The sequence below is a fragment of the Hevea brasiliensis genome, chromosome 16, assembly GCF_030052815.1.
Source record: "Hevea brasiliensis isolate MT/VB/25A 57/8 chromosome 16, ASM3005281v1, whole genome shotgun sequence".
Lineage (NCBI taxonomy): Eukaryota > Viridiplantae > Streptophyta > Magnoliopsida > Malpighiales > Euphorbiaceae > Hevea > Hevea brasiliensis.
The window spans coordinates 33425880-33497968 of record NC_079508.1 but is presented as its reverse complement, the minus strand read 5'-3'; the positions used below and the strand labels follow the sequence as shown (position 1 = coordinate 33497968).

At 35.5% G+C, this 72089-nt stretch overlaps 2 protein-coding genes across 2 annotated transcripts; both read right to left on the bottom strand.

Moving 5' to 3' along the window:
• Positions 1–20786: 20786 nt before the first annotated feature.
• Positions 20787–21287, bottom strand: LOC131174596 (uncharacterized mitochondrial protein AtMg00810-like). The gene has a single exon (XM_058138352.1). It carries the CDS (start codon positions 21285–21287, stop codon positions 20787–20789), a length of 501 nt encoding a protein of 166 aa, XP_057994335.1.
• Positions 21288–54162: 32875 nt separating this feature from the next.
• Positions 54163–57501, bottom strand: LOC131174595 (uncharacterized). Its single transcript, XM_058138351.1, has 4 exons — positions 57206–57501; positions 55636–55776; positions 54757–54952; positions 54163–54642 (listed from the first exon to the last, which is right to left on the bottom strand). Exons 1-4 carry the CDS (start codon positions 57499–57501, stop codon positions 54163–54165), a joined length of 1113 nt encoding a protein of 370 aa, XP_057994334.1.
• Positions 57502–72089: the final 14588 nt, after the last annotated feature.

Genomic DNA, 72089 nt, shown 5'->3' with positions numbered 1-72089 from the left:
TACTTCGGGCCGTCACACCATCAGTCACATATGTGTCTCCCGGTGTGCAACAGAACGGCTAATAAGCTATAATAACATTAGGCACAAGGCCAAGTCTCAACACAATGTCAGAATGGCTAAAAGCCATGAAATCACAGAATGGCATAATGCCATGTGCAGTACTGCTAACTGAACCTTATTGGCATGCCAACCTATCCAAACCAATCTTGCTAGGTGTACTAGGGCATGTTACTCTTTTAAACTTTTCAATTCTTGAAATTTAAGTTTAGGTGTTACTATTCATTTCATTGGTTAACTAAAATGTTGACTTTTGCATAGACAATAGGTACATTAGTTCTAATACTCTCAACATACCACATTTTGTATTCTAAAGTTGTTGGTATTAGTTGCCAATACCATTTCTAAGCTTAGTATTAATTATTCACAATTTTCAGATTTCAAGCCTTATGTTTACTGTTCTATTGGTCATTTGTACAGTAGGAATTTGGTAAAGTTGTCTTCATGAAATTGTTCCTTATTTTGTCTAGTTGCATTTCCTTTTTTGAATCACTCTATATGGAGTTTTGTAGCTCAAGTTATAGCTTAAACACCATAACTGACCAGATTGGACAGAATCCAAAATTCTGGGCAAAACTGGTTCTGCCAGATTTGGTAACCTAAGTTTGGTTGGCAATTTGACTAGGTTATGATCAGAATTTGGATTTGTGTTCTTCATGAAAGTTGTAGGTCTGTGTCTCAGCTTTCTGCCGGTAAAATTTCAGGTCAATTGGACCTTTCTATACTGAGTTATCACTAAATGAATAAACACTATTTATTTGGTCATTTTGCCCAGGCAGAATGCAAGTCACCCGGATTAGGGCAATTTTTAGGCCAACTTGGTTTGGTTTTCTGGGTAGGGTTTCTTCACCAAAGTTGTGCCATTATGTGTCTAGTTTCATGCCCAATTGGCCTTGTACCAATTGAACCTATACAAATCCATTTATGGCTACCCAAACCTACTGGACTCATGGTCAGTCCTACAAGTCAGCCAAGGCAGCTTACCAATCTCAAATACCAAGCCACAACTCTCTTCATTTCCTCATAATACACAGCCAAATGATCACTAATTGACCATTTAAACTTTCATTCACCAACACATAAACAAAATTTAAGTTTTATGCTTCAAACCCTAACTCCAACAACTAAAAGTTTCATACACATACAATCCATAGTTTACAACACCAACATCATGTTCAATGGCAGCCATACACAAAATTTTTAGAATAAATTGGCACTAACCTTGACTTAGGCACTTTTCAAAGCTTAAAAACTTCACTTTCTTCCTTTCAAATTACTGCCCAAAGCTTGCTCTAGTGGTAGGGATAATTTTTAATGAAGGCAAGTTAGGGTTTTGAGGTGGTTTGAGGTGGGAATTGAAGCTTTGATAAGCTTTCAATGTTGGTTTGGGTGTGGGAGAGGAAACGGCTGGAAATGGGGAAGGAGATGAATCTGATTGCTTTTATTTATTTTTGTCTCAATTATCCCTTTTTAATAGGCTAGCTTAATTGTGATTGGTGGAGAAAGGATTGATGACATCATGTGATGTCAAAATTGTCATTTAATCTCATTTTCTTTCCTTTTCTTCTCTACTCATTTTCAATTTAATTTTTAGCAATATTTATTCACATTTTGTGTCATAATAATTATTACTTAACTGGACAAGTCGGCCAAAAATCATCTCTGAAGACGAAATGACTAAAATGCCCTCCGTTTGGCTTAACAGACTAAAATTGTCTGTATCGATTGAAAAATTTTTCTAAGCATTTTCTTGGCATTCTAATGCCATAGAAACCTCAATGACCCTTCTCTAGAGTCTCAAAAATTATTTTATGAATTTTCTCCCAGGTCTAGGGCTCCTAGTTGCGAGAACCGCAACTTCCTACTAGGTTACCCATCGCTTGGGCAGCGGCTCATTTAACTTGGTTGTATTTTATTTCTAAAATTTTTTCTAAATTTTTCTTATTAATATTTGAGTTAATTATGGTTCCTCACTTTAGTTTAAATATTTTTCCGGACGTTCTAACTGTCCAGACCGACACTGGTCACCGAAATAGTAGAATGTACGGAGTTGCTACAGGGAGGGTGTTACAAGTACTAACAGGGCTAAAGGGTAAGGGTGATCCGTGTGATAGTGTAGTGCAATGTAAAAAGTTTAACAGAGGAATAATATTAGACTAATAGAAACATGTTGGAGTAACTATCCATTTAGTCCCCAGTGGAGTCGCCAAACTGTAGGGGGGGCCGTGAGGCGAAATATCATCCATTATAATTATATAAAATACACCAGGTAATGCCCAGAAAAGATGGTGGAGTCACAATGTCTCACTTAAGTACCACCTCCTTAGACAGCATTTCCTAGACAAGCATTTCATACAATCCTAATAGAATCAAACCACTGGTAAGTACCGTCTTCCCATAACACTGCCACGATACTAAGGATTTATGCCACGAAGGCATAGATAGACATGAGTCGCCACCCGGGTAATAACCGGGACATATTCAGTGTTTCTTTCGAGGGTCATGGATGGCAACTTACTCCTTGCAGAGTTTCCACAACCGTCATTACCATAGCCCAATGTCTAGGTTCGGGATAGTGGGTACGTAAGGGGAAGGTGTTAGGCACCCCTTACGCCAGCTCTAACCTCATTAATTCGAGTGCCAGTCCTCTACTAATGTTTCTAAAAGTCTTGTTTATTATTCCTTTATTAAACTTTATCCTAAAAAATGCAATTCTAATCCTACACACGCAAGTAATTCACAAAAGGGTTGTTGTTTATACATAATTTTCATGCACAAGTAATTCCTATCTATGGGGTTGCTAATTATTTAAATGATATTTACCAGATGACTAAAATTAATTTATTATTGAGAATTTAATTTACAAACAAATTCAATTTCAAATAACCCTATGTTTCTATTTAACCTAATTAATTAATTTTCACCAAGTTACCCTAAGGATAATTGAACTAAGTTAATTATGTACATGTGTAATTTATTCTAATATCACATAAGGCCTAAATAATCACAACCTAATAAAGATTTCTAACATGCAAATTTATTTTACAATTACCAAGTGTTAAATTAAATTTATTTTACATGCCAATATTAGTTTAATTTACAAACAAGATTAATTTTAATTTATAAAGTATTTATTTAAATTAATTACATACAAAAGTCAGTTAAATTAAAAACAAAGTTAATTTTAATTTACCAAATAAAAATTCTATTATTACTACAATTTCATGCCAATGGTTATTCGAGTAGTTTAGAGCTACTTACCTGTTGGTAAATGTAGTTGCTATTAAGGCAAGCTACCCTTAAAAAGGGTCTTCTCTTCTAGTATGGCAATGATATCCCTGGCTTACTCCCATTTAGCTCCACATAAGCTCCACGCAAATGCCCTCTTTGGTACTTACCTTAGGGCTACTTACCAATTTTATTTGTAATAAAAAATAAAGAAACTAAAGAAAATAAAAGAAATAAAGAAAATATTAATAACAATTTACATTGGATTCTAACTCTAGTCTCCTAAAGGGTTAAGATTCCTAATTAGTTACAACTACCTAATAGTCTAAGTCTTCTAACATGATATAAACACTTCATAACACTTCTTGAATTAAAAGAACACAGAAAAATAGATCAAATATCAATTAAAACCCAAAAAATACAAGAACATGCATAAATATACAATTTCTAAATTCTGGCAGATTAATGGTAGTAAGAAATCCGATTTTTTAAAAATAGTTGAACATGCCTAAAAATCATAAAAAAATTACAGAAGACAGCCTACATATCATACAAGATCATAAAATTTATAAATCAAACAAAACCCTAGTCGAATGGTCTACATAAATTGTAACTTTTCTAAGTGATAGAATCATACTACTTTTTTGTAAAATTCATAACTCATTAACCACAATAGATATGAATGCAAAACCAATTGAAAAAGATTCATAAGATTCTGAAATTAATTTTAGACACTAGATTTACACAAAAATATTAAGAAATAAGGGAGATATGGGCTCCACAAGTCGGGTATCCTGCAAATCAGATTTTACAGGAACCATAACTTCAAACAGCCATAACTTACAAAATATTAAAGCTTTTTTAGTGATTCTTGAGCCTAAAATTAATAAATTTCGTGTAGAATATGAATATAATTTTTACAAATTTTTTACACATTCAGAAAATAACAAAAAATAATAAAAATATGAGAGATAGAAACTAAACATGTGCAGAGTTGTGTATCCCCTCAAATTAAACATGATTACATGATCTATATGAATATATAAAATAAATTAAAAACAAGGAACATAGAATTAAACATTACATGGCATAGATCTTGAAAAGAAAATAAAAGAACTAACTTTTAAGAAATATCACTAGAAAGAAAGAACTAAAAGAATTTTGGCTATTCCTCTCTTTAATTTTTTTCCTTTTTTTATTTTTTTATTTTTTGTCTTCTCCTCCCCCTCCTTTTTTTTTTTTAATTTTTTGTCAGTGGGGTATTTATAGGATTTTGGGAGAGAGGTGTGATAAGGTTTGGAGTCCTAGGGTGATAAAGTTCAGATAACTTAAACAACTAGGATTGCAGAATTTGGGTGAGACTGAGATATGAATGAGGTGTTTCAACCAATGGGAAGAGAGGGGAAGGGGAAGGCACCAATAGGGAGTGAGGAAGAGGTGTGGTAGGATTTGAAGTCCTAGTATAATAAGGTTAAGATAACTTAAACAACTGGAATTGAGGAATTTGGGTGAGACTGGGATATGGATGAGGTGTCCCAACCAATAAGAAGAGAGGGAAAGAGGGTGGCACCAATAGGGAGTGAGAAAGAGAGTGGGGCCAAAGGAGGAGAGAGAGTTTGTATAGGAGAGGGATAGAGAAAAAAAATATTTTCTTATTTTAATTTTCAAAAAAATAAATTAAATGGGTCTTATTTAAAATTCCTAACTAGGCTTTCTTATGCCTATGGCGCCCAATTAAACTCAATTAGGTCCATTTAAGAACTACCCATATTAAATTTAAACAAAACAAATTTTTATTTAAATTAAATTAATTTCCCCAAAAACATATTATTATTTTTTTTTTCAAGATCATGCCACGGAATTAATAATTCAGTTCTATGCCTTCAATTATATCTTACAGTCATACAATTTTTCATCATCGGGTTTCCCACGGCCTCAATGCACATACTTATCACAAAATAAGGGTCTATAGTAAAATGGCTATAACTTGAGTTACACATATGCAAATTGAATGATTCCAAAGCCAAAATAAACTTAAGACATAAACCTACACATTTTATAAGAAAGTATGGCCAAATTGTTAATGCATCTTGGCAAAATCTATTAGAGAAATTTAAGTACCAAATCTGGAACTTATGAAATATCCATAAAATGGCTTGAATTTTAAATTGTATTTAATGCCAATTGCTTGATGAACATATGTAACATGTGAATATGTGATTGGGACCTATGTTCCCACTATGATTGAGATGATAATGCCATGACAAACGAATGATGATGAATGATGAAATAATGTGAACATGGAAATGCTAATGATAATAAATAAGCCCAAAGATGCCTAGACAGTAGTGTAAGGATTGGATAGATTAGCATCCCAAGAATAGATGAGATTAGCAGTACTACACACGGCTTCCATGCCAGGATACCATAGGCAGACACCAGGTGTCCAATATGGTTATCCCTTATTGATGATGACTTGAATAATCACGGGCAGGCACTAGGTGTCCGATGTGATTATTCCTATGGCTTTATGCTCGATATTACATACCCAGTAGGTACCTAGTGTCCAATGGTATGATGGCCAGTAGGCACCGAGTGTCCAGTGCCAGTATACCCGCATATCCAGTCTTAACAGTCTATTAGAGGTTACTTTGGGCATTGAAAGTAAACAAGGGAGTTAAACAACGAAGTAAAGAAAAGTAAAGATCCTCTAAAAGGAACGATTCCAAAGATCATAAAAATATGAAAAGTACCAGAATTTATGTCATAGTAAATATAGGTAAAAGTTATAAACATTTGACATTATAAAACCCACATTTCTATGAAATTATTCTATGAAAACTTCTATGTGAATTATGCTTACTCCACACAGTATGTTAGTTACTTTAATTTCTATATATTGTATTTTATTATATTATTGCACCACTAAATAGAAATGCTCAGCGCGATGATTCTTCCTTGCGCAAGTATTGGAGATAAGACCCAGTAGATATCATATTGAGATTTTGAGATAGATCTACAGTAAGGATTGTTGTCACTTCAGCGTACCACTTTGGTAGGGCTCACGGTTCCAAAGCAATGTATTTTGCGTATTATAATTAAATGTAAAGCATGTAATTAAATTTTGAGTTTGCATAAAATTTTATAAATTATGTACATTTTGTAAATTAATGAAATGTAAGAAAATTCATGTATGGAAATGGATAGAGTTGATTATGTGAATGAAATAATGGAAATTGATTGAGATGTTGGATTGATATAGTTGAGATTATATTGTTGAAATATTTGCACAGGTAATTATTTTAACAGGGGAAAACTTAATAAAACAGGGGAGACTTTTGCAGTTTCTCCAAAAAAAAAAAATCTGAACTAAATTTTGATAAACCCAATGTGACAAAGAAATGAACTAAAGTAAAAATAAGTGCTCAAGCATAGGTTGTAACATTCCTTTGCTCGAGTACACAGTAGACCGGGTAAAGGGGTGTTATAGAAGGTATGGCCTAATTTCTGCTGTACCTTAGCCAAATTTATTAAGGAAGTGAAGGTACCAAATATGGAATTTATGAAATGTAAGTATAATTGTTTAAAATGTGAATTGTGATTAATGCCAATGGCATGTTAAGCATGAATGGCATGTGAAATTGTGTTTGGGACCTATGTTCCTGTGATGAATGAGATGATGACGGAATGATGAAAGAATGATAACGAAATGATGAAATAATGAGAACATTGAATTGCTAATGATAATAAATTAGCCGGAGTATGCCTAGACAGTAGTGCAAGAGTTGGATAGATTGACATGCCAAGAAGGGATGAGATTAGCAGTATTCCCCATGGCTTTTATGCCTGGATACCATTGGCAGGCAACAAGTGTCCAATATGGTTATCCCTATTTCATGATTGCTTTGAACAATCATTGGCAGGCACCGAGTGTCCGATATGATTATTCCCATAGCTTTTATACCCAATTATATTGCATACCCAGTAGGCGCCAATGTGCCTGACCGTATGACGGCCCGAGTCACCGAGTGTCCAGCGCTAGTAAAACCTGCGTATTCAGTCCAAACAATTATGTTAAAGGTTACTTTAGGCACCGAAATAAATTAAGAAATTTGAATATTGAAATAAAGAAAAGGGAAAGATCCTATGAAAATAAATATTTCCAAAGATCGTAAAAATATAAAAATATGAGAAAACGAGAGAAAAATATTATGGAAGGTATCCAAAATAGTTACGTAGTTAAACAAATGAAATAACCACAAAATTTTGATGTTATAAATTCTATATTCTTTTAAATGATTTGTGAATATTTAAATATGCATTTTCCTTATTTCATACAAGCATGAAAATTATTTTGTTTGTATATTATACTTTTATTATGTTAGTGCACCACTAAGCAGAAATGCTTAGCGCAATGGTTTTTTCTCGCGCAGGTCTAGGCGATAAGACCCAGTAGACTTTGGACAAGGATTTTGGACTAATATGCAATGGTGGTGATTATCACTTCCACATATATTCTGGTAGAGATCATTAGCCCACAGTAGTGCATGATCATGAGTATTGTAATTAAACACAAAGTTTGGAATTAAATTTTGAGATGTATGATAAATATGCACATTTTCTAAATGAATGTAATGAAGAAAATTTTTGTATAAAAATGGATGTGAATAAATAAGGAAATATAAGTTATGATTTTGAAATTGTTATAAATTTTAGACTTTCCAATATGGATAATTTTAACAGGACAATTCTTTAATAGGTAAAATATTGATAATACGGGGAAACTTTTACAGTTTTCATTTAAAATTTCCTTGATTAAATTATACAACTCAACTCAACTACGCCTTTATCTTGAAAATTTGGGGTCGGCTATATGGATTCACTTTCTCCACTCTAAACGATTTTGGGTTAAATCCTCAGAAATGTGTAATGCTTCTAGGTCATGTTGTAGTACTCTCCTCCAAGTCAATTTAGGTCTACCCATTTTTTTCTTTCTATCCTCTAACCTAATGTGCTCTACTTGTCTAACTGGATCCTCCGTATGTCTATCTTTCACATGACCAAACCACCTCAATATCTATTCTCTCAACTTATCTTCAATTGGCACCACTCCTACCTTTTCTTTAATACTCTTATTACGGACTTTATCTAGTCTAGTATGGCCACTCATCCACCTTAACATTCTCATCTCTGCAACTCTTATCTTAGACGCATACGACTCTTTCAGTGCCCAACACTCACTACCATATAACATAGCCGGTCGTATGGCTGTACGGTAAAATTTTCCTTTCAACTTATTGGGAATCTTGCGATCACATAAAACTCCCTTGCCACGTCTCCACTTCAACCATCCGGCTTTAATCCCATGACTAACATTCTCCTCACATCCCCCATCTACTTGAAGGACTGAGCCTAGATATTTAAAGTCATTACTTTGGGACAGCACCACTCCATTCAAACTAACTCCTTCCCTATTACTAGTTTGGCCTTCACTGAACTTGCAATGCATGTATTCTGTCTTCGTTCTACTTAACTTAAAACCCTTTGACTCTAGAGTACTTCTCCAAAGCTCTAGCTTTCTATTGACTCCTTCTTATGTCTCATCTATCAGAACAATATCATCCGCAAACATCATGAACCAAGAAATACTCTCTTGTATATGTTTCATCCTTTCATCTAAAACTAATGTAAAAAGGTAAGGGCTTATGGCTGATCCTTGGTGTAATCCATTTGAGATCGAAAAATCTCTTGTGTCCCCTCTCATTGTCTGCACAATAGTAGTTGTTCCTTCATACATATCTTTCAACACTTGTATGTACCTAATAGATACCCTCTTTTGTTCTAACACATTCCATAAGACATCTCTTGGAACACTATCATAAGCCTTCTCCAAATCAATAAAAACCATGTGTAGATCTTTCTTCACATCTCTATATTTCTCCATCAAGCTTCTAATGAGAAAGATCACTTCCATAGTTGAACGACCGGGCATGAAACCAAATTGATTGAGAGAGATAGAAGTATCATGACGTAGTCGATGCTCCACAACTCTCTCCCACAACTTCATAGTATGGCTCATGAGTTTAATTCCCCTATAGTTTGAGCAACTCTATATGTCTCCCTTATTTTTAAACATAGGTACTAAAATACTCCTCCTCCATTCATCAGGCATTTTCTTTGAGTTTAGAATCTTATTAAATAATTTAGTTAACCATGCCACTCCCATATCTCCCAAACACTTTCACACTTCAATTGGTATTTCATTGGGTCCACAGGCTTTACCCACTTTCATTCTCTTAAGTGCTTCCTTTACTTCTAAAGATCTAATCCTTCTAGTATAATTCACATTCTTTTCTATTGTTCTATTGTCTATATTCACGCTATTATCATTTTGACTATTATTAAAAAGATTATTAAAATAATTTTTCCATCTTTCTTTAATATCCTCATCTTTCACCAACACTTTTTCTTCTTTATCCTTAATGCACCTAACTTGATTGAGATCTTGACATTTCCTTTCTCTCCTCCTTGCTAGTCTATAAATATCTTTCTCCCTTTCTTTAGTTCCAAGTTTCTCATATAACTTTTTAAAGGCCTGTGCTCTTGCTTGACTAACTACCTTTTTTGCCTCTTTCTTTGCTATCTTGTACTGTTCATATGCCTCATTATTATCACATTTAGGTAATTTCTTATACCATTCCCTTTTTCTCTTCACTGCCTTTTGTACTTCCTCATTCCACCACCATCTCTCTTTTGAGGGTGGTCCATGTCCTTTAGACTCTCCAAGTACTTTTCTAGCTACTTCTCTAATCTTTGATGCCGTCTGTATCCACATATCATTGGCCTCCATATCCAGCTTTCATACTTCAGACTCGAGAAGCTCATTTTTGAACTTCACTTGCTTTACTCTTTTGAACTCCCACCACTTTGTTCGAGTTACACTATTTCTTTTGACCTTACTTGAATTGTTCCTAAACTTGACATCCAAGACCACCAACCGATGTTGACTTGTTAAAGCCTCTCCTGTAATGACCTTGCAATCATTGCATAGATCTTTATTTGTCTTCTTGGTTAAGAGGAAGTCGATTTGGCTTCTATGTTGCCCACTTTTGAAAGTCGATTTGGCTTCTATCCTTGATTAAATTATGATGGAATTAAATTGATCATCAATTGAATAAGATAAGATTAGGTGCTTTGGCACAGAATATGGCATTCTTTTGCTCGGCTACACTGTAGATTAGGTAAGAGGGTGTTACATATATAGAAAGAAACCAAAATAATGCCTAATTTAAGCAATAATTAATGCCTAAATTAATGAAATTTGTATCCTAATTAGTAGGATTTGTCAACTATACTAGGTAGCGGGATTTGTCAATATTTTACATTAACAATATCAATTGGATTATTTTGTGTATTTGATATTAAACAAAGGAATTATAACTGAGTTAACTGCCAAATTCTATTTAAAAAAATAGACTTGTTTTGCATATAATATTGATAACCACGCACGGAGGATTGTGTATATTGGATAGAGAATTAAGTCTTGTTCTAAAATTTGTGGTAGGAATTTCAACAGAATTCAAGAATAATTTCAAAACAGAATTGAGAACATAAAACTTATTACAGAGTAAATGGATAGGTTCAGTTTTTAAATGGTATAATATGGCAAACTCTTTTTTTTTTTTTTTTCTCTATCCCTTCATTTTTCTCATATTGGAAAAGGTAAAATAGGATAACAACAACTTAAAGCCTTATTTCAGAGCGAAAAGAATTTAATTATAATGTCAACCCCATAAAATTTATTTTTTTATAAACTCAAATTTTCAATTTTTTTTTTTGACTAATTTCATTTATAATAATAAAGTAGAAGTGCAAAAAAGATCTTTAAATTATAAATTCAGCAAAACTAAGCTTATGTAATATAAATTTCGTTACAGTAACGTTAAGTTTAAGAGATAAATTTTATTATAAATGTCGAATGATTTTTTATAAATGATTTTTTTTTACTAAAAAAATACAAATTTGAAAATATTGATTAGAAACTTAAAAATATGATGTATTTCATGCCCCAATTGCTCGAAAATCTTTTGGATTCTTTGCCAAAGACTTTTTTCAAGAAAGCACACTAAGTAATTTAAGGATCACTCTAAGGAATTTAATCGCTAAGTAATTTAAGGATCACTCTAAGGAATTTAATCGCTAAGCAAGAAAGAACCACTTTGATATCAATTTGTTGTCCCAAGAATAGCCTCAAGAGGGAGACGAATTGTACCCTTTGCCAATTTTCAGCCCTTGCTTTTGGCTTGTTGAAAAATTGAGCTAGTAACTCAAGCGTATGAATGTGTAATGTGTAATTAAGGATAGCAGTTGATAGGGTACTCATGAAAATAACCGAACCTGAACCCGAATCTAATCAATATTTACACTGTCGGAACCCATTCTAAACCCAATTAATATTTACCATCAACTATCCGAATTCATTATAAACCCTATTATTATTACTCAAATAAAATCGGAATCTGTTTAATTTTTTATATTTAATTACTATTCTACATAAAAAATATTTTTAATTAATATTTTATATTTAAAAATTTAATAATTTGATAAAATATTTAAATTCTATCTTTTCAAAACATAACATATATAAATATATATAAGTATTATTATAAAAATATGCATTTATATTTAATTAATTATTTATATAAACAGATTTGGATAATGGACACTCAAAATGTAAAATCTGAACCTGATCCAAATTCACCACGGGCATTATTTCTCAAATCCGAATCAATTTCTATACTACCCAAATTCGTCTTATTAGGATTTGGTCGGTACACACAAATACTCTAACCATTGCCATCCTTATGTGTAATCAATTGCCTATATATATCTTTGCTATGAAATCAAATTAGTGCAGCATAATCGTTTAAGAAAATATTCGGTTCTAAAATTAGAAACAGTTGTGAATATTAATTTTCAAAGCTTAACTAAAGCAAATTAATGCTGCTCAATCACTGAAGAAAATATTCTGTTCTAAAATAGAAATAAATGTGAATAGTAATTTTCAAAGCTTCAGCTCAATGTACATTCAACTCAAGCAATATACTCAATAAATTTTACGTAAAAATCATTTGGATACTCATCCAATCAAGTTCATGAAATATTTTGCAGTGATATATCGCAAGCATCAAGTGAATTACTGAAAATAAAAGAGAGAAGGAAGAGGAAATTGAACACTTTCAGAATATAAAGAGAAAGCATGAAATATTTTAAACACTTGGCGAATAAACACTTTATTTTTCTTTTACAAAAGAACTTAACAGTTACTTAGACTTAGCTACACCCTTGATTCTTTGTTGCCTTGGGGTAGCTTGACTTTGTATCTCTTGATCATTGACTTTGATTCATCTCTTGTGTTAGCTTGAGGAGATTTTTTTCTTTGAAGGCACTTCTAATCTTTTATATCCCCTTCCATCAAGTCTTTCAACACAAAGTCATATAAGACTTAGACTTAAACATTCTTGAAAATATAGTTAGATTAGGTTTCTCTAGGTTTTGAAATCATCAAAACCATGCTCCTTAGGGACTAACAAACCCCATAAATTTTTTATTTTTTATAAAATGAAATTTTAAAATTTTCATTTCATTCATTATAAAGGAGAAGTGCAAATAGGTTCTTTAGATAGCAAATTCAGCTTACGCAACATAAATTTCATTATAATTTGTTAAATTTAAGAGAAATTTTATTCTAAATACTATATAATTATTTATAAATAAAATTTTTATACTAAACAAAATTAAAATATTGATTAAGAACTTAAAAAATATTTTCACCTTTCCACTCTTTAAAAAATACAAATTTGAAAATATTGATTAAGAACCCCAAAAATATTATGTATTTCTTACCCCAAATATGCGAAATTCCTTTGGATTCTCTGCCAAAGACATTTCTCAAAAAAGCACACTTCTAACTTCAAATATGATATCATTGAGATGGAAAGATGTAAGTATAGAAAATCGAAAAGCTTACTAGAAATTCTTTAAACCTTTAAGGATCCTATTTTCTTATTAGGTCTAGTGGGTAAAATTCGTTTGTTTTTCAATTTTTTTTTTATAATCGACCATGATTAGGACTCGAATTCAAGATCTCACAACGTTGAAGATAATTCCAATACCACCAAGTTAAAATTCATTGCTAAACTTAATTGTATTTAATATAATAAAATATGTTTATTTAGATGTAAAATATGAAATTCTCTTGTTTTCAGTTTTCAGCTTTCTTTGTGAATTCCAAATGACTAATAACTTGGTAGTTGCTCATATTATAGGAGTCACTGAATTAATCTTTGTTTTGATATATTAAAAAGCTGAGCCCAATTGTCATGCCTCTTGGAATATTATTAGGCTAACGAGAATCAAAGCTCAGGACATTCAAACCACTAATAACAAACTATTAAAATCCCACATTGATCTTGTATGGGGTAATGTGTCTCATATATGGCCTTGGATTCCTTTCCTTTGAGCTGATTTTTAGAAGTGAAAAGTCCAGCCCATTTTCTTAAGACATACAACTCTCTATCTATTAATCTCTCTTTAACCAAATCACAATACCAAGTGAATTTGGAGCCATTGTAGCGCAAGTCATGCATGATTCTACATTACTATGCTCCACGTACAAAGCTTAGCCCATATAAAGCTTATTTACATTTTTGGAATTGTACAGATAGATAGGGTACATATTTATATTAAATATAAAAAGACAAAAGACCTATTTTGACCTTCAAAATATGAGCCAATAGTTATATAAGTCCTTCAAAAGTTTCAGAGTTCAAACAAGCCATCAAATTTTAAAAGAAATCAAATAAATCTTTCAATTTTTTTTTAAAAAAATCAATCAAATAAGCCCTGTTACTGTTTTGAGAACAAATAAACTCTTTAACTTTTAAAAATGGATCAAAATAAAAAATATTGAATTATAATTTGCTTTTAATATAAATCTAGCCAAGGATGCACATCAAAACCTTCTAGTATATGGGGTTCTCATCAACAATTGTAGCACTCCTATATTCTGTAGTGCGTTCTACTGTTCTGACGACCAGTGTCTGTTCGGACAGCTAGAATGCTTGGAACTACACTTAAATGTTAGTGAGGAGACATAAAATAATGAAATATAATAGAGGAAAATATAAGAAAAACAAAGGAAAAATAAGAGCAATGAAATGTAGCAAAGTTAAACGAGCCAAAAACCGTAGTGATGGGTGACCACACCGGAAAGTTGCGGCGTGGACCGTTGACTAGCCCTGGACCGTGGGGAACCCCAGAAAATATTTTTAAGACTTAAATAAACATTTATTGAGGTATAATTGACTTAGAAAATGTCAAAGAAAAATTAATAAATTAGTACAAAGAAAAACAAAAAATCAAGAAATCGACAAAAATCAGTGTTATCGAAAAATTTGAAATGCAACCCGAATAGGGGCATTTTGGTCAATTGACACCCCAAGTTTCCTTTTGACCTAAATGTCCATTAAAAATAAATGATATTAAACTTTAAAAATGTCATAAAAATTAAAATTGTGGTACATTATAGGAATAGTAAAAGAATTGAGGTAAAATGTGTGAATTGTGAAACTTTGGATTATTAAATCTTAAAACTAAGTTAGTGCTCCACTAAGGGGAATTAAGGGACATTAAAATACAGCATTTGGGACAGAAAATCTGTCATCTTCTACCTCACTCAACAACCAGCCAAAAACCTCCCAAAAGAAAATCCTCCATAGCCAAACCTCACACAAACCTCCATGCACTCCTCATTTAGCCATTGTTTCCACTAGTTCTCTTCATTAAAGTTGATCACCACACCTTGGGCAGCATTTAGGGAGCAAGAAAGAAAGGTTTTGATGAGTTTTTAACAAGCTTCAAATTAAGTAAGTGGTTGTTTTCCATTTTTGCTTCATTAAAGTTTGTGTGAGTGTTGTGGTGAGTTGATTTATGAAGAAACTTTGAGGTTTTAATGAGTTATTAGAAGGTACTATTTTTGGCAGCCAACGAATATCAAGGTTAATGAATTATTTCTTCATGTAAATGGTATTTTGAGGTATTGAATTAAGTGTTTAAATGTATAGGAATGATTTACCATGTATATAGTTTGAATAGTAAGTTTGAAAAGTTAAAATGGAAGCTTGATGTATATGTGTTACTTGGGCAGCCTCATGGTGAAGATTAGAAGTGTTTAAATTCATGAAAAGTTTTTGAATTATGGTACTAAAAGTGCCAGCATATGCATATGATATAGTAGTGAAAATGTATGTAATTTGACAGTAGAAATTGTATGTAATAATTAGGAGTGTTTATGTGTATATATTGTTGGGTTTGGACTTTGTGAATTAGGATTGCATTTGGTGTATTGTGAGTTGTTATATTCTTCCCAAGTTGACCTGAATGTGATGTGTTGAGTTATTATGGTTAGTACCAATTCAGAATTTGGTAGAGAAGTGAACTTATAATAAGGTTAATGTGTATTTGGATTGGTGTTTGAGAGACATGTTAAGGGCAGTATGCAAATGAGCCTATAACCCTAAGTGTGTGACTCCAATTGGTATGAGGCCAATTGGAGGTAAAATTAGGCACAAAATGTGCCAACTTTCATGAAGAAAGCCTACCTAAATTCTGTCCAGAAAGTGACATGAGAATTGACCAAATCCGGATTAGTGACTTTGCAAACCTAAAAATTGACCATTTGAATAGCAGTCAGTATTTTGGATATAACTCACTCAAAACTGGTCCAAATGACCTGAAATTTATATGATTGGAAAGCTTAGACATAGGGCTACATCTTTTGTAGAGATCACAAAACTCAATAATGACCATATGCAAGTCAAAATGCTTGCACAAGTTCGGGTATAAAAACTGCCAGAATAGGAAATGACCTAAAAATGATATAAGTTTGCCATTTTAGTGCAATCTGTCCAGCATTGGTAAAATGACCATAACTTAGTCTAGTAAACTCCAAATGATCTAAAATTTATGGCAAAAGTTCACTAAGACATAGACCTACAAGTTTGTAATTCGGACCAGAACCCGAAAACCGAGGGAACTAGGTCATCCGGCTAGGTCAAAATAGCATACCAAAATCAAATAAATTGTAATAAAATGTAATACACTTGAAAATGAAATTGGTAACATGTACCAACACTAAAGGACTATAAAATGTGACATATTGGTAACATAAAAATTTATTCCCCTAGAGTGCATCAAAGGTCAACATTATAGGTTGACTAATGAAAGCAATAGTATTAAATAAATTTAATTATTGAACCTTATTGTTAGAGACAATTTAACTAAGTACTAAAACACTTTAAATTGTGTGTTTCAGTTAGCAAAGACTCAGGGAAGGGAAAAGAAACACTGAGTCAAGGCCAAGAGGCTACTCATCAGAGGTTTGTGCACAACAGTTATTTCTTTTGAATTTTCAATTGAAATAAATTATGACAATTTGTATGCTATTGATTAAATTGTGGAAAAATTATTTGAATGGAATTTGATGGATACTTATTGCTTGAAAAATATTGCAAATGGTTTGAAACCACAGCTATCATGTATATTTGATTGAATTCCTCGCTAGCTTGTCTAGTGGGACGAATTGGCTTTGAATTCCCTCTCTGGCTGAAGTGTTGAGGTTTGTGTTAGTTGAGGACGAATACGATGAGTACTCATATAATTGCTAGCTAGCTATGTTATTCCTCATTAGCCATTGGCTTTTGGGACGAATTGGACTATGGAATCATGATTAAGCTTTGTGTGTGATTTATTGATATTCATTGAGACATTGTGAAATGGAGTTTAATTCTTTATGACATTCTCTGTCTTTTGAATTTAACTATGATTTTAAATATCCACAGTTTATATGATTTATGGTTTATGGTTTTAAATTGCATTTTCTTAATATTGTGCACCACTGAGACATTGGCTCAGCGATAGCTTTTTCATTGCTGTCGCAGATAGAAAGACAAACAGAGCAGCAGAGTAGACTGCTTGAGCTACATTTTGGGATTCTGCCGAGTATATTAAGTATAACATCTTTTTTGTAATTTTTGTTGTAATGTATGTGCACTGTATGTATATATTGTACTTGGCCTTGAGCAGTTGTAAACTAAAGTTGTAATATATTTCTCTTATCTCAGCTTTTGAACTATTCAGTCATTTTGTAGTCTATCTTTGGAAATACTGGAAATTGATGTTGAATTAAGTTTGACAAATATTGAGAAATTGATTTGTGTTAAACCATATTGGAGTTTGGGATTGAACAAATATATTAGAAGTGTTTTTTACAGGTTTTTGAAGAACTGTTTTATTCAAAATACAGATAGCACTCTGCCAAAATTTTTATAGAAACTACTGATACTTCATATATGTTATTTGGCTTCACTTCAGTTAAAAAAAAAAAAAATTTAACACCTATCAAAAGTGCTCACCACTGTAAAAAGAAATAAGAAAAGGTTTAAAATCTCTTGTAGTGTATTTAATGGGTTATCAGTAGACGAAGTTTGGTAATTCATTAGGTATATTACGGGATCATGTTATGCCTTACGGAGGGGTAGGATGTGACATGTTTTAGTGGTATTAGAGTTAGTTTTTAAATTCTGTTTTGACCTGTAATTTGAATATTCTTTCTTCATATTACAACTGCTCAATGTCATGGTTTGATACATACAGTACATTACATTATAAATATGCACTAATGGGAGGAAATCTCTTTGTGTTATTTGTTTAGGAGGTGTAATATCCTCTAATTGACTATGGAAGAAGGGGACCGTTCAGTCGATCAATCAATAAAGGCTGAGGTACAATGGGAAGCCCCAACCCTTCATAATGTGAGTGGATCGATCACCTGATCTCGATTCAAGATCAGCTGCTCGGTTGCTCGTAGATGGCTGCAATGTTCCAACAGATGGTTGGTAACATGCCTACTCAAGCCCCATTGCAGATACTAGTGGTACAACCACAGCCTTCAGCTAGGCAGTATGACAAGCTGATTAAATATGGGGCTACTAAGTTCAAGGGGACAGTAGATCCACCAGAGGTAGAACAATGGTTAGAGAGAATGGATAGGGTGTTCAAGAAACTACACTGTACAGAGGAGCAAAGATTTGAGTATTCAGTGTCACTACTACAAGGGGATGCATATGACTAGTGGAAAACCATTCCTCATAGTTTGGTGGAACCTCCAGTGCTAACCTGGGATGACTTTCTTCGAGAGTTTAGACAAAAATATGTCCCAGATGCCTATGTGAACCAGAAGCTACAGGAGTTCTTAAGTCTGAAACAGAGAAGTAGATCAGTGGCAGAATATGAAAGGGAGTTTTCCCGCCTTAGCCACTATGCAGGAAGTCTCCTTTCTACCAACAGGGAAAGATGTAAGAGGTTTGAAACCGGCTTGAAGCCCAATCTCATACTACAAGTGGTCAGATTCAAACATAATAACTTCTCTGACTTTATTTCTCAAGCATTTGAATTAGAAAGAATTGAGTCAAAAGCGGCCCTAGAGACAAAGAAATCAGAGAAGACAGAAAAAGAGAAAGAGGGGAAATCAGTAGATCAGAGTTCCAGTAGTCCTCCTGGAAAGAGGAAGAACTTTGGGGGACACAACAGGGGTGGTAAAAAGTCTGGTAGGGGAAGATTTTTGGGACAGAAACCTCTTCCATTTGGTCAGCAGACTACCAGAAGTTCCTACCCTCCTCGTCAATGTGAAGCTTGTGGAAAAAATCATGGTGGGGTATGCTACAAGGCCACAGGAGCCTGTTATAACTGCGGAGGCATAGGACACTTTGCTAAAGACTACACCAGTGCCCGTAGAGTTGGGTCACCTCCTACTACTGCAGAAGGGTCAGTTCACAATCCTGCCACTAGAGGTTCACAACCACCTAGCAGAGGTAGAGGCAGGGGTAGAGGTAGTCCAGCAAGTAGCCAAGGCACAGTGAATTAGTCAGAGCAAGGCAGTGCTTCAGTCAGAGTCTACGCAATGAGACAGAGAGAAGAGGCTGAGACATCTGATATTGTGGCTGGTACCTTCTCAACTTTTAATCAAGATGTGTTTGTGTTATTTGATCCGAGTTCTACCCACTCCTATGTGAGTGCTAGCATCATTGATTGTATTGTTGTTCCGTGTACAAAAATGAACTTTGAGGTGCTAGTAACAAGTCCGCTAGGACAAGAGGTCAGGGTCAATAAAATGTATAGAGATTTTCCTTTGGTGATCCAAGGACATACTTTTCTGTCTGATCTCATTGAAATGCCTTCAGAGATTATGATATCATCTTAGGCATGGATTGGTTAGCCAGGCATCACGCTATGATTGACTGTAGACTGAAGACAGTCACTTTTGGTCTCCCTCAATACAGTGATGTAGTAATACACTGGGAGAGGCAGCTATTGCCATCAAACATCATTTCGGCTGCACTAGCCAGAAAAATGATCAGAAAGGGGTGTGAAGCATACTTGGCACATGTGGCAGACACCCATGTGGGGAGTCCAGCATTGAGGGACATCTCTACAGTACATTACTTTCCAGATGTATTTCCTGATGAATTGCCAGGATTACTTCCGAAAAGAGAAGTACAGTTTGAGATTAATGTTATGCCTGGTGTGGATCCAATCTCCATAACACCATATAGAATGGCACTAGCAGAATTGAAGGAGTTGAAGGTACAGTTGCAAGAACTACTTGAAAAGGGCTTCATCTGCCCTAGTGTGTCACCTTGGGGAGCACCAGTATTGTTTGTTAAGAAGAAAGATGGCACTCTCCGCTTATGTATTGACTACCAGTAGTTGAATAAGGTGACAATAAAGAACAGATATCCATTGCCTCGCATTGATGATCAGTTTGATCAGTTGAAGGGTGTAGCTGTGTTCTCCAAAATTGATTTGCGATCTAGTTATTATCAGTTGAAAGTGCAAGAGCAGAGTATTCCAAAAACTGCTTTCAGAACTCGATATGGCTACTATGAGTTTCTGGTAATGCCATTTGGGTTAACTAATGCTCCAGCTGCTTTTATGGATCTAATGAATGTAAAGTTTAGGGTTTGAGAGGAATAGAAGATGAGAGAAATTGGTTGTAATTATTCATTTTATGAAAGGCAAATATACAGGTATTTATATCAAGGATTACAAGCTAAATAAGGTAAATAACTAATAAAGGAATACAAAGATATGACTAAATATACACCTAATATACAGCTAATGTACACTGTATATATTAAATAATAACAATAGAATTTGACATTCCCTTACACGCCCCCTCAAGCTAAAGCCGGAGTAGGATGAAGGCGAAGCTTGTCTCGAAAACGATGAAATAACCGAGTGCCCAGTGGTTTTGTAAGACCATCAGCTAGTTGATCCGCACTAGAGATGAATTTGACGGTGAGACGACCCTGCTTGACTTGTTCACGTACAAAATGATAATCCAACTCCACATGTTTCGTTCGTCCATGAAAAAGCGAGGATTATTTGTCAAATAAAGCGGCACCAATGTTGTCGCACCAGAGTTTCGCAGGTAGAGCGTTAGGAAATCCAATTTCATGAACCAGGGAACCCAACCACATAACTTCAGCTGTGACATTAGCAATAGCCTTGTATTCAGATTCAGTGGATGAGCGGGCAACTGTGGGTTGCTTCTTAGAGGACCAGGAAATGAGATTATCACCCATGTAGACCAGATAACCACCAGTGGACCGGCGATCATCCGGACAGCCTGCCCAATCACTGTCAGAAAAGGCCTGAAGTAGAATACTGGTCCGTTTGGTGAAAGTGAGACCAAGAGAAGCAGTTCCACGAAGATAGCGAAGGAGACGTTTGACTGCTTGCCAGTGAATATCAGTAGGACTGTGCATGAATTGAGCTAACTTGTTGACAGAAAAGGCAATGTCAGGCCTGGTGAGAGTCAGATATTGAAGAGAGCCAAGAACTTGACGATAGTGCTCAGGATGCGGATGAGGAGAACCCATTGCTTTACTCAAAGTAGGAGCCGTAGGCATTGGTGTAGCACACGGTTTGGAAGTGAGCATATTGGTCTCACGAAGAAGATCCTCCAAATATTTTTGCTGACTGAGAACTAAGCTTGTGGGCTAGCGAAGAACTTGAATGCCTAAGAAATAATGCAGAGGGCCCATATCCTTGATAGGAAACACCTGTTTGATAGACTGAAGAAACCAATCAAGCTTAGTAACATCAGAACAAGTTAATAAGATATCATCCACATATACTAGGACATAAAATTTCAATGTTCCAATACAAAGATAAAAGAGAAACGTGTCAGCCTTGGAAGGTGTGAAGCCAAGCTGAAGCAGGTAGTCAGTGAGCCATTTGAACTAGGCCCTGGGTGCCTGCTTAAGGCCATATAGGGATCTCTGAAGTCGGCAGACATGATGAGGAAACTGTGAATGGTGGAAGCCTACCGGTTGCTCCATGTATATTTCATCCTCCAAGTGACCATGAAGGAAAGCATTGGAGATATCAATTTGTCGAATAGGCCACCCATGAAGAGTAGCTAATGATAAAATAGTGCGGACAGTAGTAAACTTAATGACGGGAGAAAAAGTTTCTTGATAGTCCACACCTTCTTGTTGAGTATAACCTTTGGCCACTAACCGAGCCTTATACCTTTGAATACGACCATCAGGATGCCGTTTGATTCGAAACACCCATTTATTGCCAATAATGTTTTTGTTAGAAGGTCGGGGAACTAGTCTCCATGTTTGGTTCTCAAGCAGTGCATTGAGTTCATCCTGCATAGCCCGGCGCCATTCGAAAACTGTTTTGGCTTGGGTTACGGTTTTTGGTTCTTGGGAAAGGTAATTCGATTTAGTGTGGGCGAGGTGAGCTTGCCTGTTGTTATTGGTACGGGGCCGAAGTTCCATTGCATGAGTACGGATTGGAGTGGGTTTTGAGTTGGCGAAGGGTTGGGAGTTTGATTGGGTTGGATTGTATTTGGTAAGGTCAACCAAAAGATTTAATCCAGGAGAAGATGGGGTAGGTATTTCAGGGGAGGTGGAATGATTAGGTGATGACGTAGATGAGTGAGCAGATGTGGGTGATTTGTTGGGAGGAGTTGGAGAAGGATTAGAACTCATACCAGATGTGTTGGCTGATGTAGGACCCGAATTGGAGTACACATCAGTAGTAATATTGAGCCAAGGAGCTGGTGTAGGCGTGGCACTTGATGAAGTAGTAACTGAATCGGCATATGGAAAAAGTTGTTCATGGAATTTGACATGACGGGCATAATAAATTCGACCGGTTTTTTTTTCAAAACATCTATAAGCAGCATGATTGGGACTAAGGCCAAGATTAACACACATAAGTGTTCGAAAAGAAAATTTATGAGCCTGATACGGTCTGAGCCATGGAAAAATTGCACAACCAAACGGTTTGAATTGTAAATAGTTCGGATTTTTCTTGTATAAAATTTGAAAAGGAGATTGGTTGGATGAAACATGACTCGGCAATATATTAATCAATAAAGCACTTTGTTCTAATGCAAAATTCCAAAATTTTAAAGGTAAAGATGCATGAGCGAGTAAAGTTAACGTAGTATCAATTAGATGACGAATTTTCCGCTCAGCTGTGCCATTTTGCTCATGTGTATATGGACAAGCAATTCTATGATGAATACCAACGCGTTTAAAATATGAATTTAATTTCTGGTATTCACCTCCCCAATCAGAATGGAAGGATCGAATTTTTGCCTGAAATTGTCTTTCAACGAGTTTTTCAAATTGCAAGAAAATGTCATAAACCTCACTTTTATTTTTCAAAAAATACACCCAAGTGTATCGGGAAAAATCATCAACAAACAAAACCATATACTTGTGACCATTGAATGAAAGAATGGGAGATGGCCCCCAAACATCCGAGTGAACAATATCAAATGGAATACGACTCTTGTGTTCAACAGCAACTAATGGAATTCTAGACATTTTTCCTAAAAGACAACTAGAACAAGGACTCAAGTTAGAAGAATTACTAAAAATGCTTTTATTGTGAACCAAGGTTTGAAGCTTCTTAATGTTAGGATGACCAAGCCTAGTATGCCACTCATCAAGTGATGACACCTCAGCTGCCAAGGCCTGCTTAACTGGTTGCAATTTGTATACTCCATCCTCACTGGGTCCTTCCATCAGCACCCTCTTGGTCACCTGGTCCTTAATAAGAAAATGAGTGGGCCAAAATTCAAAGAAGCAAGTGTTATCAACAGTAAATTTTTGCACTGACAATAGGTTTTTAACAATGTTTGGAACACAAAGAACTTGATTTAAATGGAAGGAATCAGTTTTAGAATGGAGCTGAACATTACCAGTATGAGTAATCTGTAAACCCTGACCATTACCAACATGAAGACTATCGTTCCCATTGTAACCTTGAGCTGCCGTTAGAGCCTGAACATCAGGAGTGATGTGATAGTTGGCAACCGTGTCGGGATACCAAGCTTGCTGAAATTGAGGTGGCATTGGAGGAGCTTGATAAACAAGAGGAGAGTGAACATAATTGGCTTGCGGAAAATTGTAGCGGGGTCCAGAATTCTGTGGCGAATAGCCACTAAAGGAAGGTGCATTCCGAGGTGCGTATCTGCTGCGGCAAGTGACAGCTGTGTGATTACCTTTTCCATAGATTTGGCAGGGACCCGAGATCGCTGCTGGTTGCTGTTCCGTGACCCATTGTTGCCTCCATTGCGTGGTCTGGGTGAAGAATAGGAAGGAGGAATAGTGGCGGATTGAGTGGAACTCTTGAGAACCATATTAGCCTGTGGATTATGAAGACCTTGCACCAAAGATTCATGAGCGACTAATTGCCCATGCAACTCATGAAACGAGACAGGATCAGAATGGAGATTCAAAGTAGTGATAATTGTGTGATATTCAACACCAATATTACGATATATTATCGCATTAAACTCAGCAGGTGTAAGTGGCTTTCCTGAGGCTTTGAGTTGATCCGCCTTGGCTTTCGCCTTTTGAAGATATTTAGAAACCGACATATCATTACGCTTGAATTCTTGCAATTCAATATGTAATTGAAGCTGTCGATTTTGTGACATAGAACCGAAGGTGTGTGCAAGAGCTGTCCAGACCTCTTTTGCCGTCGTGAGTCCGATAACATAGGGAAAGATTTCTTCCGTTAGGGAAGAGAAAAGCCAGGAAAGGAACATCTGGTCTTTCTTGAACCACTCCTCGTATGCTGGGTTCGGTATCTCATCATTGGTTTCATTGAGAATGGTGGGAGAAGGAGAAGGATTGGAGAGAAGAAAATTAAGATTCTGATAATTGAGAATAGGCGAAAATTGAGTATTCCATGCCAAGTAGTTTTTGGTATTCAGTTTGACAGAGAAGGAATGAGAGTGAGTAGAAGTAACGATGGAGGGAGGAGGTGGATTGGCAGTGGAGACGGCAGAGATCATTGTTGTGGCTCTGATACCATGTAAAGTTTAGGGTTTGAGAGGAATAGAAGATGAGAGAAATTGATTGTAATTATTCATTTTATGAAAGGCAAATATACAGGTATTTATATCAAGGATTACAAGCTAAATAAGGTAAATAACTAATAAAGGAATACAAAGATATGACTAAATATACACCTAATATACAGCTAATGTACACTGTATATATTAAATAATAACAACAGAATTTGACATTCCCTTACAATGAACACTATCTTCAGACCATATCTCGACCAGTTTGTGGTGGTGTTTATTGATGATATTTTGATATATTCGAGGAATGCAGGGAGCATGATAGACATCTACGGATTGTGCTGCAGACATTGAGGGAGAAACAGCTATACGCTAAATTGTCAAAATGTGAATTTTGGCTGAAAGAAATCTCTTTCTTGGGACATGTTATGTTAGCTGAAGGGATCAAGGTAGATTCTAGCAAGGTAAAAGTTATCCTTAATTGAAAGCCACCCAAGAATATCACAGAAATTTGCAGTTTTCTGGGTTTAGTTGGATACTACCACCGATTTGTGAAAGGGTTTTCTATGTTGGCTTCTCCACTGACCAAGCTGCTTCGAAAAGATGTAAAATTTTAGTGGACAGGTAAATGCCAGTAGAGTTTTGATGAGTTGAAGAGGTGTTTGACTGAAGCTCTAGTCCTTACTTTACTTACACCGGGTAAAGAATACACAGTTTATAGTGATGCTTCTCATAATGGGTTAGGCTATGTACTGATGCAAGATCGAAATGTCATTGCTTATGCATCACGCCAGCTGAAGTCGCATGAGAGGAACTATCCGACACATGACTTGGAGCTAGTAGCTATTGTATTTGCTCTTAAGATCTGGAGACATTACTTATATGGGGAGAAGTGTTATATCTACATAAATCACAAGAGTTTGAAGTATTTGGGTACTCAGAAAGAATTGAACTTGAGATAGAGGAGATGGTTAGAACTGATTAAAGACTATGATTGCTTAATAGACTATCAGCCAGAGAAAGCAAATGTGGTGGCTGACGCCTTAAGTCGCAAGACTATGGCAAGTCTCAGAGTTTCTCTTTTATCCATGGTACATGAGTTGAAAGCACAGCACGCCAGTTTGGAGATTGATGATGAGGGACAGACAGTAGTTGCATGGCATGTACAGCCAGTGTTGATTGATCATATCAGAATAGCTGCTCAGAATGATGAAAAATATCAGAAGCTACTGAAAGAAGTCCGGCAGGGCAAGAAACCTGAATTTTCTATGAGAGATGACGGTTTACTACTACATCAGGGTAGAATGTGTGTTCCTAATGATATGGAATTGAGACAGATCATTATGAAGGAAGCACATGAGTCTCCTTTTACTATGCACCATGGTGGAACTAAAATGTATAAAGGGCTGAAAGAGCATTACTGGTGGATGGGTATAAAAAGGGATGTAGCTGATTTTGTCTCCAAATGCCTAACTTGTCAGCAAGTGAAGGCAGAACATTAAGTCCCAACTGGTTTGTTACATCCATTGCCAGTACTAGAGTGGAAATGGGAACGGATAACTATGGATTTTGTTATGGGACTTCCGAGGACACAGAATAGTCATGATGCAGTATGGGTTATAGTTGATAGACTGACTAAGTCTGCTCACTTTCTGCTAGTCCGGATGGACTATAGCTTGGAAAGATTGGGCAGATTGTACATAGATGAGATTATAAGGTTGCATGGAGTGCCAGTATTAATTGTATCTGACAGAGATCCTAGATTCACTTCTAGATTCTAGGGTAGTCTTTAGAGAGCCCTAGGAACTAGATTGAACTTCAGCACAGCATTCCACCCACAGACAAATGGCCAGTTTGAGAGGGTAATTCAGATCTTGGAGGATATGCTACGAGCTTGTATGATTGAGTTTAAAGGTAGTTGGGATACACACTTGCCTTTGATTGAGTTTGCTTATAATAACAACTACCAATCAAGCATTGGGATGCCTCCATATGAAGCTTTGTATGGCAAAAAGTGCAGAACTCCCCTATGTTGGGATGAAGTAGGTGAAAGAAAGATGATTGGGCCAGAAATTGTTCAGCAGACAGAGGAAAAGATTAGATTGATCAGAGATCGACTCAAGGCTGCATCAGACCGTCAGAAGTCCTATATTGATATGAAGAGAAGAGATATTAAATATGCAGTGGGTGATAAGGTATTCCTCAAAGTTTCTCCTTGGAAGAGGATTATGAGATTTGGCAGAAAGGGGAAACTGAGTCCTCGTTTCATCGGACCATATGAGATTTTAGAAAGAGTGGGTCCTTTGGCATATCGGTTGGCATTACCTTCAGAGCTAGGAAGGATACATAGTGTCTTCCATGTGCCCATGTTAAGGAGGTACAGATCTGACCCATCTCATGTTCTATCAATTGAAGAGATTGAGGTAAATCCAGACCTTTCATATGAAGAAAAAACTATAGAGATTCTGGCATATGAGGTGAAACAGCTAAGGAGTAAGCAGATACCCCTGGTTAAAGTGCTGTGGAACCATCATTCAGGCAAGGAAGCTACTTGGGAACGTGAAGAGGACATGAGGAGACAGCACCCACAACTGTTCAGAGACTAAAATCAGGTAAAATTTTGAGATGAAATTTATTTTAAGGGGGGGAGAATTGTAACACCCCTATATTCTGTAGTGCGTTCTACTGTTTCGACGACCAGTGTCTGTCCGGACAGCTAGAATGCCTAAAACTACACTTAAATGTTAGTGAGGAGACATAAAATAATGAAATAAAATAGAGGAAAATACAAGAAAAACAAAGGAAAAATAAGAGCAATGAAATGTAACTAAGTTAAACGAGCTAAAAACCGTAGCGATGGGTGATCGCACCGAGAAGTTGCGGCGTGGACCGTTGACTAGCCCTGGACCGCAAGAAACCCCGAAAAATAATTTTAAGAATTAAAAAAACATTTATTGAGGTATAATTGACTTAGAAAATGTCAAAGAAAAATTAATAAATTATTACAAAGAAAAACGAAAAATCGAGAAATCGACAAAAATCAGTGTTATCGAAAAATTTGAAATGCAACCCGAATAAGGGCATTTTGGTCAATTGACACCCCGAGTTGCCTTTTGACCTAAATGTCCATTAAAAATAAATGATATTAAACTTTGAAAATGTCATAAAAATTAAAATTGTGGTACATTATAGGAATAGTAAAAGAATTGAGGTAAAATGTGTGAATTGTGAAACTTTGGATTATTAAATTTTAAAACTAAGTTAGTGCTCCACTAAGGGGAATTAAGGGACATTAAAATACAGCATTTGGGATAGAAAATCTGTCATCTTCAACCTCACTCAACAACCAGCCGAAAACCTCCCAAAAGAAAATCCTCCATAGCCAAACCTCACACAAACCTCCATGCACTCCTCATTTAGCCATTGTTTCCACTAGTTCTCTTCATTAAAGATGATCACCACACCTTGGGCAGCATTTAGGGAGCAAGAAAGAAAGGTTTTGATGAGATTTTAACAAGCTTCAAATTAAGTAAGTGGTTGTTTTCCATTTTTGCTTCATTAAAGTTTGTGTGGGTGTTGTGGTGAGTTGATTTATGAAGAAACTTTGAGGTTTTAATGAGTTATTAGAAGGTAGTGTTTTTGGCAGCCAACGAATATCAAGGTTAATAATTATTTCTTCATGTAAATGGTATTTTGAGGTATTGAATTAAGTGTTTAAATGTATATGAATGATTTACCATGTATATAGTTTGAATAGCAAGTTTGAAAAGTTAAAATGGAAGCTTGATGTATATGTGTTACTTGGGTAGCCTCATGGTGAAGATTGGAAGTGTTTAAATTCATGAAAAGTTTTTGAATTATGGTACTAAAAGTGGCAGCATATGTATATGATATAGTAGTGAAAATGTATGTAATTTGGCAGTGGAAATTGTATGTAATAATTAGGAGTGTTTATATGTATATATTGTTGGGTTTGGACTTTGTGAATTAAGATTGCATTTGGTGTATTGTGAGTTGTTATATTCTGCCCAAGTTGACCTAAATGTGATGTCTTGAGTGATTATGGTTAGTACCAATTCAGAATTTGGTAGAGAAGTGAACTTATAACAAGGTTAATGTGTATTTGGATTGGTGTTTGAGAGACATGTAAATGGCAATATGCAAATGAGCCTATAACCCTAAGTGTGTGACTCCAATTGGTATGAGGCCAATTGGAGATGAAATTAGGCACAAAATGTGCCAACTTTCATGAAGAAAGCCTACCTAAATTCTATCCAGAAAGTGACATGAGAATTAACCAAATCCGGATTAGTGACTTTGCAAACCTGAAAATTGACCATTTGAACAACAGTCAGTATTTTGGCCATAACTCATTCAAAACAGGTCCAAATGACCTGAAATTTATATGATTGGAAAGCTTAGACATAGGGCTACATCTTTTGTAGAGATCACAAAACTCAGAAATGACCATAAGCAAGTCAAAATGCTTACACAAGTTCAGGTATAAAAACTGCCAGAATCGGAAATGACCTAAAAATGACCTAAGTTTGCCATTTTCGTGCAATCTGTCCAGCATTGGTAAAATGACCATAACTTGGTCTAGTAAACTCCAAATGACCTAAAATTTGTGGCAAAAGTTCACTAAGACATATACCTACAAGTTTGTAATTCAGACCAGAACCCGAAAACTGAGGAAACTAGGTCATCCGGCTAGGTCAAAACAGCATACCAAAATCCGATAAATTGCATTAAAATGCAATACACTTAAAAATGAAATTGGTAACATATACCAACACTAAAGGACTATAAAATGTGACATATTGGTAACATTAAAATTTATTCCCCTAGAGTGCATCAAAGGTCAACATTATAGGTTGACTAATGAAAGCAATAATATTAAATAAATTTAATTATTGAACCTTATTGTTAGAGACAATTTAACTGAGCACTGAAACACTTTAAATTGTGTGTTTCAGTTAGCAAAGACTCAGGGAAGGGAAAAGAAACACTGAGTCAAGGCCATGAGGCTACTTATTAGAGGTTTGTGCACAATAGTTATTTCTTTTGAATTTTCAATTGAAATAAATTATGACAATTTGTATGTTATTGCTTAAATTGTGGAAAAATTATTTGAATGGAATTTGATGGATACTTATTACTTGAAAAATATTGCAAATGGTTTGAAACCACAGCTATCATGTATATTTGATTGAATTCCTCGCTAGCTTGTCTAGTGGGACGAATTGGCTTTGAATTCCCTCTCTGGCTGAAGTGTTGAGGTGTGTGTTAGTTGAGGATGAATACGATGAGTACTCATATAATTGCTAGCTAGCTATGTTATTCCTCATTAGCCATTGGCTTTTGGGATGAATTGGACTATGGAATCATGATTAAGCTGTGTGTGTGATTTATTGATATTCATTGAGACATTGTGAAATGGAGTTTAATTCTTTATGACATTCTCTGTCTTTTGAATTTAACTATGATTTTAAGTATCCACAGTTTATATAATTTATGGTTTATGGTTTTAAATTGCATTTTCTTAATGTTGTGCATCACTGAGACATTGGCTCAGCGATAGCTTTTTCATTGCTGTCGCAGGTAGACAGACAGACAAAGCAGCAGAGTAGGCTGCTTGTGCTACATTTTGAGATTCTGCCGGGTATATTGAGTAGAACATCTTTTTTGTAATTTTTGTTGTAATGTATGTACACTGTATGTACATATTGTACTTGGTCTTGAGCAGTTGTAAACTAAAGTTGTAATATATTTCTCTTATCTCAGCTTTCAAACTACTCAGTCATTTTGTAGTCTATCTTTGGAAATATTGGAAATTGATGTTGAATTGAGTTTGACAAATGTTGAGAAATTGATTTGTGTTGAAGCATATTGGAGTTTGGGATTGAACAAATATATTGGAAGTGCTTTTTACAGGTTTTTGAAGAACTGTTTTATTCAAAATACAGATGGCACTCTACTAAAATTTTTACAGAAATTACTGATACTTCATATGTGTTATTTGGCTTCACTTCAGTTAAAAAAAAAAAAAAATTTAACATCTGTCAAAAGTGCTCACCACTGTAAAAAGAATAAGAAAAGGTTTAAAATCCCTTGTAGTGTATTTAATGGGTTATCAGTAGACGAAGTTTGGTAATTCATTATGTATACTACGGGATCATGTTATACCTTACGGAGGGATAGGGTGTGACAACAATCCTGTGTATCTGATTTGTAACATCCTGATAAATATCCTCTGTATTCTGTAGTAAGTTGATAAGCTGTTATTTGTCGAATAATGCAAGAAATTTCTTCATGGGTTCATTATCTTCGTCATAGTTTTTTTAGGGAAACTTCTTGAATTATTTGGTAAAGAATTTTATCATTTTACTCTAGAATGCAGCAAATATCCACTAGCTATCACAAATTAGATACGCATGATTACTGATGAGAATCTCATGCATTAAAAGATATTTGTGTACAACCTTAATTGGATTTATACTAGAGGCAAATTATAGTTCAGTATTTTTTAATCAACTTTTAAAAGTTAAAGAGCTTATTTGTCCCTAAGGGTTTATTTGTTTTATTTCCAAAAATTTGAAAAACTTATTTGATCTTTTTAAAAAGATGAAGGGTTTAATTAGACTGAAACATTTTAAGAACTTCTATGATTAATTGAAATAACTTTAAGGGCTGAAATAAGTCTTTTACCAATATAGAAATAACCTTGCTTAGCTAAAAAATTGAATAGATATTCACTACTATATACCAGTTTATTGGTAAAATAACCTTGGATTCTTCATCGTCTCGAAGCTCTCTAAACATAAATAGTTATATATATATATATATATATATATATATATATATATATATATATATATATATGATGCTACTGACAGTCCTCGGATCTTGGTCCTAATGACACGTAAGCCTGTAGTAAAAGAGAAAGGTGAGGTGGATGGCCTTTCGGCAGGCCACTTTGATGCTCAAGTCAGAGATCTATTCTTGAGAAAGAAATCAGAGAATATTTTAGTGGAAGAAAATTGTAGAGTTAGTAAGCGTACCTATTTCTTGTTACTCATTTGATATTTATAGGTTTTTAGGAAATAGCTATTATTTCATTAGTGAATTTGATCTTGGCTGAATCTTTGGGATTTCCTTTGTAAAGATTGCTTTTACTTGATTGCTGGCATGATTATTGCTTAACCCGTGAGATCCGAGCTTCTGTTTAGTTCTTGGTTACTCGTTTAGTAAAATCCTTCATTTGCCCTACTGGGCTAACAAAGGTCTTGCTATATCCACCTTTTATTTGGCTCTTTTGTCCTCAGATCATTATCAGACTTTGATTGTCACGCTGGATGGATTTTGACTTTTTGGACTGCTAGGCTAGTTGAGTTTAACAATTTGATGGAACAACTAGCCTGTACTCAAATTCTGTGCGAGAAGAATAGGGCTTTGCATGGCCAGGTCAATTTACAGGAGACTGAGCTTAATTTACTTGCTGACGCCATGGCTGCTTCTAAGAAAAGAGCCAAAGAATTAGAGGGCAAGCTGCAATAGATGAAGTATCAATTTAGTACTCTTCAGGATGAATTGGTTGCTACTCAGGACAGTCACTTATCCATCCAAGCTAGTCTAACCGAGAAAATCAAAGTGCTGGAGGGAAAGCTAGCTGCGATCAATGAGCAGATTGCTAAAATTTATGTGAAGTCATAGAATGACATGGTCATTAAGTTGCAAAAGCACTACCTGGGAGATGATTTCTCCTGGGAAAAAGAACTTGGAAGGGGGGAAGAAGAGAAAGAAAAGGAGGGCGGGCAGAGCGGCGCAAGTGGTAATGTAGGCCCCTCTGCCTAAAAACTTTGTAAAAATTTATATTATAAATGAAAGTTTCTTTTATTTAATCTCTTGTGTGCCAAGTTTTGATCATTCAGACCCTCCGGCCAAGTTAGTTTTATTAAGGTGTAATTTGACAATTTGTTGAATTTTTTAATAGTTATTTTAACTGTTTGGTTAAAAATTAAAAATAGACTTTGGTTACCTTGATTTTGCTCGAGTTGTTTTGCTTGTTAACATGTTTTTTGAAAAATGCCTTCGTTTGGAAATCGAGCTAAATGTCATTGACTTTTTAGTTTATATAGATTTTCGATTTGATTTAGCTTAATGGACTATCGCTGTGGATGGACTAAGTACTCTTTAGATTATTTAACCTAAGAGATTATCACTGTAGATGGGCTAAGTACCCTTAGATTTATTTAGCTTGACAGGCTATTGCCATGGATGGGCTAAGCACCCTTTAGAGATTTTTGATAAGTTAAGCAAATAGTTCCTTTATTGATAATATTTTTAAAGATTACATACATTCCAAGTTAGGCATAGTAGTTTTCCATTTGTCTTTGCTAACTTGTAAGTTCCTGGGCGGATAACTTTTGAAATAACATAAGGTCCAATCCAACTACATGATAATTTTCTAGCTTTTGCTAATCCTCCTGTGACGTCGTCTCATTTAAAAACTAAGTCCCCGACATGAATGCTTAGTTTTTAACTTTTCTGTTAGGCATATTGAACATTTTGTACCTGCATTGTGCCACTGAATGAAGGCAGTTTCTCTGACTTTCTCTACTGTGTCAAAGTTAAGTCATAGTTCATCTTTTTGCGAGGCCTCCTTGGGGTGTTTTATTGGAATTGATGGAATGCTGACCTTTGCTGGTATTACTGCTTTTGATCCATATGCAAGTGAAAATGATGTTTCCCCTATAGCCATTCTTGGTGTGATTCGAAAGGCCCATAGGACATTCGATAGATGGTTGGGCCATGCTCCTTTTATTTCTCCTAACTGCTTTTTAAGTCCATGCAGAATTATTCAGTTCATGACTTTGGTCATCCAGTTTGTCTGAGGATGGTAAGTTGAGGTAAAGGGGAGGTCAATCCCCTACTCAGTGCATAGCTTTCTAAATTTCTCACTGGCAAACTGTGTGCCATTTGTGTTATGATGACTTTGGGAACTCTGAATCTGCAGAAGATATTTTCTCTGATGAAGGTGATTGCTTAGTCTATTGTTACATGCTGTGATGCTTTTGCTTTCGACCATTTGGTGAAGCGATTGATGGTGGTGATGATGAATTTATAGGATCCTGATGCCTTGGGAAATGGACCAAGTATGTCAATGCCCCATTGATAGAAGGGCTAAGGGTTGCCGATGGTTGAAAGTATCTCTACTGGCAGTCAAGGGATATTACTGTGTGCTTAGTATTTTTGACATTTCTGGACTAACTCCTTAGCATCATGTACTATAGTGGGCTAGAAGAATCCTTGCTTGAATGCTTTCTTGGCAATCATTCTTGCTCTTTCATGGGTGCTGCATAACCCTTTGTGGATCTCGAGTAGAACTAACAAACCGTCTTCTCTACTGATGCATTTTAGCCATGGTTAGTGGTAAGGTTGCTTGTATAACCAACTGTCAAGTATGTTATATCTTATTGATCTTTGTACAATTTTCTTGTCTTTGAGTTGGTTTTCTAGAAGTGTGCCTTTGTCGAGGTAGCAAAAAATCAGTGCCATCCATGTTTCTCCAATTTCAATAGGGAAAGCTTTTTCCTCTCTGTCAACGGTTGACATCATAATCTCCTCCAATGGGATTGGTTATGAGAAGCATTACTCGCTTGCTGTCGCTGCTTTAACCAGGTTATCAGCTTTTTAGTTCTCCTCCCTCGGTATTTAGAGGATGTTTACTTTTCCTCCTTCAGCCATGATTTGTGCAAGCATTCCTTGGATATATAGTTCGTATTTTCCCAATTTCTGATCTCGTACTTGGAAATTTCCCTACAATCGATTGACGACTAACTGTTAATTGTAATAAAGGTTAATGTTATGGGCTTTTATCTCTTTGATGATCCATGAGGATGGCTTCATATTCTTCCACATTATTTGTTGCTCAGAAAGCTAGTTTTGCCATATACTTCAGCTTTACTTTGTGCGGTCCTTCCAATATTATTCCTATTCTTGCACCGGAGGAGCTTGACTCTCCATCTGTCCATACATTCCAATGCTCTCTAATATTATCTTTTCTTTTAGGTACTGGGGTTAGCTCAACCACAAAGTTGGCAAGTACCTGTGCCTTGAGTACTATTCTTAGCACGTATCTGATATCGTATGTTCCTAAGTTGACCAACCATGTTGCCAATCATTTGCATGTCTGTAGTCTATGCAAGATCTTTCTTAGTGGATAATTTGTTCAAACCTCCATAGCGTGTGCTTTAAAGTATGACTTTAATTTTGTCACTATTGATAGGACTGTGTAGGTGAGCTTTTCCAAGATTGAATAATTGAGTTCTGACCCTTTTACCACTTGACTGGTGTAATATATCGATCGTTGCTCGCCTTTTTCTTCTTTTACAAGGTTAGAACTAATGGTCCCTTCTGTAACTGCAACATAGAGATAAAGAACCTCGCCTGATTTTAGCAAATAAGGTAATGGGGGTGAAGATAAAAAATGTTTAATTCGAAAGCTAACTGGCATTCGCCAACCCATTTGAAGTTCTTCCTCATTCTTAGTGCTCGAAAAAAAGGGAGGCATTTCTTAGTTGAGTAACTTATGAATCTCCCGAGTGCGGTGATTCTTCTGTTCAATCATTATACCTTTTTTATGTTTCTCGGAGGTTGTATATCGAGGATTGCTCGAATCTTTTCTGGATTTGCCTCTATCCCTCACTCAAAAATCATAAAGCCGAGGAATTTCCCTACTTTTACTCAAAATGTGCATTTGTCTGGATTTAGCTTCATCCTAATTTTGTCTAGCACATCAAATGCTTCAACTATGTCTCTAGCGTGATCTTCCACTTTTTTAAATATATGATCATGTAACACCCTCGCATTAAGTAATTTCGCACATTTTACTGTTTCGATGGCTAATGCCTATTCGGACAGCTAGAATGTCTGGAACCATACATAAATCACATAGAAAAGCCATAAATAAAATTGATAAAGATTAAATGAGTTTGGATTAAAATAAGAGAAATGAAGCACAAATAGGTTAAATAAGCCTAGGTCTCGACGATGGGTGATCGATCCGGGAAGTGACTGCGAGCTCAGTTCCTACCCTAGATTCGTGTGGGACCCCATGGAATCCTTAATTAAGGGTTAATTGCGAAATTATTGGGAATTAGAAAATCAAAGAAATGAAAAGAGAGTAAGCATAATTAAGTGAATTAAAACCTAAGGACTCATCGGGTATTATAGAAAAAGATACCCTATAACCCGATGAGGAGCATTTTGGTCAATTCACTTCAAGAGGTGACTTTTAACCTAAATGTTTATTAAAATGTGTGAGATTAAAATATTGAAAAGGAATTAAAAATATGAAAAAGTGTATGGAAAAGAAAAAAAGAGAAAAGAAAATTTTAAATTTTAATTACTATTATGACATAAGCATGACTCCATTATGACACCATTAAAATTATAATTTAAATAACTTAAAATTAGATATTTATCTACATATTTATAAGAGGAAAAAAGTAATTAAAATGAAATAAAAGTCATCTTCTTCCCATAAGCTTGGCTAGTTCCCTCTCTCTCATTTCCATCCTCCATTTTCATTATTCCAAGCTTTTGAACCTTACAATCCTTTCATAAAATTTCCACCAAATTGTTAGACAACTTCAAATTGGACTTCAAATTGAAGATTGGAAGAAAGCAACTCAAGGAAACTTGAAGGAATTTGAAGTTTGCAAAAAGCTCCATTAGAGGTAAGCGTCTCCACAAGCTCAAATTATTATATATACATAGAATTAGGGTTGCATATGGGAAATAACATGGAAAAGGATGAAAATCATGCATTAAACAAAGGGTATGAATTTCGATTAGCTTAGGTACAAGTAGGGTCTTGATATTTTTGATGAAATTAAATATGAATTTAAGCTTGTATGGAGGAGTATATGGGAGTTACATGTTGAAATTGCATAGAACTTGCATGAATTAGAAGATGTGAAATTAGGGTTTATGGGAAATTAGGGCTTTTGTGGTATGTTATGCAAATGATGTTTATAAGAGCAAATTATGGTCATTTGGTATTTGGTTGAGATTGATGTGAATTAATGAAAGGAATGAATGGATTGATAGTGTGTTGAATTGCTGGAATCTAGACATTTAACTCCAGTGTGCTTAACAGTCTATAAATTAAGCTACACAATCCCAATTAGTGTGAAACAAATTGGAAAAGAAACCTAAGGCATAATGCTAAATTTTTCATAAAGAGATTCTACCTAGCAAATGACCATAAGTTACCTCAAATTAGGCTTGAATCCGGGTTACTAATTCTGGACCTGGAAAAAAATGACCATATGAACAGTATTTCTTTAGTTAGGCATAACTCACTTTAGAAAACTCCACTTTAGGTGATTCTTGAACCTATGGAAAACTGATACATAAGAGAACAATTCTTATACAGACCATAGAGTCAAATTATGACCCTAACCTGATCAAATTGCTAGACAAAATTAGTCTAACAAATTTGCCTTAGTGCTAAACTGAACCTGAAAAATGTGAAGGATTAGGCATCCGACCAGTTTTGGCAAATTTGTCATAACTTGGGCTAAACAACTGCAAATGTAATAATTCTAAAATAAAAATTATCATAAGACATAGAACTAAAACTTTATATTTTGACCAGAACCCAGTTCATAGAGCAAGATAGGGGAATTGTTGAGATATGTCAGGAATCCCAAATCTGGAATTCCTACACCTTAGCTAATTGGCCTTATGACCTCCAAATGGATATTAGGCTATAACTTCCTCTACAAAACTCCAATTGAAGTAATTCAAATTGATTTGGAAACCTAAGACAAAGGCCTAAAATATTGTTCTGGGGATCAGGGCCAAATTAGAAGCTTAAGATGCCCGATCTAGAATACAATTTTAAGGTGCAAACTTGGAAAATCTAGAATTTCAAGATATGGCACTGTGGGGAGGAGGGGCGTGAGGCGAAATATAATCCATTGGAATTATATAAAATGCACCAAGTAATGCCCAGGAAAGATGGTGGAGTCACAATGGTCTCACTTAAGTACCACCTCCTTAGACAGCATTTCCTAGACATGCACTTCATACAATCCTAATAGAATCAAACCACTGGTAAGTACCGTCTTCCCATAACACTACCACGGTACTAAGGATTTATGCCACGAAGGCATAGATAGACAGGAGTCGCCACCCAGATAATAACCGGGACATATTCAGTGTTTCTTTCGAGGGTCATGGATGGCAACTTACTCCTTGCAGAGTTTCCACAACCGTCATTACCATAGCCCAATGTCTAGGTTCGGGATAGTGGGTACGTAAGGGGAAGGTGTTAGGCACCCCTTACGCCTGGTCTAACCTTGTTAATTCGAGTGCCAGTCCTCTACTAATGTTTCTAGAAGTCTTGTTTATTATTCCTTTATTAAACTTTATCCTAAAAATGCAATTCTAATCCTACACACGCAAGTAATTCACAAAAGGGTTGTTGTTTGCACACAATTTTCATGCACAAGTAATTCCTATCTATGGGGTTGCTAATTATTTAAATGATATTTACCAAATGACTAAAATTAATTTATTATTGAGAATTTAATTTACAAACAAATTCAATTTCAAATAACCCTACGTTTCTATTTAACCTAATTAATTAATTTTCACCAAGTTACCCTAAGGATAATTGAACTAAGTTAATTATGTACATGTGTAATTTATTCTAATATCACATAAGTCCCAAACAATCACAACCTAATAAAGATTTCTAACATGCAAGTTTATTTTACAATTACCAAGTATTAAATTAAATTTATTTTACATGCCAATGTTAGTTTAATTTACAAACAAGATTAATTTTAATTTACAAAGTATTTATTTAAATTAATTACATGCAAAAGTCAGTTAAATTAAAAATAAAGTTAATTTTAATTTACCAAATAAAAGTTCTATTATTACTACAATTTCATGCCAATGGTTATTCGAGAAGTTTAGAGCTACATACCTGTTGGTAAATGCAGTTGCTATTGGGGCAAGCTACCCTTAAAAAAGGGTCTTCTCTTCTAGTATGGCAGTGATATCTCTGGCTTACTCCCGTTTAGCTCTATATAAGCTCCACGCAAATGCCCTCTTTGGTACTTACCTTAGGGCTACTTACCAATTTTGTTTGTAATAAAAAATAAAGAAACTAAAGAAAATAAAAGAAATAAAGAAAATATTAATAACAATTTACATTGGATTCTAACTCTAGTCTCCTAAAGGGTTAAGATTCCTAATTAATTATAACTACTTAATGGTCTAAGTCTTCTAACATTATCCAAACACTTTATAACACTTCTTGAATTAAAAGAACACAGAAAAATAGATCAAATATCAATTAAAACCCAAGAAAATACAAGAACATGCATAAATATACAATTTTTAAATTTTGGCAGATTAATAGTAGCAAGAAATCCGATTTTTTAAAAATAGTTATACATGCTTAAAAATCATAAAACAATTACAGAAGACAGCCTACATATCATACAATAACATAAAATTTATAAATCAAATAAAACCCTAGCCGAATGGTCTACATAAATCGTAACTCTTCTAAGTGACAGAATCGTACTATTTTTTTGTAAAATTCATAACTCATTAACCACAAAAGATATGAATGCAAAACCAATTGGAAAAGATTCATAAGATTCTGAAGCTAATTTTAGACACTAGATTTGCACAAAAATATTAAGGAACAAGGGAGATATGGGCTCCATAAGTCGGATATCCTGCAAATCAGATTTTACAGGAACCCTAACTTCGAACAGCCATAACTTACAAAATATTAAAGCTTTTTTAGTTATTCTTAAGCCTAAAATTAATGGAATTTCGTGTAAAATATGAATATAATTTTTACAAATTTTTTACAGATGCAAAAAATAAAGAAAAATAATAAAAATACGAGAGACAGAAACTAAACATGTGCAGAGTTGTGTATTCTCTCAAATTAAACATGATTACATGATCTATATGAATATATAAAATAAATTGAAGACAAAGAGCATAGAATTAAAATATTGTGTGGCATAGATCTTGAAAAGAAAACAATAAAAACTGACCTTCCAGAAATCTTGTATGAAAATCTTCTTGAAGAAAAGAAAATAATAAGGAAGAACTCAAAGAGTCTTGAATATCTCTAAATTTCTTATAGCTCTGAATTTTCTCTTCCTCTTTCCTCCCATCCTCCCCTTCTTCTCTTCTCTAGTAGGGTATTTATAGGGTTTTGGGAGAGAGGTGTGATAGGGTTTGGAGTCTTAGGATGATAAAGTTTAGATGGCTTAAACAACTACAATTGCAGAATTCGAATAAGAGTGGGATATGGGTGAGGTGTTTCAACCAATAGGAAGACAGGAAAAAATGGAAGGCACCAATAGGGAATGAGGAAGAGGTGTAGTAGGATTTGGAGTCTTAGGGTGATAAAGTTTAGATGACTTAAACAACTACGATTGTAGAATTCGAATAAGACTGGGATATGGGTGAGGTGTTTCAACCAATAGGAAGACAGGAAAAAATTGAAGGCACCAATAGGGAGTGAGGAAGAGAGTGGGTCCAAGGAGGAGAGAGATATTTTGTTATTTTAATTTTTAGAAAATAATTAAATGGGTCCCATTTAAAATTCCTAACTAGGCTTTCTTAGGCCCATAGAGTCCAATTAAACTTAATTAGATCCATTTAAGAACTACCCATATTAAATTTAAACAAAATAAAATTTTATTTAAATTTAATTAAATTAATTTCCCCAAAACTTTATTATTATTTTTATTTTTTCAAGATCATGCCACAGAATTAATAATTCAGCTCCATGCCTTCAATTATATCTTACAGTCATATGATTTTTCATCATCGGGTTTCCCACGGCCTCAATGTACATACTCATCACAAATTAAGGGTCTACACTTTGCCCCCCACTTTGGCGAAAGTTGAAATCAATGCAAAAGCATTGCTCAAGTTTCGTCAAAGTGAAACTCAAAAATCTAATAACTATGAAACATTGGCTATGAGGATTAAGTATATCTTGCTCGGTCGATATACTCTATGTTATGAGACTAGCTACGGTCTCATAACAGTAATAACTGTGTCATGTGAAAAATGAGTGTATCTTGCTCTGTCGATACACTCTGCATCATGAGACTAGCTACGGTCTCATAATAGTGGTAATTGTGTCATGTGAAAATTGAGTGCATCTTGCTCTGTCGATACACTCTGTGTCATGAGACTAGCTATGGTTTCATGACATTGGCAACTGTGTGATTTGAAATGTTGTGGATTCGTATTTAGGACCACAGTCCTAAACTACCTACGTATCCCCCTCATTATCCTGAGGAAGAATTAGACCCACTCGTAGTTCGACACTTGAAACTGTGGTGATGCATGTTCTTCTACGCCTTACACACCTGCAGGTGACATGTTGATGCGTGTTCTTCTACGCCTTACACAATTATGCCATATGCCCTAAACAACGTCTAAGGACTTACAAAAAAATATCTATCATGAAATGTTATGGGTTCGTATTTAGGACCGCGGTCTTAAACTACCTACGTATCCCCCTCGCTATCCTGAGGAAGAATCAGACCCCCTCGTAGTTCGACACTTGAAACTGTGGTGATGCATGTTCTTCTAAGCCTTACACACCTACAGGTGACATGTTGATGCGTGTTCTTCTACGCCTTACACAACTATGTCGTGCGCCCTAAACAACGTCTAAGGACTTACCAAAAAATATCTATTTCATGATTTGAAAAAATTGAGATGACTGGGTCTCAAAACTCTTTTTGTGATTTTTGTGCTTCTTGTATGCTACTTCCTATCATAGGCATGCTGATTTACTAGAGATTCTAAAAAAAACTTAGTCCTCTGAGGGACCTCTTTTTGCAAAAACTTTCTTTTAGCCTCAAAATTTTTGAGGAAAATTATTCACCGAAAATACTTCCTTAAGGTCACAATACAATTGCCCTCTAATTTTTCTTTTTCTTCTCTCCCCCCATAATTTCTTCCTTGACTCATTTCTCTTCCATGAACTCTATTCTCTGTGCCCTAACTTTTGCCTGAAATGTCCTTTTGGATTTTCATCTCAGCGGGCTTGCTCTAACTTTTGCCTAAGCGGCTCTTTCGAGTTTTCCACCTAGCGAGCTCATTTTTTTCTTTTCTTTTTCTTGTTCTTTTTCTCCTTTTTTTTTTTTTTTTTTTTATAAAATTAGACAATCACCAGGGCATTCATATCAAGCACCTATTCTATCATGCTCACAAGACAATAGGTTAAATCAAAACAATACAGTTCAATTACTTAATCTTTTGATGTATCCCTCAAGACACAACCATTCACAATCATAATTAAATAAAACCTATTCCTAGTTAATGCAATAAAAACTTCTTTATTTATTCAGGTACACCATTACTCCCTCTTACATTTAGTTTTGCCAAATTTCTAACCTTCCAAAGTTAGAAATAAGCTTAATAACCTACCGAATGGCCTTTTCAGGTTTTCCATCTAGATCTTCTCTCATCTCTCCTTTTGCCTAGACTGCCTTTTACAGGTTTTCAATCTAGCATTTTTTCTTTTCTTTTTTTTTTTTTTCTTTGACCCTTACTTTTGCCTAGACCGTCTTTTGTAAGTTTTCAGCCTAGCGGGCCTATCTCACACAAAGTACCATTTGAGCTTGTCTAAATTGACTGGTTCTTGAAATTCATTCCCATCCAGGTCTGATATTCTTACAGCACTTCCTGGCAAGATCTTTTTGACTATGTATGGACCATCCTAGTTTGGCTTAAACTTTCCTCTTGGACTAAAAGGGATGGGCCGAGCTTGTTTCAAAACCATGTTTCCCTCTTTGATCTTTCTTAGCTTCACCTTCTTATTAAAGGTTCTAGCTATCTTTCTCTGATAAGCCTACATATGATACAAGGCTTGCATCCTCTTTTCATCAATCAAAGCTAGTTCTTCATATCTCTTTTAGGCCCACTCATTTTCTAGGATCTTAGCTTCTAGCGTCACTCTTAAGGATTTGAACTCTTGCTTAATGGATAGCATTGCTTTAGTCCCATATACTAAAGAGAATTGGGTTGCCCCCTTGAATGTCCTTGCAATACTACGATAACCTTAAAGAACATAAGGGAGTTTTTCAGGCTAATTCTTATATGTTTTGAATATTTTTTTTTTCCAACTAGAACCTTTTCATTCATATGGGGACCACACATTCTTGCATGTATTTCTTTCATTATTTGCTCAACCTATTTTTCTATCACACATAAGAGTTTGTAAAATTGCCCCCCAGCTAAAGTGAGTTGAGTGGCTAATCTATGAATTATTGCTCTATCTCTTTTGTAGGCTTATTGCGAGTATTCTCTCACTTCCAGAGATCTTCTTATGTCTTCATACCATTTTCTTTCTCCCTTTAGGTCCACATGTGCTACTACTAATCCTTCATAGCATGAAATTTTACTCCTCTTTAGGATAACTAGCTAAGTTAACTTTTGATCATTCTTTTACTATGGGGATACCAGTGTGGCTTGGGAATTGGCCATCTGATTCTAAGCTCAAGGTATTTGCTTCTTGGTACTTTGTTAATAAGGCTATAAATTTATCTCTTTCTTCTTAGGTTAAATCTTCAGCTAACTTAATGTCTTTAGGATTATTTGGTGTACCCAAATTAATAGAGATCGATTTTGATGCATTAATAGAAATGGATTTTAAATGATTATGATTGCCATGCATATGCCTATTAGAATAAACATCAAATAAGTAAGTAAAAGGACTGGTCATGTTATTGATCTTTGCCTCAAAATCTTTATCAAGTACATCAGAATTGGAAACATCAGTATCACTACTGTGAGCATCACAAAAGACAGACTCAAACTTAGGGGTGTAGCTTTAGGTGTTTGGCTTTCCATGCAGTCCTTAGATTAATGGTGCTGATTTTCTGCTTTAGCTCTTTCACATGTGGTAACCCTTAATCATATGTTCAGGTAATTGCCCCTTTTTTCAGGGACTTAGGAGGCTTTGGTTCTTCTTTCTCTTCAGTTGGCTCATAGCCCAAACCATAACTCGTGATCTGCCCCTTCATCTCAAGAAAAGTCACCAGGACATCTATACTTTTTCCTAGGCCCATGCTAGAAAAAAAAACTTTATCCCTTTCTTCACAGTAGCCACTTTTGGATCCATCAAATTTTCATAGATCCCAATGACTTGAAAATCAGACACTAGTGGAACTAAACCATTTAGTTGTAATGCAACTAACTCCTCATCAAAATTGGTCCAAACATATAAAGGACCCTCATCATAGCTAGAATTATCACAAATGTCAACAACCATTATAGACTGAGGTTCGTTGGGCTTTTGGATTGGTTGGATAGGTTTACTGGGCTTTTGGATGGGTTGGATAAGTTCATTGGGCTTTTGGATGGGTTGGATAAAGTTAATAATTCTGTTAGGGTTATTTGGGGTGATGGAGATCATGTAGAGACCTGGTATAGGTGGAAATTTTGGCTAGGCATGGGGCTTTTGGGTTGATTTTTTGAGTCAATTATTTTGGCATCAATTAGGTCTTAGATATCATGTTTAAGTTGAAAGCATCAGTCGGTGTCATGACTGTGGGCTTGGTAGAACCAGCGACATTGGTTGATATCACAGCTAAGTGGGAGTGGATTTGGTAGTGGTCTGGGTGCTAAGAGCTGTAGGAGGTCTTGAGCTTTGAGACGCTCCAAAACTTCAGATAAGGGTTGGCTGAATTGGAAAAATCTCCTTGGGGTGTGAGACACAATTTGAACCTCAATAACTTTAATGCCACTTAATTGGCCTGCCTCGAGGCCTCTTTCTAAAGTTGACCACAATTTTCTCTTCTAGCTCAAACATCTTGGCGTTCAATATTTCATCAAGCACGGCCATAGTTTCTTCCATCTTAAGTAGTACAGATGAAATCCTTACTAGTCTCTTCCCTTCCCTAACCCAAGTGACCTGATTGGAAGTCTCTTTGGTGTGCTTTGAGGCTATGTTTGCTCAAAAAAATAGGATTTAAGAGTTAACCTAAGCATGCTACGTACATGAATGTAATGCATGAATGGACCATTTTTTTTTTCTTTTTTCTTTTTTTTTTCCTTTACTTTTACTAAACCAAAATCGAACCATACCAATAGAACCAAAACTGAACCCAAAACCAGACCATATAAATTGAACTAAAATCGGACCAAAGACTGAATCAAAACTGAAAAAAAAAAAAATCTCCAGAACTGAATCTTCGCCCCCTTATACCTTCAACTCTCACGTGCAGGGTAAGAAAAAAATTTTATCCTAGGCTATGGTACACTGGACACACCAACAGGGGGTGGTCAAGGACGATCCTTCCCTCAGAAACAAAGGATTTATATCCTTAAAGTTTAACCATAAGTAAGCATCCTCTTGCTTAACATGGGTTTTAAAATGGACTTGGGCCTATACACACACTGGGCCTATGCATAGGCCTAAGTTCATCTCAACTACCATTAGAACTTATGGTTTGAACAGTAAGGTTATAAATCTAGCACAACAAAAATCTACGGGGTACCTAGGGTTAAAATCTATGGCTCTTGGGCTTCATCGGGTAGGAAAAGGGTCACCCATACGAGAGCTTGTCCATTAAGCACAACGGCCGGAGCTGTGGCTCTTTTATATACTCGAAGGTACGGGCATGGGGTGCTAGCATTCACCAATTCGTCATAGCTCGAGTGAAACTATGGTCTCCTTGGCTAGTACTAACGGGGCTAAAAAGGGTAAGGGTGATCCGTGTGATAGTGTAGTGCAATGCAAAAAGTTTAACAGAGGAATAATATTAGACTAATAGAAACATGTTGGAGTAACTATCCATTTAGTCCCCAGTAGAGTCGCCAAACTGTGGGGAGGAGGGGCGTGAGGCGAAATATCATCCATTGGAATTATATAAAATGCACCAGGTAATGCCCAGGAAAGATGGTGGAGTCACAATGGTCTCACTTAAGTACCACCTCCTTAGACAGCATTTCCTAGACATGCACTTCATACAATCCTAATAGAATCAAACCACTGGTAAGTACCGTCTTCCCATAACACTACCACGGTACTAAGGATTTATGCCACGAAGGCATAGATAGACAGGAGTCGCCACCCGGATAATAACCGGGACATATTCAGTGTTTCTTTCGAGGGTCATAGATGGCAACTTACTCCTTGCAGAGTTTCCACAACCGTCATTATCATAGCCCAATGTCTAGGTTCGGGACAGTGGGTACGTAAGGGGAAGGTGTTAGGCACCCCTTACGCCTGGTCTAACCTTGTTAATTCGAGTGCCAGTCCTCTACTAATGTTTCTAGAAGTCTTGTTTATTATTCCTTTATTAAACTTTATCCTAAAAATGCAATTCTAATCCTACACACGCAAGTAATTCACAAAAGGGTTGTTGTTTACACACAATTTTCATGCACAAGTAATTCCTATCTATGGGGTTGCTAATTATTTAAATGATATTTACCAAATGACTAAAATTAATTTATTATTGAGAATTTAATTTACAAACAAATTCAATTTCAAATAACCCTACGTTTCTATTTAACCTAATTAATTAATTTTCACCAAGTTACCCTAAGGATAATTGAACTAAGTTAATTATGTGCATGTGTAATTTATTCTAATATCACATAAGTCCCAAACAATCACAACCTAATAAAGATTTCTAACATGCAAATTTATTTTACAATTACTAAGTATTAAATTAAATTTATTTTACATGCCAATGTTAGTTTAATTTACAAACAAGATTAATTTTAATTTACAAAGTATTTATTTAAATTAATTACATGCAAAAGTCAGTTAAATTAAAAATAAAGTTAATTTTAATTTACCAAATAAAAGTTCTATTATTACTACAATTTCATGCCAATGGTTATTCGAGAAGTTTAGAGTTACTTACCTGTTGGTAAATGCAGTTGCCATTGGGGCAAGCTACCCTTAAAAAAGGGTATTCTCTTCTAGTATGGTAGTGATATCCCTGGCTTACTCCCGTTTAGCTCTATATAAGCTCCACGCAAATGCCCTCTTTGGTACTTACCTTAGGGCTACTTACCAATTTTGTTTGTAATAAAAAATAAAGAAACTAAAGAAAATAAAAGAAATAAAGAAAATATTAATAACAATTTACATTGGATTCTAACTCTAGTCTCCTAAAGGGTTAAGATTCCTAATTAATTACAACTACCTAATGGTCTAAGTCTTCTAACATTATCCAAACACTTCATAACACTTCTTGAATGAAAAGAACACAGAAAAATAGATCAAATATCAATTAAAACCCAAGAAAATACAAGAACATGCATAAATATACAATTTTTAAATTTTGGCAGATTAACAGTAGCAAGAAATCCGATTTTTTAAAAATAGTTATACATGCCTAAAAATCATAAAAAAATTACAGAAGACAGCCTACATATCATACAATAACATAAAATTTATAAATCAAATAAAACCCTAGCCGAATGGTCTACATAAATCGTAACTCTTCTAAGTGACAGAATCGTACTATTCTTTTGTAAAATTCATAACTCATTAACCACAAAAGATATGAATGCAAAACCAATTGGAAAAGATTCATAAGATTCTGAAGTTAATTTTAGACACTAGATTTGCACAAAAATATTAAGGAACAAGGGAGATATGGGCTCCATAAGTCGGATATCCTGCAAATCAGATTTTACAGGAACCCTAACTTCAAACAGCCATAACTTACAAAATATTAAAGCTTTTTTAGTTATTCTTGAGCCTAAAATTAATTTAATTTCGTGTAGAATATGAATATAATTTTTACAAATTTTTTACAGATTCAAAAAATAAAGAAAAATAATAAAAATATGAGAGACAGAAACTAAATATGTGCAGAGTTGTGTATTCCCTCAAATTAAACATGATTACATGATCTATATGAATATATAAAATAAATTGAAGACAAAGAGCATAGAATTAAAATATTGTATAGCATAGATCTTGAAAAGAAAACAATAAAAACTGACCTTCCAGAAATCTTGTATGAAAATCTTCTTGAAGAAAAGAAAATAATCAGGAAGAACTCAAAGAGTCTTGAATATCTCTAAATTTCTTATAGCTCTGAATTTTCTCTTCCTCTTTCCTCCCATCCTCCCCTTCTTCTCTTCTCTAGTAGGGTATTTATAGGGTTTTGGGAGAGAGGTGTGATAGAGTTTGGAGTCTTAGGATGATAAAGTTTAGATGGCTTAAACAACTACAATTGCAGAATTCGAATAAGAGTGGGATATGGGTGAGGTGTTTCAACCAATAGGAAGACAGGAAAAAATGGAAGGCACCAATAGGGAATGAGGAAGAGGTGTAGTAGGATTTGGAGTCTTAGGGTGATAACGTTTAGATGACTTAAACAACTACGATTGTAGAATTCGAATAAGACTGGGATATGGGTGAGGTGTTTCAACCAATAGGAAGACAGGAAAAAATTGAAGGCACCAATATGGAGTGAGGAAGAGAGTGGGGCCAAGGAGGAGAGAGATATTTTGTTATTTTAATTTTTAGAAAATAATTAAGTGGGTCCCATTTAAAATTCCTAACTAGGCTTTCTTAGGCCCATAGAGCCCAATTAAACTTAATTAGATCCATTTAAGAACTACCCATATTAAATTTAAACAAAATAAAATTTTATTTAAATTTAATTAAATTAATTTTCCCAAAACTTTATTATTATTTTTATTTTTTCAAGATCATGCCACGGAATTAATAATTCAGCTCCATGCCTTCAATTATATCTTACAGTCATATAATTTTTCATCATCGGGTTTCCCACGGCCTCAATGCACATACTCATCACAAATTAAGGGTCTACAGGCACCTGGAACAGTGCTTAGTAATTTGGCCATAACTTGAGATCCAGAATCCCAAATTGAGTGATTCAAAAAGGAAAATAAAACTAAGACATAAAGAAATAACTTTCATTAAGATCACTATTTGCTGGTTTTTTAACCCCGTAAGTGCATGGGTCACTAACAAGTAATAAAGTAGTGAGTAAAGTATCGTTCCGTGAGGAATTTAATTAGCAAGTATCAAACTACACAGCAATTTTGACTGTCTAGGCTACCAAATAAAATGGGAGAGTAAATCTGATCTATTTTGAATGCTAAAGACTAGAAGGATAACGAATTTAAAATGAAACAATCTATTTAAAACAATTCCAGAATTAAAATTTCACACTTTAACCTTATTATGGATTCAATTTTTTCTTGGATTGAGGATCGTTGCTTTGATAGAAATTAATCCCAAGATATCCTAGGTCCTCTCTCAAGGCACCTAAGTTGTGTTTCAATTAGAGCTAAACCTTACTCTCATTGGTGATTAGTTCTAATAAAAACCCTTTAAGATCTATGATTAATTGTAGAACTCCACAAAGGTCATCAGCCTATCTCCAGGTTAGATTTCCTAGGTTCAAAATCCTGATTTTCTAATACTAATCTTCACTTTCAGTTCTTCAATTAGTATCTTAGATCATAGCTAAGTGGGTACCAACACATAGCATGCATTAAGAACATAAGAAATTGAATCAAAGAACAAAACTCAATTCCAATAAATAAAACTCAATATCTGTCCATAATAATGATTACAAGCGTTACTTTCCTGATTCCAGAATAAAGAAACTACTCACTCATAGTGAGTTCAACAAACATAACAAAAAATGAAATAAAAGAACATAAAAGCAGCCTAGAGAAATAGAACAAAAGAACCAAAGAGAATCGACAGCTTTGAACTTATGGAACTTCGGCTGAGGACTCCTCCTTAATGCTAATGCACTATTCTTCAAGACGGCTTGGAGAGAATGATGAGGATTTATGAAAATGAGTATATCAAGATTCAGATCCCCTTCTATGTTTTATGCTGCTTCTATTTATATTTAATGTCTAGGGTTAGATTTTTAGAGTCCCAAAAGTATTAGAAGTCTCTTCTCTCTATAAAAACTGGAGCTGGAACCTAATCAGGAAACTGGCTATTGGCTGGTACATGGCCCATGTGCCACTACACAGCCCAGGGCCATGTAACTTACTGGAGCTTGAAGGTTGCATCTTGTGTCGAGGCAGAAGTTTACATGGGCCTTGGCTAGATACAAAGGTCCAATTACACGGCTCGTGTACTATTGTTATTCCAAGAACTTTTTGAGCTTCGCCAGGCAAAATCTTACACGGGTTTTCGGAGGTTACACGGGTCGTGTTACACGGCCTGTGTACTGTGTTTCTTCTTTGACTTCTTTGGTTTTCTCCTAGCAGCAAGTTACATGGGTCTGTGGTATATTTACATGACCCGTGTACTATGTATCAGATTTAATTCTCTCTTCTTGAGTTTTTCCAAGCTTCCTTTTTTACTTCTATACTTTGGAACTTCCTCTAAATATATGAAAATATGCAGAAAACATAAAATTTAGTGCAAAGTGATGAAATTTACAAATGTTAATGATTTTGGTGGTTATGTATGAAATTACCTATCTAAGTGCTCTGAAGTGTTGTACAAATGTGCTTAAAAACATCTATATAATACAAGTGTATCAAATACCCCCAAACTCAGACTTTTGCTTATCCTCAAGTAAATCAAAACCTTTTTAAAACACATTTTAGGGGATAACTTAGAAACATAACCATAAATTCAATATCCAAATAATTGAACTCCTTCCATCCTTCATACTAATTACCCTCTTTCAAGGCATAAGGGTTTCAATAGCTGCCTGTTTAAAGCTTCACCCCCTTTCATGGTGTTTTAACTAATTATTCCTCTATGCAAGGCTATTAATAAGTCACAAATAACTTGTTTTATTAGGATAGACTTAAGAAACACTTACTCCCTTTAAATTTGCCTCTATTATGGATAATTGTGATGAAGTGACTCAATTCCAACTTTATAGGCACATCTCAATTCCCTTTCACTACTAATATAGCACACACTTTCAAAAGATCAAAAGGTCTTTTAGAGAGGTTGTAATGGGGTCAAGAGATGATGATTTGGTTACCATTGAAGGGTCTTAAGGAATGCAAATATGAGGATAACTTTTATGCACAAAGTTCTAAGTATACCAAGTTTACTCTGTTGATTTTGTACGGGGAAGAAGGGTTCTTCATAGTGCTAAGTGTACCATCATAATATCTGTTTTGGGACTCTCCCTTTTTTTTATGTCCCTTTTTATCCTCTCCCCCAAACTCTTTGCTTTTGTTGGGTTGGAAAGACAACATTTTCTTCGATTTTTATTGCACACTTGCATTCTTCTTAGTTTTCATACCTTCTCCCCATGTTTTCTTTTTCACTTAGATATACCTATCCTTCATACATTAGGCTATCTCAAAAGGGTACGGTGAGTGTTTAGGCTAGGGGCTAGGTAAATATTTATGGGTAAACAAGGAAAATTATACAAGTAAAAATATAAGCTCAAGTTGGCTGCAAGGGATATATATTTTAATTAGGGATGGCTAAGGCTTAGTGAGGCTATATCAAAGAATGCCTTAATCATCTCTTTGTCAAGCATATGCTAGGATTTTGCCTCGATAGGTCTGAGAGACATGTTCTAGAGCTAGTGAGGCATTTTTAAGTTTGTTTGTATTTTAAAAATTTTCTCCTAATTTTGTAAGTTCAATGTGACAGATTAATAGCTATGAAGGGGTTTAACTAGTCTAGCTCCACTAAGGTGATTAAGTTTTTCATAAATAACAAATTAAATCCCTTTTTGCCTATCTAGATACATTCATTCCTCAATACCATGGAGTCCAATTATTAGCTTATTAATATTTTTTGTTATAGTTCTAAGTTAAAAACATTTGAAATTCTCAAAATTTTGTAAGATTTTATGGGTTTTTGATACACAAGTATAATATGGATATAATTAAGCGATGTATTGAAATGTAATGATATGAAGTGCGTGAAATGCATATGTACTCCCAAACTCAAATCTGACATTGTCCTCAATGGCAACACAATACGCAAAATTAAGATATATCACAAAAACTATGAAAAAGCATATTATGTATTAAGAGTTGAATGGTTGGACAAAAAGCAAATAATAGAGACCTATAAGCACAGTTTAGGACTAAGGCATATAAGTTTTACATGAAAGAACCTATCCTATAGTCCTAACTCTAGAAAGTCTCTGATGGTGATGATGGTCCCTCTCCATTGAGCCTCTCTATTATCATATCAAGCTTATTGGGAACTTCTTAGAGGCTGTCTTCAAGTGCTTGCATCCTATTGTTTAAGGTGGTCTCTATGCGCTGAAGGTAGGCAAGGATATGGTCTGTCAGTGGTGGTGTGTATGGAGGCACTCGAGCTAGGGACTCATGGTGCAGTGACTCTTGGGCTTCCTCCTGTGCCTGTGAGGGTTCACCAAGGTTTTTCGTGTTTCTTCCCACCTAGGGATTACATTTTCTTTAGCATCTACCAGGAAGCAAACTTTCCCAACCTTCTTACATATCCCTATGGATATGCAGATGGTTTGGTCGATTCTAGTGATGCCAGCGATGGAGCGTAGCCTGTGATGCCCAGGGACGAAGCCGAAGTGGAGTGCTATGGCTATGATGAGGCCACCAAGCCTGTCGGCTGGTGAGATAGGCAGCATAGGTGGTTGCACAGGAAGAATCTGGTGCTGCTATGCTGCCCGGTGACCATACACCATAAAAAGAAGAGGGCATTCACCAAGCCCAAACTATCACCATAGCCCGTGATTGTGTGAGCGGCGAGCCTGTGCATATACCGAAGGGCTAGTTATACCTGATGATTTGGACTTACTGGAGTTGTAGACGTCAATGTTAGGGGCAATGGAGTGCTATAAGTCCACGCTGTTGTAGATCATCCTATTTTATGGGATCTCTTAGAACCCAGTGCTATCAAAGCTAAACACCGCGTTAAACTCGTCCATATTCATCACTCAATAGATGCCAAGCAGATGAAATTTGATCCTCCCCCTATCCTCTTTGTCCGTAGGCCATAGGGTGGCCTTAAAGCTCCCAAGGAACTCGAGCGTGGTGTTTTGATAGGCTAAGAATTGTAGTTGGGCAAATCTAGTCCACCCAATGCTATCGAGCAGCCCATCAATCTCCTCTTGCAAGCCGAGTTATTCCAGCAACCCAAAATCCATGTATCTTGTGGAGATAATTCTCCTATTGTTTAGCCGTGTGCACAAGTCTCGGTGGGTGGAGTCACGGAATGGCCAGACAATAAAGAACTCTGGTTGTGCTGGCTGTACGGGTTGAGGCTGAGGTATGGGTTGTGGTTGGGGTTGAGGTGGAGGAGGTGGTACTTGTCTTACTCTCGGGTGCTGGCGTGATGGCTGAGGAGGTGAGGGTGAGGAATTTCCTCTTTGCCTTGAGGAAGAGACCATTCTTCTTACTGGTCTCTTAGCAGGTGCCATTGGTGCTTTGGAGAAGAGGAAAAGCTAGGGTTTTATGAGGGGAGAGGAGATTTTAGAGGTTTTAAAGAGAAAGAGGTGTGGTGAGGAAGAGTCTTTGAGTGGGTGGGATTTTAAGGGTGAGAGGGGAATTTAAAGGGTCATTTTGACCCTTCATTTCGTGTATTTTCACACCCCAGGTATCGCGTCTGCGACATGATACACGGGACATGTATCACTACACGGGTGCCAATCCGAGTACCTGTGTAATTTTCTGTTTGCACGTCGCTTTGACATTTAAGTTACACGACCGTGTAAATTTATTTGGGGACCCGTGTAACTTCCTGTTTCCCTTAAACTCAAATTTTCCTCTCCATTTCTAAAGCATAGGGCATGTAACATTACACAGGGCCAACCCATGTAAGTTTCTGGAGCTTATGTAAGTGTAGTTTCAGAGTTCTAGGATGTTACACGGGATGTGTAAAACTTATACACGGCCCATGTAAATTTCTAGCTCTCTAGTTCTCTCTTTTATGTATTTGATTGATGCTAAAGTATTCTGTCTTATATGAGATGAATGCAAAGATTAGTAACATAGTTACTTCTCCGGTTTTTTGCAATATCCTTTTGTGTGGTTTTGACTTGACATTTCCACTCCTCCCTTGCCTTCAATTCCTTACTTTTGTAGAATTATGATTTGGGGTACCTTCAAAAATTAAAGAACATAAAATAAAATAATGAAAATCAAAAGAAAGGTTACAAAAGTGCTTAGGTTGCCTTCAAAAGAGCGCTTGTTTATAGTCATTAGCTGGACTGTTCTTCAGCTTCATTTTAGAGGTGGAGGGGTGCTGTAGGAGTGGGTAAATCGATCTTTAATTTTGTCCCTTGGGAAGTATGGCTCCAATCTCTGCCCATTAACCGTGAAGGCACCTGAGGTTTCGTTCCATACTTCTACAGCTCCATGCGGGAAAACTTGAGTTACCTTAAATGGTTCAGACCATCTTGACCTCAACATCCCTGGAAGAGTTTTAATCTCAAATTGAATAGTAGGACAAGGTCTCCTTCCTTGATCTCTTTCCTTGATATGCGTTTATCATGCCATCTTTTGGTCTTGTCCTTGAAGATCCTAGCATTCTCATACGCATCTTGCCTGATTTCTTCCAGCTCATTGAGCTGTAGAAATCGTTTTTCACCAGCTGCTTTTAGGTCAAAATTTAGGGTCTGGATTGCCCAATAGGCTTTGTGTTCAAGTTCTACAGAGAGGTAGCAAGATTTTCCATAAACCATGAGGAAGGGTGTTATTCCAATAAGAGTTTTATATACAGTGCGGTATACCCACAATGCATCATCTAACTTCATAGGCCAGTCCTTCCTTGAGCGATTGACTATTTTCTTAAGGATATGCTTCAGCTCCCTATTTGAAACTTCTACTTGATCACTAGTTTGAGGATGGTAAGGTGTTGCCACTTTGTGGGTCACTCCATATTTCTTCAATAATGTCTCAGATTGTTGATTGCAGAAGTGACTTCCTCCATCGCTGATTATTGCTTGTGGTGTGCCAAATCTTGTGAAGATGTTCTTTTTAAGGAATTTTATGATCACTCTGGCATCATTTATTGGTGTAGCTATTGCTTCTATCCATTTTGATACATAATCAACACCAACTAGGATATATTTGTTTCCAAAGGAAGTTGGGAATGGACCTATGAAGTCTATTCCCCACATGTCAAATAGTTCTATTTCAAGTATACCATGCATTGGCATTTCATTCCTTCTTGAGATATTCCCAATTCTTTGGCTTTAATCACAAGCCAGCACAAAGGATCTCACATTCTTAAATAAATGTGGCCAGTAAAACCCTATTTGTGAAATCTTGGCTACTATTTTTGTGGTGCCAAAATGTCCTCCATATAGTGATGAGTGTCAGTGCTGCAAAATGCTCTCTATTTCTTCCTCCAGTATGTATTTTCTTATCAGCCCATCATTGCATCTCTTATACACCACAGGTTCTTCACATGTGTAGAAGCGCACATCATGTAGGAATTTCTTCTTTGCTGATAGAACATATTTAGTGGCAATACCCTGCATACAAGATAATTAACAAAGTCCACATACCATGAAGCTTGGGAGAATGCTAATAATTGCTCATCAGGGAATGAGTCATCAATTGATAAATCCTCAATGTCCCCTATGTCTTTCTGTTTCAGCCTTGAGAGGTGGTCAGCTACTACGTTTTAGGATCCCTTTTTGTGCTTGATTTCAAGGTCAAATTCTTATAGGAGTAAGATCCATTGAATTAGCCTTGGCTTTGCTTCCTTCTTGTTCAAAAGGTACTAGATGGCAGTATGGTCTGTGTATACAATGACTTTTGATCTAAGAAGATAGGATCTGAATTTGTCAATTGCAAACACCACTGCTAGGAATTCCTTTTCCGTGGTAGCATAATAGATTTGTGCGTCGTTAACCGTTTTGCTAGCATACTAAATGGCATGGAGCTTTTTATCTTTCCTTTGTTCAAGCACTGCTCTAACTGCATAGTCACTTGCATCGCACATCACCTCAAATGGTAGCTCCCAATCAGGTGGTTGCATTATTGGTGCTAAAATTAAGGCTTCATTGATCCTGTTAAAGAAAATAAGGCAATTTTTATCAAAATCAAAGGGAACATCTTGACTTAACAAGTTAGTAAGTGGCCTAGCTATTTTGGAAAAGTCTTTAATGAATCTTCTGTAGAAGCCTACATGTCCCAAAAGGCTTCGCACTCCCTTGACCAATGTTAGTGTTGGCATCTTTTTAATAATTTCAATTTTTGCCTTATTAACTTCATTTCCTCTTTCTGATATCAAGTGCTCAAGAACTATACCTTTCCTTACCATGAAGTGACATTTTTCCCAATTAAGGACCAGGTTTGATTTTTCACACCTTTGCAACACTTTGGGTAAATTAGCTAGGCAATCATCAAAAGTTGTTCCATAGACAATAAAATTATTCATAAAAACTTCCATAATATTTTCAATGTAATAAAAAAAAATGTCCATCATGCATCTTTGAAAAGTAACAGGGGCATTACAAAGACCAAAAGGCATTCTTGTATATGCAAAGGTTCCATAAGGACATGTGAATGTGGTCTTTTTCTGGTCTTCTGGGTGAATAAGAATTTGAAAAAATCTTGAATACCCATCTAGATAACAAAAGTAGGAATGTTTTACGAGCCTTTCTAACATTTGGTTTATGAAAGAGAGAGGAAAATGGTATTTTCTAGTGGCACTATTCAATTTCCTATAATCTATGCACATGTGCCAACAAGTGACTACCCTAGTAGGGATTAGTTCATTGTTTGCATTTTGAATGACAGTTGTCCCACCCTTCTTAGAAACTAAATGTATTGAACTAACCCATTTACTATCAAAAATTGGGTATATAATACCTGAATCGTAGTTTTAGAATTTCCTTCTTAACTACTTCTTTCATATTTGGGTTAAGTCTCCTTTAATGTTCAATAGTGGGTTTGCTGTTTTCCTCCATAGGTATCCTATGCATGCAAATTGAAGGACTAATCCCTTTCAGGTCTTCTATTTTATACCCTATAGCCTTGCTATGGGTCCTAAGCACCTTTAATAATTTTTCCTCCTCTATTTTAGATAGGCTAGCATTGATAATAACAGGATATTTAGAATTTGAGTCCAAGAATGCATACCTTAGCGTGGAGGGGAGAATTTTCAATTCTACCTATTTGGTATCTTCCTTTGGCTTGCTTTTGGGCTATTCTTCCTTTAGCTCTTCCACCTTGAAAGCTTGAGCTAAGGGTAGGGGTGGATTAGCTGTTAAAGATTGTGCACACACTACAATTTCTATGTTCTCATTATCTATAGTGTGCTTGTGCACTATGCATGCTTTAAGAGGATCTTCATGATGTGATTTGTGAAATTTCTCTTCAACTAGCTTATCAATTATGTCAACTTTTAAGCATTCATCAGGTTCAAGTTTGTGCGTCATTGTTTTAAACAGGTTGAATTTCACTTCTTCATCTCCTACCTTGAGAGTTAACTACCCATTCTTAACATCTATGATAGCTCCGGCAGTTGCTAAGAAAGGTCTTCCCAGGATGATAGGAATTTGGACATCCTCTTCCATTTCCCAGACAACAAAATCAACTGGGATGAAGAATTTCCCCACCTTAATGGGGATGTTTTCTAGGATGCCCACCGGGTATTTGACAGATCGATCAGCCAATTGTAGTGAAATTGTTGTGGGTTTGAGCTCTCCTACATCCAACTTCTGAGATATTGATAGAGGCAACAGACTCACACTTGCACCTAAATCATAGAGTGCCTTATCTATGGTCATGTTGCCAATAAGACAAGGTATGGAGAAGCTCTTTGGATCCTTGAGCTTTGGTGGCAGCTTATTCTATAATATGGCACTGCATTCCTCTGTAAGAGCAATAGTCTCATAGTCTTCTAGTCTTCTCTTCTTTGAAATAATTTCTTTAAGGAACTTAGTGTAGGATGGCATATGAGAAAGTGCTTCTGTGAAGGGAATGTTAATGTAAAGTTTCTATAAAACTTCTAAAAATTTTCCAAACTGCTTATCTAATTTAGCCTTCTGGAATCTCTGGGGAAAAGGTAAAAGAGGTTGATATGGCTCTGGTATTTTCTTCTTTTTCTTTGCTTCCTCTTCCTATTCCTTTTTAGCTTCTTCTTCTTTCTCCTTTGTTTGATTTTCAGGTTCATCAGGGGTTTGTTCAGTTGATTTTTTCTCTAATGGTTGTTCTTCTAATATTCTGTCGCTCCTCAAGGTAATTGCCTTACAGTGCTCTTTGGGGTTTATTTCTGGTTGACTTGGCAATTTACCAGCAGCCTTGCTTAAAGAACTTGCCTGCTAAGCAATTTGATTTTCAAGCATCTTGTTGTGTGTGGCTAGTTGGTCTATTCTAGAAGTTAACTGCTTTATCATTTCATTCTGCTGTTGTTGGGCTACTAGAAAGCTCTCCATCATGGATTCCATAGTCAACTTTGATTCAGGCTATTGAGGTTGAGGAGGTAGCGGTGGTTGTGCAAGGTTTTATCCTCTATTCTAAAATCCTGGGGATACTGGTGGTCTGTACCCTTGCTGCTTGTTCATGGGCTGATTCTGTGAGTTGGACCATGAGAAGTTAGGGTGGTTTCTCTATCCAGGGTTGTAGGTGTTTGAGTATGGATTATTGAGCTATCTCTGGTTGAAGTTTCCTCCATTATTCACATAGTTCAGTTGTTCTATAGAGGGTTCATTGAATTATTGATGCATTATGATGTCATACACCCTCCTTCGCAGTTGTCATAGTGTTGGTTGTTCATTCCTATAGCATTGGCTTGCATTCTAAAGAGCCTTTTGGTGAGCTGGTCAAACTGAGCATTTATCATATTTATGGCATCCACTTCTAGGATCCCTGCTATTCTTCTTGTATTTTCCCTTTCATTTGATCACTCGTAGTTGTGATAAGTGGCCCTTTCCAGAAGTTCAAGTGCTTTTGCTACTGTTTTCTCCATTAGATCACCTTCTGTAGCTGAATCTACTGTACTCCTTGTAGAGGGTAATAGCCATTATAGAAATTTTGAACTAGGAACCAATCCTCTCTACTATAGTATGGACACTCCCTCTGTAGGTCTTTATACCTCTCCCATGCGTTATAGAGTGATTCACCTTCCTTTTGCCTAAAGGTATTGAGTTTAACCCTCAGCTTTGTAGTCTTTGCAGGTGGGAAATACCTTGCTAGAAAAGTTTGTGAGAGGTCTTCCCAAGTGGTGAATGTTCCAGCTGGTTGAAAAAGTAACCATTTCCTTGCTCTATCTTGAAGGGAGAACGGGAATGCTCTGAGTCTTATAGCTTGATTAGAGACTCCATTCATCTTGAATGTGTCACATAGAGCAAGAAAGCACTAGAGGTGGTAGTGTGGATCTTCTGCAGGTGAACCTCCAAATTGGGTCTGCTGAATCATTTGGAGCCATGCCGGTTTTAATTCAAAATTGTTGGCCTCCACTATGGGTCTTGCAACACTGGGTTAGAATTCTTATATAGATGGAGCTCCGTAGTCTCTCAAGAGTCTTGGCCTGCTGTTGTTGTCGGCCATGATTGGAGTTTCTTGATTTCCTTGATTTTGTTCTTGTCGTTTCCTTTCTCTTCTGATGGTTCTTAGAGTCCTATCTATTTCGGGATCTAAGTCCAAGACTTCTTCCTCCGGCTTTGTTCTGGTCATGCACCAAACCAAACACTTAAAAGAGAATAAAAGAATAAAAACAAATTAAGTAAAATTAAATAGTAAATGAAAATGCCTAAATCAGCTAAATTGCCTATCGCCTAATATCACTAAAATCAAATTCTCCAGTAATGATGCCAAAAACTTGTTTGCTGGTTTTTCAACCCCGCAAGTGCACGGATTGCTAAAAAGTAATAAAGTAGTGAGTAGAGTATCGTCCCACGAGGAATTTAATTAGCAAGTACCAAACTACACAACAATTTTGACTGTCTATGCTACTGAGTAAGATGGGAGAGTAAATATGACCTATTTTGAATGCTAAAGACTAGAAGGATAATGAATTTAAAATGAAACAATCTATTTAAAACAATTCCAGAATTAAGATTTCATACTTTAACCTTATTATGGATTCAATTTTGTCTAGCCATTCAATTGAGGATCGTTGCATCGATAGAAGTTAATCCTAAGATATCCTAGGTCCTTTCTCAAGGCACCTAAGGTGTGTTTCGATTAGAGCTAAACCCTACTCTCGTTGGTGATTAGATCTAATAAAAACCCTTTAAGATCTATGATTAATTGTAAAACTCCATAAAGGTCATCAGCCTCTCTCTAGGTCAGATTTTCTAGGTTCAAAATCCTGATTTTTTAATACCAATCTTCACCTTTCAGTTCTTCAATTAATATCTTAGATTATAGCTAAGTGAGTACCAGCACATAGCATGCATTAAGAACACAAGAAATTGAATCAAAGAACAAAACTCAATTCCAATAAATAAAACTCAATATATGTCCATAATAATGATTACAAGCGTTACTCTACTAATTCTAGAATAAAGAAACTACTCACTCACGGTGAGTTTAACAAACATAAAAAAAAATGAAATAAAAGAACATAAAAGTAGCCTAGAGAAATAAAAAAAAAAAATCAAAGAGAATCTGTAGCTTTGAACTTATGGAACTTTAGCTGAGGACTCCTACTTAATGCTAATGCACTATTCTTCAAGACGGCTTGGAGAGAATGATAAAGATGTATAAAAATGAGTATATGAAGATTCAGATCCCCTTCTATGTTTTCTACTGCTTCTATTTATATTCAATGTCTAGGGTTAGGTTCTTAGAGCCCCAAAAGCATTAGAAGTCTCTTCTCTCTGTAAAAATTGGAGCTGAAACCTAATCAGGAAACTAGCTGTCAGCTGGTACACTGCCCATGTGTCACTAAACGGCCCAGGGCCATGTAACTTACTGGAGCTTGAAGGTTGCATCTTGTGTTGGGGCAGAAATTTACACGGGCCTCGGCTAGATACACGGGTCGTGTACTGTTGTTATTCCAGGAACTCTTCTAGCTTTACTAGGCAAAATCTTACACGGGTCTCCAGAGGTTACACAGGTCGTGTTACACAATTCGTGTACTGTGTTTCTTCTTTGACTTCTTTGGTTTTCTCCTGGTAGCAAGTTATACGGGTCTATGATATATTTACATGACCTGTGTACTGTGTATCAGCAACAATTTTCTCTTCTTGAGTTCTTCCAAGCTTCCTTCTTTACTTCTATGCTTTGGAACTTTCTCTAAACATCTGAAAAAATGTAGAAAACATAGAATTTAGTGCAAAGTGATGAAATTTACAAATGTTAATGATTTTGGTGATTATGCATGAAATTACCTATCTAAGTGCTATGAAGTGCTGTATAAATGTGCTTAAAAATATCTATATAATACAAGTGTATCAATCACCTTTCCAAATTATGACTGGAATGAGGTTGAAATTGAGTTCTAAAATCAATGTTCAAATTTGCCCTGAACCCAGAAATCATTAAATTGCAAAGTAACTTAGGGATTCATTAGGCATTACTTTGATTAGTTATTGATGATAGTTGGGATGAGTATTGAGACACTTTAATTGTATGGTTTTAGTAGAAAAGGAGACCTTGAAGGATAAGGAAAAGTGAGCTAAGAAAAGAGGAGACTCATTAAAGGTTTGTGCACAACTAGCTTTTTCGTTTGTTTTTAAATTTGTAATTGATTTGAATGAGCTTTATATGAATGAGTTATAATTTTTCCTTGCATTTGAGAACTTTAAATTATGAAATGAATTTATGTTTATGGAAAGATGGATGTTGGCTATGAATTTCATTGTAGTAAGGGAGTGAGCCACATTTGAATCTCATTTGAAGTGTTTTGAGAAATTGTGTGTTGCCAATCCCATGTGGGTTTTATGATGAAGTGTATGTGATTGTTGAATTGCAAATGTGATTATTTGATTGGAAAATCTTTGAAATTATTTTTAAACCACAGTTAGCATGACAGTCCCTTTCGCATTCCCTTTTAGCAACGGCTAATTGGGATTTGACATTTGATTATATTACCTCCCTCATCAATAACGGTTAGTGAGGTTGAGTTCAGATGAGTACTCATTAGCTAGCTAGCCCTTCCCTCATTAATAACGGTTACTGAGGTTGATTTGCTTTATTGTGGTGTACAATACGACATTGATCATGAAATTTTGTGTCATGATCTAAACTGTGTGTTGTTGGCAACATTTTTGCCTTGTGATTTGTGAATTGTGATTTCTTAAATGAAATGTGATTTTAAATAAATGATTATTATTGATTTGGAATTATGGTAGTGTTTCTTTAGTCATGGAAATTGTGATTTGTTATGTTTTGATAAATTATGCTTTATAATATAATAAGTTTTAAATTTTTAGTTGTGCACTACTGAGTAAAATACTCAGCGACAGCTTCTTTATGTTGTCGCAGATAAGGAGAAAGGCAAAGCAGCAAAGTGAGCTACTTGTAGCTATGGTTGAAGCTGTGTTTGGATCATTTCGGGTATATTATTTATACCCTTTGTAAATTCATTTTGATATAAATTAGTCCATATGTATCTAAAAGACAATTGAGTAGTTGCACAAATGAAATTGTAATAATATTTTGTTATCTTTTGAGTTGTAAATTTATGTATGAACATCTATTTTGATTTGTATATGCGACATGTATATTTCCTTGGTGTTGGTTGAATGAAAAGAGATGATTTGAGTTTGATTGAGTTCAAATTGTGTATAATATATTTTTATAAATTGATTTTCAATAGGTTTGAAGGACTGTTTTTACATAGTTTTAGCCAGCACCATGCGGAATTTCTGTAAAATTTTAAAAATGCTAAATTAATTCTAAATAAATTTTATGGCATATATCTAACTCTAAAGACATTTTAATAAATCTTTATCATCATTTTTCACTTAAAAATGAAATGGAATTATTTTAAAATCCCTTTTAGTATATTTAATGGGTTATTAGTAGGCAAAGTTCGGTAATTTATTAGGGATACTATGGGATCATATTATACCTTACAGAGGGGTAAGGTGTGACAGATCATGTCATCGATGTAAACTTCCACTGTTCTTCCTTTCTGTTCCTTAAACATTTCATCCACGAGCCTTTGATACGTCGGTCCATCATTGCTCTATAGCAGTACACTCCTAAATCTGTTAGGAAAGTGATTTTCTCCTCATTTTTTGGATCCATCTTATTTGGTGGTATCCTAATATTGCATCTATTAGTGATACTACTGCATGCCTTGCTGTTGTGTCTACCAATTTATCAATGTTCAGAAGTGAGTAATGGTCCTTTGGACATGCTTTGTTGAGATCTGTGCAGTCGATGCACATTCGCTATTTTCTATTTGCCTCTTTTGCCAAGACGAAGTTGGCTTTACAGGTTAGGTATTTTATTTCTCAAATTAAACCTGCATTCAATAATTTTTTAATGTTTGTTTCAATTACCTGTTGACGTTCTAGTGCGAAGCGCCTTTTCTTTTACTGGATTGGTTTGGCTTCCGAATTGATGATCAACCTATAAGTTATTATTGTTGGATCTACTCCTTTGATGTCCTTCGCTTTCCAAGTGAACTTCATTATTCTGTTTTTTAGCATTCGGATGACTGCTTCCTTGCTTGCTCCGCTAAGTGCAGTTCTGAGGCGTATTTTCTTTCCTCCCTCTAGTTCCTCTTCTGTTATTGAATCAACTGGTTCGGGTGAGATTTGACTTTTTGACTTTCAGAGCAATTTAATTGGCAGGGTCACTTCTGTTACTACCTATGTTGATTTTTTGTAGCATTCCCATATTGAATTTTGTCTTCCTCAAACTACTGCTACTCCTCCTAGGGCTGGTAGCTTCATGCACAGCCATTTCATGCTGATTACTATGTCATTGTTATTTAGGATCGATTGGCCGAGGATGATGTTGTAGAAGAGAAGAATGTCAATTACTGTGAATTCAGTGTCGATTTCCTTCTTGTGCCCTTCATCACCCAGTACTATAACAAGATTTATAATTCTGAGGGCTGGAATTGTTTTATCCCCTAAGCCAACCAAAGGGTATATGACTTTGGTTAAGTTTTTTGCTTTGTGCCCAAGCTTTTCAACAACTTATTTGATCAGGAGATTGACCGAGCTATCTGTGTCAATCAGTACTCGTCAAACTATATGCCTATTTATCTAAAAAGACACAACTAATGGGTCAGTACGTGGTTGGTTTATCTCGTTGTCCCTTAGTCCTATGATGATTGTTTCTTTACTCAATTCATTTCTGTCGATGGAAAGGATTGCTTGACTTTTAATGCCTTTCAGTTTGGTTGGCCTGTTGTTACCCGTCTTGCCTGTATTTGGTCCCCCAGCTATCACATTGATCACTTTAAATAGACTTTCATCCTTGTAACACCCCTCACCCGACTATAATGTTGCCGAGCAAGGCGTGCTACATTCGGTGCCAGAGCACCCTAACTTATCTTACTTTATTACTTTAATAATTTTGAATTCATTTAATTTAATATCAATTATTTTTCGACGGAGAAACTAACGGAGTTTTCCCTATTTTATTATCATTTGACGTGTTTTACTATTCACCTGTTTGAAATTTTCAATAATATTTTAAAATAAAAATCTCATCATTTCATGCATCATCTATATATTTCAATTTCGTATTCAAATCTATACAATTTCATTCATATCCATTTCCATACATTCCCATTCATGCTCAACTCATATATGAAAATTTTCAATCTTCATTAATTTACATGATATACAATTTAATCACATATGAATTAATCAATTTATTAATTCACATCACATACCTATTAATTACATTTTCATAATTTACATTACAATATTATAACTAAGCATTTTATACAACATACAAATTATGACCTATATGGGCCCTATCTACATGCATTGCTGAGGAGGTGACAACCTTGAATACTTCAAACACTTCTATGGATTAGAACTCCAAAATCTCTATTTGATATTCGCTGGGTTTTACCTTCAGTACCTGAGCGAGGGAAGCAAATCCATTGCGCTAAGCATTTCTGCTTAGTGGTGCAATAATATAACAAAGAAATAATATATGAATTACAGATAGAAATAAAACATATATCAGATAATTTAGATCTAATTATGCTTCAATAAGGTTTCTAAAATTTAATATTCCTTTTTTTTTTCCTAATTTAGTCCTCTTTGGAGGTGCTTAGTTCATAAGGTTACAGTAAGAATATACACTATACTAATATTCAAATAGCATTATTCTTAACTTAATATTATTATGAAAGGTACATTTATAATATTTATTTAAATTATATTTCTATTATTAATCTTTTTGTATCCTTTAATTCAAAACCTTCTAGAATCTTTTTGTATCCTTTAATTCAAAACCTTCTAGGTTATCTTAAATTATTTCATAATAATTAGAGTTCCCAGTGCATTCAATAATAGATAACTTTTTTTTTATCATCAGTTCAGTTCATTTCAATTCTTTCTAGCATTTTATTAATCGTTTTCTTGATGATTTTGAGTCTCTTTTTATTGTAATCATTCTTATTCTTTATCTTGATATTTAATTTCCTTACTTCCTTTAATAATCAATTCAATTACATTTATACTTTTCTATGCCCAAGTAACCTATACAAATTGACCGGACTGGATAAATGGGTAAACTAGCACTGGGTACCAAGTACCTCAGGCCGTCACACCATCGGTCACAATGTGTCTCCCGATGTGCAGACAGAATGGCTAATAAGCCATAAAAGCAATAAAGCATAAAGCCAAGTATAACATCACAATCAGTATAGCCATAGGCTATCATATCATAGAATGGCATGAAGCCATACGTAGTACTGCTATCAGAACTCTATTGGCATGCCAACGTATCCAAACCAATCACATTAGGCCTACTAGGGCATATTACAAAGTTATTTCTTGAATATTTGTACTTAATAAGTAAGGTTACTATTCATTTAGTCATTTAAGTTAAAATATTGACTTTCTCATATATAATAGTTACATGAGTTTTAATCACATAGATTTACCACATTTGGTTCCCAAAAGTGTTGGCATTAGTTGCCAATCCATACTTCTAACCAATGGAAAATAAATCAAAAATTTCAGTTTTGGGTGCTAGAGTTTACTATTCCATTAGGCCATTCTACAGTGAGAATTTGGCCATGTGTTCTTGATCAAAGTTGTTCTTTATTGTGTCTAGTTACATTTCGTTTTTTGAATCACCTCATTTTGAGTTTTCTAGCTCAAGTTATGGCTATTGCACCATAACTGATCGGATTGCCTTTACCCATAATTTCTGGGCAATTTTTGGTTCTGCTAGATTTGATAGTCCAATTTTGGCTAGCAATTTCATTTAGTTAAGTCCAAAATTTGAGTTTTTGTTTTGCATGAAAGTTGTTCTAAATTGCCTCAGCTTTCCATTGATATAAATTTCAGGTCAATTGGACCTTTCTACACTGAGTTATGACCAAATGAATGAACACTATTCATTTGGTCATTTTGCCCAGGCAGTATTGGTGCTACACGGATTTGGTCAATTTTTAGGGCATCCTTAGTTTAGTTTCTGGACAGAGTTCCTTTATCAAAGTTGTGTCATTATGTGTTTAATTTCATGTCCAATTGGCCTTGCACCAATTGAACCGACACAACTCAAGTTATAACTACCCAAACATGTTGGACTCACATCTAGACTTGTAGGGCACATTGGACAGCATGCCTAACCTCCATTCCCTTGGCACCATTCACTCAATTTCTTACTGAAACATGACCAAATGGTCACTAATTCACCATTACAACTTCTTTTCATTAATACATAAACAAAATCTCAAATTTGTGTCCAAACCCTAACTCTACCATTTCAATTCTCCATATACATGCAATCAATGAATCAAAGCATCTAATTTATGTTCAATGGCAGCCATGTACAACTATAACTCAATCTAATCAATGAAACCCTAATGTGTCCTAAGGCTGCCGAAATTGGTGGAATTTGTTCATGCAAAACTTGTTTCAATTCTCTTAATTTCACCCTCATTTCATACTCCACATGATATATATACAAAGTTTTAAGGATGAATTAGCACTAACCTTATTGTATGTCAATCTAAGCTTGACAAACTCCTTTATTTTCACTTCTTTTTGCTACCCAAGTCTTGCTCTAGTAGTGATGGCAAGTTTTTGTGAAGGAAAGATGGGCCTTTTGAGGTGATTTGGTAAGTGAGATAAAGCTTGAGTGAAGTTTTTAATGGTGGAAGAGAGAAATGAAGTGGGTTACGGCTGGAAGAAGGAAGAAGAAACAGATTGTTTCTTCAATTTTTCTGCCCATTTTATGCTTTTATTTATGTTTATAGATAGGTGTCACAATATGATTGGGTGGGGGCATTGTAATGACATCATGTGATGTCATAATTTCAAATTTTCTTTCTTTTTCTTTTCTTTTCTTTTCTACTCATTTTCAATTAAATTTTTAGCAATATTTATTCATATTTTATGTCATAATAATTATTTACTTAAATAGACAAATTGGTCAAAAATCATCCCTAAAGACGAAATGAACAAAACGCCCTCCGTTTGGCTTATTGAGCCAAAATCATCTGTACCGATCAAAAAAATTTTCTAAGCCTTTTCTTGGCATTATAATGCCATAAAAACCTTAATGACTCTTCTCTGGAGTCTCGAAAATTATTTTATGAATTTTCTCCTAGGTTTAGGGCTTCTAGCTGTGAAGACCGCAACTTCCCACTGGGTTACCCATCGCTAGGGCACCGGCTCATTTAACTTGGTTGTATTTTATTTCTAAAATTTTTCCTACATTTTTCTTGTTAGTATTTGAGTTATTTATGACTCCTCACTCTAGTCTAAATATTTTTTCAAACGTTCTAGCTGTCCGGACCAACACCGATCACCGGAACAGTAGAATGTACGGAATTGCTATAGTGAGGGTGTTACAACTCTTCCCCTCTAACAAAAATTTCGTCCTCGAAATTTATTCGGTGTAAATAGTTACGAAGATGCTACTTCCTTATATCTTCACCTTACCAAAGAGAATGGATCTGCATTAGTGTCACCTTGACTCATATGAATGCAATGCATGTTATGTACACTATCTCATTCTATCCATCGATGCCTAGGAAAGCTTAAATCATGCTCTAATACCAATAAATGTAACACTCCTCACCCGATTACAGTGTAGCCGAGCAAGGCGTGCTACATTCGGTGCCAGAGCACCCTAACTTATCTTACTTTATTACGTTAATAATTTTGAATTCGTTTAATTTAATATCAATTATTTTTCAACGGAGAAACTAATGGAGTTTTCCCTATTTTATTATCATTTGACGTGTTTCACTATTCACCTGTCTGAAATTTTCAATAATATTTTAAAATAAAAATCTCATCATTTCATGCATCATCTATATATTTCAATTCCGTATTCAAATCTATACAATTTCATTCATATCCATTTCCATACATTCCCATTCATGCTAAACCCATATATGAAAATTTTCAATCTTCATTAATTTACATGATATACAATTTAATCACATATGAATTAACCGATTTATTAATTCACATCACATACCTATTAATTACATTTTCATAATTTACATTATAATACTATAACTAAGCATTTTATACAACGTACAAATTATGACCTATATGGGCCCTATCTACATGCATTGCTGAGGAGGTGACAACCTTGAATACTTCAGACACTTCTGCAGATCAGAACTCCAAAATCTCTGTTTAATATTCTCAGGGCTTTACCTTTAGTACCTGCGCGAGGGAAACAAATCCATCGCGCTAAGCATTTTTACTTAGTGGTGCAATAATATATTAAAGAAATAATATACGAAATACATATAGAAATAAAACATGGTTCAGATAATTTAGATCTAATTATGCTTCAATAAGGTTTCTAAAATTTAATATCCCTTTTTTTTCTTTTCCTAATTTTGTCCTCTTTGGAGGTGCTTAGTTCATAAGGTTACAGTAAGAATATACACTATACTAATATTCTAATAGCATTATTCTTAACTTAATACTATTATGAAAGGTACATTTGTAACATTTATTTAAATTATATTTCTATTATTAATCTTTTTGTATCCTTTAATTCAAAACCTTCTAGGTTATCTTAAATTATTTTATAATAATTAGAGTTCCCAGGGCATTCAATAATAGATAACTTTTTTTTTTTTTATCATCAGTCCAGTTCATTTCAATTCTTTCTAGCATTTTATTAATCGTTTTCTTGATGATTTTGAGTCTCTTTTTATTGTAATAATTCTTGTTCTTTATATTGATATTTAATTTCTTTACTTCTTTTAATAATCAATTCAATTATGTTTATACTTTTCTATGCCCAAGTAACATATACAAATTGATCGGACTGGATAAATGGGTAAACTAGCACTGGGTACCAGGTACCTCAGGCCGTCACACCATCGGTCACAATGTATCTCCTGGTGTGCAGACAGAATGGCTAATAAGCCATAAACGCAATAAGGCATAAAGCCAAGTATAACATGATAATCAGTATAGGCATAGGCTATCATATCACAGAATGGCATGAAGCCATACGCAGTACTACTATCAGAACCCTATTGGCATGCCAACCTATCCAAACCAATCACATTAGGCCTACTAGGGCATATTACAAAGTTATTTCTTGAATATTTGTACTTAACATGTAAGGTTACTATTCATTTGATCATTTAAGTCAAAATATTGACTTTCTCATATATAATAGTTACATGAGTTTTAATCACATAGATTTACCACATTTTGGTTCCCAAAAGTGTTGGCATTAGTTGCCAATCCGTACTTCTAACCAATGGAAAATAAATCAAAAATTGATCAGTGTAGTAACTGTGAATTACCGGCAGTTGAACAAAGTAACTGTGAAGAATAAATATCCATTACCCAGAATTGACGATCTGTTTGATCAGTTGAAGGGAGCCGGTGTATTTTCAAAAATTGATCTCAGATCAGAGTATCATCAGTTGAGGGTAAAAGGATGCAGATGTGTCAAAAATTGCATTCAGAACCTGGTATGGGCACTATGAATTTCTAGTGATGCCGTTTGGGTTAACAAATGCACCAGCAGCATTTATGGACCTTATGAACCGTATCTTCCATCCATACTTAGATCGGTTTATAGTGGTCTTTATTAATGATATTCTGGATTATTCCAAGATCAAGGAAGAACATGATGAACACTTGAGGATTGTTCTGCAAACCTTGCGAGAAAAGCAGCTGTATGCTAAGCTGTCTAAGTGTGACTTCTGGATGAGTGAAATCTCCTTTCTTGGACACATAGTATCAGCTGAGGGGATTAGAGTAGATCCCAAAAAAGATAGAAGCAATGATGGAATGGAAGCCTCCCAGAAATACAACTGAGGTCAGAAGTTTCTTGGGGCTAGCTGGGTATTACAGAAGATTTGTGAAGGGGTTCTCTCTTATAGCTGCTCCAATGACCAAGTTGTTGCACAAGAATGTGAAATTTGGCTGGAACGACAAGTGCCAAGCCAGTTTTGAGAGGCTAAAGGCTATGTTGACAGAAGCACCAATGTTAACACAGCTAGTGTTGGGAAAAGACTTTGTGGTCTACAGTGATGCCTCGCATAATGGGCTAGGGTGTGTATTGATGCAAGAAGGGAAAAGTGGTTGCCTATGCTTCCAGGCAGTTAAGGCCACATGAACAAAACTACCCTACTCATGACCTGGAGTTAGCAGCAATTATCTTTGCTCTGAAGATATAGAGGCATTACTAATATGGTGAAAAATGTTACATCTATACAGACCACAAGAGTCTAAAATATTTGCTAACCCAGAAGGAGCTCAATCTTAGACAGAGGCGATGGATTGAGTTCCCAAAGGACTATGATTGTGTGATAGATTATCATCCTGGGAAGGCAAATGTAGTTGCTGATGCTTTAAGCTGGAAGTCCATCACAGCTTTAAGATCACTAAATGCCTGTCTGTCCTTAGCTCAAGATGGAGCTATTTTGGCTGAGTTACAAGTGAGGCCAACCCTGCTACAGCAGATACAAGATAGGCAGAAGGCAGATGAAAAATTAATTGCCATTGTGGGTAAAATTCCAGAGGGAAGAGAAACTGAATATGAGGAGAAAGCAGATGGGTGTCTGTACTACAGAGGAAGAGTGTGTGTACCAGATGATGAGGAACTGAAGACTAGTATTCTGAAAGAAGCACACACTAGTGTTTATGATATGCACCTAGGAAGCACGAAAATGTATAATGATTTGAAGCCTCATTATTGGTGGCCTGGTATGAAGAGGGATATAGCTGACTATGTGACTAAGTGTTTGACATGTCAGCAAGTTAAAGCAGAACATCAAGTTCCATCAGGATTGCTACAGCCTATAAACATACCTAAATGGAAATGGGACCGAGTCACTATGGATTTTGTTAGTGGTCTACCTCTCACCCAAGAAAAGCATGATGCAGTATGGGTGATAGTGGATAGATTGACGAAGTCAGCACATTTTCTGCCAGTTAGGACTGACTACTCACTGGAGAAGCTAGCAGATTATATATCAGTGAGATAGTTAGACTGCATGGAATCCCACTTTCCATCATATCTGACTGAGACCCAAGGTTTACATCGAGATTCTGGAAAAAGTTGCAAGAAGCCTTGGACACACAACTCAGTTTTAGCACAGCTTTTCATCCCTAGACGGATGGACAGTCAGAATGAGTAATCCAGGTAAACCTAAGAACTAATTGAATTTTTGCAATTAATAAATTGAAATGATAGTAACAATGTGAATAATGTGATAGATCCTGGAGGATATGCTAAGGAGTTGTGTTATTGAGTTTGAGGGGAGTTGGGATAGATACCTCCCACAGGCAGAATTCGCATATAACAATAGCTACCAAGCTAGCATTCAAATGACTCCGTATGAAGCACTGTATGGGAGGAAATGTAGAACCCCAGTGTGTTGGACTGAATTGGGAGAAGATAAGCTGGTAGGACCAGACTTGGTGAAACAGACTGAGGAGAAAGTGAAGATAATCAAAGCTAACCTGAAGGTTGCCTCAGATAGACAGAAATCTTATGCCGACTTGAAGAGAAAAGAGATAGAGTATGCAGTTGGTGATAAAGTGTTTCTCAAAGTCTCACCGTGGAAGAAAGTACTGAGGTTTGGAAGAAAGGGTAAGTTAAGCCCTAGGTTCATTGGCCCATATGAAGTCATTGAACGTGTGGGACCAGTGGCCTATCGGCTAGCATTACCACCAGAACTGGATAAAATTCATAATGTATTCTATGTTTCTATGCTGAGAAGATATCACTCAGACCCTTCACATGTCATTTCCATGGAAGAGATTGAAATCCAACCGGA

Bases quoted from the DNA above. Each gene is read 5' to 3' on its own strand.
- LOC131174595 (XM_058138351.1), bottom strand. From the start codon at position 57,501: ATGACCATAGATAAGGCACTCTATGATTTAGGTGCAAGTGTGAGTCTG. The intron at 55,777-57,205 runs GTAGTTAACTCT...TTTCTTTAACAG, and splicing joins ATCATAGATGTTAAGAATGG to GATCAATGAAGCCTTAATTT. The intron at 54,643-54,756 runs GTGATCATAAAA...ACATTATTGAAG, and splicing joins CACCAATAAATGATGCCAGA to AAATATGGAGTGACCCACAA.
- LOC131174596 (XM_058138352.1), bottom strand. From the start codon at position 21,287: ATGGGTTCTCCTCATCCGCATCCTGAGCACTATCGTCAAGTTCTTGGC.